The 61,117-nt window shown below is 41.9% G+C and overlaps 1 protein-coding gene across 1 annotated transcript; it reads right to left on the bottom strand.

Annotated features, from left to right (window-relative positions):
- Nucleotides 1-13,995: 13,995 nt before the first annotated feature.
- LOC126397210 (uncharacterized) lies at nucleotides 13,996-59,853 on the bottom strand. The gene is made up of 59 exons (XM_050055809.1): nucleotides 59,793-59,853; nucleotides 59,665-59,683; nucleotides 59,237-59,497; nucleotides 58,408-58,668; nucleotides 56,955-57,224; nucleotides 56,237-56,500; nucleotides 53,216-53,334; nucleotides 52,244-52,385; nucleotides 51,731-51,997; nucleotides 50,242-50,502; nucleotides 49,481-49,741; nucleotides 47,876-48,127; nucleotides 47,228-47,488; nucleotides 46,872-47,135; nucleotides 46,134-46,394; nucleotides 45,725-45,985; nucleotides 45,385-45,642; nucleotides 44,205-44,465; nucleotides 43,806-44,063; nucleotides 43,239-43,499; nucleotides 42,288-42,554; nucleotides 41,462-41,725; nucleotides 40,987-41,244; nucleotides 40,614-40,877; nucleotides 40,253-40,510; nucleotides 39,670-39,930; nucleotides 38,488-38,751; nucleotides 37,543-37,803; nucleotides 37,080-37,340; nucleotides 36,660-36,920; nucleotides 36,122-36,391; nucleotides 35,377-35,637; nucleotides 34,899-35,159; nucleotides 34,399-34,662; nucleotides 33,729-33,989; nucleotides 33,366-33,626; nucleotides 32,613-32,873; nucleotides 31,921-32,181; nucleotides 31,578-31,838; nucleotides 30,384-30,641; nucleotides 30,042-30,302; nucleotides 29,530-29,579; nucleotides 29,171-29,381; nucleotides 28,265-28,525; nucleotides 27,171-27,431; nucleotides 26,797-27,057; nucleotides 26,314-26,574; nucleotides 25,669-25,929; nucleotides 25,293-25,550; nucleotides 24,583-24,846; nucleotides 24,094-24,354; nucleotides 23,283-23,543; nucleotides 22,085-22,345; nucleotides 20,325-20,582; nucleotides 19,056-19,316; nucleotides 18,467-18,754; nucleotides 17,657-17,893; nucleotides 16,146-16,210; nucleotides 13,996-16,024 (listed from the first exon to the last, which is right to left on the bottom strand). Exons 1-58 carry the CDS (start codon nucleotides 59,844-59,846, stop codon nucleotides 16,164-16,166), a joined length of 13,977 nt encoding a protein of 4,658 aa, XP_049911766.1. The 5' UTR covers nucleotides 59,847-59,853; the 3' UTR covers nucleotides 13,996-16,024; nucleotides 16,146-16,163.
- Nucleotides 59,854-61,117: the final 1,264 nt, after the last annotated feature.

The raw sequence follows: 61,117 nt of genomic DNA on the forward strand, positions 1-61,117 counted from the left end.
GTTCGGTTAGGATGGCTGTCATTATCACACGTTCCCTCAATACCCATGCTCTACGCGTGTCATGCCGTTGCTCAGTCATCCATGGCCCTCTAACTACATGCTGCATGCACGAACACCCGCTAATCCGCTAACTGCTCACCTATCGTTTTATAATCCTCAATCATACATCACCCATGAATATTCCATTTTGGTTATATGATCACAATTTCTATCTGCTGTTTCTCTATCTGCTGGTCCTGGGACATATTCTGCGTATTCATTTTTCAAGATGGCCATGAATTAATGCAATTTTAGTGGTTCCTTTCCTTTATCCTTGTTTGCCTTATCATGCTGCGGACTCATTTACATGGTCTTCGGGACCTCACGCAATGCACAATCAAGGTTGTGGGACCTCATGCTGTATGCACTAACAACTTCGGTCTTCGGACCTCATGTATTTGCTTTATCATGTTCTGCGGGACCTCATCCTGTATGCACTATCAACTTCGGTCTTCTGACCTCATGCAAATGCTCTTTCATGTTCTGTGGGACCTTATGCTGCATGCTCTAACACCCCTGGTCTTTGGGACCTCATGCAAATGCTCCATCATGGTCTGTGGGACCTCATGCCATGCACCCACACCAAGGTCATTGGACCGCCTCAGAAGCCGGAGTGCCCATGCAACACTTAATTTTCTTTGGTCAGAGGGACCCACTTAATTTCTGTTTTGTCATATCGGACGTAATTTATGTTTGGTCACCGGAACTTATTTTAATTTCATTCATTAATTTATTCATTCTCTAACCGCTTCATCCTCTTGAGGGTCGCGGGGGGGCTGGAGCCTATCCCAGCTGACATCGGGCCAGAGGCAGGGTACACCCTGGACAGGTCGCCAAACTATCGCAGGGCTGACACATAGAAACAAACAACCATTCACACTCACCTTCACACCTATGGTCAATTTAGAGTTATCAATTAACCTAATCCCCAATCTGCATGTTTTTGGACTGTGGGAGGAAGCCGGAGTGCCCGGAGAGAACCCACGCTGACACGGGGAGAACATGCAAACTCCGCACAGAAGGGCTCCCACACCCGGGATCGAACCGGTAACCCTCTTGCTGTGAGGCGACAGTGCTAACCACCACACCACCGTGCCGCCCTTTATTTTAATTTATCCATTTTATTTAAGTTGGTCTTCCGACCTTAATTTCTGTTTGGTCAAGAGACCTTTTATTTTGTTTCGGCCTGCCGACCTTTTATTTGTTTCTACTGATGGTCCTTAGGACTCCAGCTATGCACCCAGGTCTACGGGACCTCACACTCGTACACAGTAATTTCTTTTCGGCCGTCGGGCCATAATTTCTGTTTGTCAAGATGACTTAATTTCTTTTTGGTCGCCGGACCTTATTTTACTTTCACCATTTTATTTGAGTTGGTCTTATGATCTTAATTTTTGTTCGGTCTAATGACCTTTATTGATGTTTGGTCTTTTTGATCTTTTATTATTTTCCGCACTTATAGGCCCAGGTCATTAGGACTTCGCACCAGTCACATTAATCTCAGTTTGGTCTTCAGACCCTTAATTTCTGTTGCTGTCATGCTAAATCTGCTGACTTTAATTTATTTTTGGTCGCTGGACCTTTGCCTTCTGTTTGCATTACATTAAGTTGGTCTCCTGACCTTAATTTCTGTTTGGTCTTACGATCTTTCATTTCTGTTGGTCGTTATTGACCTTTTATTTTGTTCAACCTATAGACACCACGGCCTCCAGATTTATGCCCATCCCTAGCCTCCCCCCTCCATATGACCTCTTCACCTGCCACTGCATTTCACCCCTGGCTCCTTTTCGGTGGTTAGACCTCTCCAAGCCTCCCTCTGCCACTTTCCTTTTCCATACTTATCTCACATCCTGTGCTTTCTAGACAGCAGTCCCTAACTGTTGTCCCAGTCTCATCCCTACCATATGTTCTCATTAAGATTAAACTTCCCCATTCAAGAATCATGCAGGCCATCTAATCTGTTCATTCACATTTCACTGCCTCCTCGTTTCAGTTTGTTTCATGTTTACTTCACAATGCATTCCCTCCTAATCTTTATTTGCTTGTTTCGTTAGTAGCCTGTTACCTTCTGGTAAGGTAAGGATTGCCTCTCGTCAAACGGTTTGTCGTCCTTCTCTCTCTTTACACTGTTTTGGGGGGGTTCTAGTGTTGCACGATATACCGGTACTAAAATAGTACCGCGGTACTAGAGTATTCCAAACGGTACGGTAATAACAAGAAGCATCACCAACACGTAATGAATATGTAAACAATAAAATAAAAACCTCTGCTGCCTCTCTCTCTTTCTCTCTCCTCATCCACTCTTCATGCATACACACCTTCACAAATAAATACAGTGGCAATAGAATTCAAAGTCCATTCCAGATCTACCAATAAATTTGTATTTATACTCTGATATTAATACACAAAAAAGTGTAATCACAATCATTTTCTTAAAAATACAATTTCAGTTTGGCTGAACACAAACCAACAGTAGGTGTAATGCCAGTATTGTCCATATTTACCCCTATTTGGGGTAATGAACAGTTTGCACCTGGTAAAAAGGATGGAGAATTTAGATCATGGTGTGTAAAAGGTATTCAGAAAATGATGGACCTTTATGTAGATGGAGTTTTGCTCTTTTTTTTGATCAGTTATGTCAGAACTATCAAATCCCTAAAAAACATTTCCTTAAAAACCTACAGTTAAAAAGCTACATGTCATCAAAATTTAAAAGAATAATGAGTATACAGCCTTTATCAAAACTGGAGAAGATAACGCTTGCATATTAGGAAAGGGAAGGACCCTGTATCTAAATACTACAGCTCATTAGTGGCAGTTGATGTAAAAGAAGATATTGATGTGACAGATTGGAATGTGGCTCTTAAACAACAACAGTGTATGTAAAAAAAACAGACAAAAATTCAAGGTTTAAATGACATCAATATAAATGCTTAATGCAAATCTTCATCACTCCTGTCAGACTTCATCATATGTTTGCTAATATTCCTGTTGATTGTACCAAGTGCTCGAATGAGAAAGGCACTCAATGTCTAAAGGAATGTCCAAAAATTCTAAACTCTAGGCAGATATTATAAAATGTTTGTCAGAGGTGTTTAACACCAATGCCAAACTGTGTGTGCTTGGAATATATCCAGAGGTCTTAATTTAAACACAGAAACAGACTGAACTTCTGGAATTTGGACTTCTCCAAGCCAGGAGAGCTATTGCATTATGTTGGAAGAGTATGGATGGCCCATTATTGAGAATGAGGATAAAGGAACTATTGGAGTGCATAGGTCTAGCCTGGAAATCCAGACCCAAATCTAGAAAGATTTAGGGTCTGGCTATGAGTAATGCAAATGGCCCAACTCGAGGGACGGCACCAAGCATGCATTTGTAAATATCACTGCACCCAATTGGATAACACTACGACCAATCAGAACAATACACGGGGTGACATATCCAGAGCGCTACCAGCGAAGCTAACTGGTAGATTAGACTCTTGCCGTTTCCGGTCAGCAAAACAGCAAAAACGTCCTTCTTGCAAAGGAAAGACTCGAGCGCCATCTTCTGTTCCTCTTTTAGAGAAAAAGCCAAGTCTAACTCGTTCATTGTAGCGGCCAAAGCCGTTTCAAACAACTGGTGTTCATCCGTAGCCATCTTGCAATGTTTACTGACTGATTGCGGACTTCGGCGTCGCAGCGCTGTCGTCATCTGTTTAGCTCGCCTCTGGCCCGCCTATATCAGATACACCGATGTGATTGGTGCAGCTCAGTTTCATGGGCATAGGTAATGAGCATCATTACTGATTGCCAGAGTGACTCGCTGAGCAAATTCAAACTGTGCTCTCGCGAGAACTCTGGATTTCCGGGGTAGCATAGGTCTGGAAAGACTAACTTATATTTCTAAGGGCACCCGGAAAGACTTTTTTTCAGCTCTGGAAACCATTTATGAACATTATGAAAGGAGAAAATGTAGGCATTACCTGATCAGAATTTTTTTTTTTAAATATAGGGAAATATTTTGCTATTGTACCTGATACTGGTGCAAGAAGAGTATGTGATTGTATGTAAATGGTAAATGGACTGCACTTGTATATAGACTGTCTAGTCCTCCAACCACTCAAAGTGCTTTTACACTATGTCACATTCACCCACTCACACACTGGTGGCCGAGGCTACCATATAAGCAGTACTCGAGTTGAGGGGGGGTGAGGGGGGATGGCATCCCCCTTGAAATAAAAACGGTCAAAATCATTTCAATGAATGGGGTATTGCTGCTATTTCAAAATTTAGTTTTACCTTTGGTTTTACGCATATCGAGTAAAATACTGTGGGTGAGGCGAGGGCACGCATGCAAAGATATTTTTATATCGTATCTCAGCGAGCTGCGCCATGGATGTTATGCCTGTGCCCTATAGAGGGCACTCAAACGACGCATAGTGCATTCAAATTCACACCTGTTCTTCTCTATGGATTTTCACCACAACCGTGCGTCATAGCAAGAAGCCACCCATATCACATGAAACAGCGGAACCTTTTTGAAAAGTACCCCAAAAAGGCCTAGGGCCCATAGGGTTAAACAGTGATATCAAGGTGAGAAATTATTTTCAGCCCCCAAACTATTTTATCTTCAGTGGGGTTTTTTTTAAATCCACATTTGAATGTTTGGCATTTTCAAGAAAATATGTAGTTTTCTTAAAAATCAACTGGAAGAGTAATGTCATGTGCTTGCACATGATTTCTGCTCAGTCATTCTAACAAAACCATAATGAGCTTGTTTTCTTCACATAGAGGATAACTATGGCCAACAAGCAAGGGCAAGAAATATTGAGAACAAAAAGCATGACTATGATAAAATAGGGGAGAGTGGGGTAGGCAGCCATAGAATTGGTCCTATGTATTTGGTATTATTTGCATTTTTAATTTATTTTTATATTTTAAGTTTCAATTTGCACTCCATGCCCTGAAGTTGGGATTTTTAACCTACAATATTTGTATTGTATTAATAAAGATCAACATTTTTCCCAATTTCTTTTTCATTTTTTTCATGAAGGGGTTCTTGTTTAATTTATATGATTTAATTAATCACAATTAAAAATTAACCCTTAGATACCAGTTTTGATCACATACCACTAACTGCTTTTTTGAAAAATACACTATAATTCAATATTCTAAAAGCAAAATTGACTTTGTGACTTTGATTATTATTAGTATCATCGGTTGACCCAAGTAGAAGAAGAAGAAATGATTTTGCACTTTTGCACACTCCTGTGCATTTGACCCTAACTATGTAAGAGCAGTGGTGCTATGGCAGACCCTCTGCGCTGTCATCAGCACAAATTATGTCCCCATGTGATAAAATCCACCAGCCCCCCTGATTTTTTTTTTTTACAACTTGAGTACTGCATATAAGGTACCACCTGCTACTCAGCAACCATTCACTCACACTCAAACGCCGATGGAACAGCCATCAGGAGCAATGTGGGGTTCAGTATTTTGCACAAGGATACTTGGACATGTGGGCTGGATGAGCCAGGGATTGAATCGGTGGATGACCCGCTCCATCTCTGAGCCACAGCCGCCCCAATGTAGATGTGTATGTCTGTGTGATGTATGTTATTTTAGTTTCAAACTGTATTTTTGTGTTTCTTTGATGTGTTGTAAATATGAGAAAATGACAATAAACATTTTAGGGAAAGAAAAAGACTGCATTATGTGGGATAAATCGACTGAATCTCATCAGAATTAATGCTAATGTAACAGTTTGTGTTAGGATCCAATTGCAGCACACAGGAGACCAGAAAAAGTTGGTAAGGACTTCTAATGTCACAACTCAGCAGATATTCAGTAGGGCAGGTTAACAGCACAAAGCACAGTTTAACACTCTGGCAAAGCCTCTTCACAAAGTCTCTGGCAGCCAGGCTGGTCTGGAAGGCAGAACTGGGCCGAGAAGCAGTTGAGTAGGTGGTGATGCTAGCCAGAACACACACACACGCACACACACACACACACACACACACACACACACACACACACACACACACACACACTCTCTCTAAATCGCGGTCAAAGTCAATGTCTCTGAGTGTCACAGTTACACACTAAGGTTCTGCTAAAACATGCCACTGTTATCTGGCTGTTCATTATACTCAGCTTACCTGTAGGAGATTTAGAAACATGACTGGCTGCTAGTTCAAGCATGACCTTGAATGAACTGAGTACACCTCTTCTGATGAAGTGTAACCTTACTTCATTATCATAAACATCAAACTTTAGAACACAGTCACATTTTATAACTTTGTAAGGCCATCATGTACATGATTCGCTGAGTTGCTAGTGTTAGCTATCGCAAAGAACTAACGTTAGAACTAGCTAAAAATCAACAAGCTAACGTTAGCCTATAGCCTACTTTAACAAACTAACAGGGGCAGAAACAGATGAAACATCGTCTTCAGAGTCCTGAAGCCAAGTGTCGCATCCTACTCCAACTGGGGAGGCACTGGGGGGGGGGGCTTGCATCAGTTGTTTCAACCATCTTAGCATTGCTAGGTTCTGTGCTCTGATTTGGAGTGGCGAGCATGGCTGGCGAGTGGCACCCAGCGTGACCGTCATGCAGTGAGTTGAGCTCCGTGTGTGTGCATGCGCGCGCGTGTGGAGCCAGATGATCAGGTGCAGCAAACGCCACTGTATTTTTGCTGTTCATAAGTTTTTATTGAAATTATTCAAGCGACAAAAGCGACGTTCAGATACCCATACGTAATGACGTTGTAAATAACACCCATTTCGATATTGCTTTGACTTTTTTTTTTTTTTGCTGTCCCTTTTTTTTTTTTATCATCTTTGTGTCCCAGTAGCAATTTTTATAGTCCCCGGGACTTCGGGACACCATTAGTTTCGAGCCCTGAGAGTTAATAGTTAATTAATAGTTAATAATGATCCGGTAGCTGCAAAGGATCATTATTAACTATTAATAACACCTTATTAATTTAATCTAATAGGGTCTTATAAACCAATAATAAATGTCGTTATTGTTCTATGATTAACCAATTAAATCATAATTAATGTAAATAGACATCTTATTAATTAATATTTAGGATAGCTTTATAAACTGTTATCAAGTTTCTATGAAGTGCTTATAATGCTCCTATATGCAATAATAACTGTTAATTATGCTATAATTTTGAAATGTTAATTAATTAATGTTAATTATGCTATAATTAACATTTATATAGTCTTATTAATGGTAATAGACATCTTATTTTGTCTAATAAGTGCTCATTAGCTGTGAATTGGTGCTTATTAAGCATTAATTAACGCTTATTACAGTACCTTAATATAAAGTGTTACTTTTAAGAAGTGAAGATGATAGGGTTCTAACACGCTGTGACGGCCTCCTGCCTCTAGGGCCTGCTGTTGTGTTTTGTGTTCCCTCTTTTGTGTTGTCTTCTTTCCTTGCAGGTCGTAGGTGGGGCTTGCCACACCTGGGTGGACCTGGCCAGTCCACAGGTGTATAAGAGCTGGCACTGCTCCTCACATTCTTCTCTGCTCTGCTCTGCTCCGCTCCATGANTGCAGGTCGTAGGTGGGGCTTGCCACACCTGGGTGGACCTGGCCAGTCCACAGGTGTATAAGAGCTGGCACTGCTCCTCACATTCTTCTCTGCTCTGCTCTGCTCCGCTCCATGACCTACCTGGTGCGGCTGCATCACTGCGCCCGCGATTACTCGGCGCATTATGTTGTGGTTTAGTTAGTTCTGTTAGTATTTGATTATGTTGCCAATTACCTAAGTTAATATTGTTTGTAATAAAATCATTTCGTTTTACTTTCACAACCGTACGTCTCCTCGTCTTTGTCATGGCTTTGAGCCAGGTCATGACAAAATGGGGGCTCGTCCACTTGTTTTGCCTGTGGTAAGTCATCCATTCAGTCGGTTTGTGTATTAGCTCGGAAAGTTGTGAATGAAATGACGTTACCGTGCTTACTATGGAGAGGCTTGGGAATCCGGAAACTGCGAGAGCTTTGTTTGAAATGTTTGGCACGTTGCGCGGAGAGGTATGGTTGTTAAAAATAATCCGTTTGGTAAGTAATATTTGCCGTGGCTGCTTTGTATTTAAATAAAGTTCATTGTTTTGTTTTGTTTTGTTTTGTTTTTGAGCACCCCGATAAGCTTAGCCGGCGGGCAAGCAGGACTTGTCACTTTGTTATTTTTTCTTTTTTATTTTTGTTGGCAAATCCTGAGGAGGGAGCGCTCCGGGCTCGGGGTATTACGATCGGCTGTGTCCATGGTCGAGAGTGGTATGTCGGGTCTGGTGACGTTTCGAGCTCGGCAAGCCATCGAAGACGGCTATTTGAGGCTCAAGTTAGATCTGTGGGTAGGCAGTCAGGGTTTGGGGTGTCTCAAACTTTTCCCATTTGTTAAAGTTTGGGGGGAATTAAAGCAGCTTGATGAGTATTTGGTGTTTGATGCCACTTTGTGCGCGAGGTGTTTGGTAGGTAAATTTGTTAATCTTTGATTTGTAACCGCTGTAATAACAAATGGCTGATATTTCTGACTTCGTTAAAGCTCCCTCTGAGGACTTTTTGAATAAATGCACTAAGGACCAGTTGTTAAAAATTGCAGATCATTTTGAAATTGATATTTCGGACAGGCGGTTAAAGGACACTGTAAAGAGTATTTTGACAGCTAATTTAACTGAGATGGGTGTGTTGGCCGTAGAGCCTGTGTGTCCTCCTGATGCTGGTTTTTCCCCGCCGTTCATTGCAACATCTAATTTCACTTTCGAGCAGCAAAAAGAAGTGTTGAAGTTGCAATTAGAACATGATAAAATGAGACAAGTGGAAATAGAAAAGCAATTAGCTATTGAAAAGTTGCGCTTTCAGACTGAACAGGTAAAGCTCCAGCTTCAGCAGTATAAGCTGGATTTAATGAAAAGCGGTAAGTTAATTGGAGATGGCTCTTTTGAGGTGGATGCGTCTTCGTGTTTTCCGGGGTCTCCTGACTGTTTTGATGTTTTAGGTAATCTTAGGTTGTTACCTAAATTTAGTGAAAAAGACCCGGAGACTTTTTTCTCGTTATTTGAGCGTGTTGCGGAGACGAGAAAGTGGCCTGAGTCCGCTCTTCCTTTAATGTTGCAGTGCGCGCTGACCGGTAGAGCGCAGGAAGCTTATTCAGCTCTGTCCGTGTCAGACAGCCAGAATTACGGCCTTGTGAAATCTGCTGTGTTAAAAGCTTACGAGCTCGTACCCGAAGCTTATCGCCAACGTTTTCGTACGTGGAAAAAGACTGATAACCAAACACATCTCGAGTTCGCTCGGGACTTAACTGGACATTTTACGCGTTGGTATTCCGCATTGGAGGTCAAGACTTTTAATGAGCTGTGTGATCTGATACTGCTGGAGCAGTTTAAAAACTCTGTTCCCGTGAACATTGCGCAGCTTATTAATGATCACAAGGTTAAAACAGTGAGCGAAGCCGCTGCCCTGGCTGATGACTATGTGCTGACGCACAGACGGTCTTTTGGAGAGTTGCGCACTCAAGGTGCCAGTTTTGGTGAGTGTGCAGGTGCCGTGAGTTATGTTCCTTTGGGTAAGTCTGACTTTAGAGAGCACAACACGAGAAAGTCTGATAAAATCTGTAACTACTGTCACAAGAAAGGGCATTTTAAAGCGGACTGTTTTGCACTCAAAGCTAAGACTAAGCAGAGTGGACCTGCGGGGCAGCCGAAAGGTGCCTGTCTCGCTGTGTCCGTGCCAAAAACACTCTCAATACAGGTAGAAAGTGTGAATGAGCATGTTAAAGATGTACCTGCTGAACTTGAATCCTTCTTGCCTTTCGTTTCTGATGGTCACGTTTCTTTGGTGGGGAGTGATTGTAAAGTGCCTGTTAAAATACTGCGGGACACTGCTGCCTTTGACTCATTCATTCAGGCTTCGGTGTTGCCGTTCTCTGAAGAGAGTCACACAGGGTGTTTTGTGCCGGTTTTGGGAATGGGGATGAAGGTTTTGCAAGTTCCTTTGCACAAGATGATGTTGTATTCTGATCTTTTTCAGGGGGAGATAACAGTTGGGGTGCGTCCTGCGTTGCCAATTGCGGGCATCACTCTGATTTTGGGTAATGGTGTGGCAGGTGGACGTGTCTGGGCTGACGCTCCACCTCCGCCGTCCCCTGTAGTCTCTTCTGTTCCGCTGGTGAGAAAACAGCCCGATGAGTATCAGGCCAGCTTTCCTGAAGTTTTCACTGCGTGTGCGGTGACGCGTTCAATGACACGTGACACTCCTGATTCAGTCTCTGAACCTGTAAAAAGTAAAGGTGAGGTGTCAGATTCGTTGTATTTTTATCTGTCTGACGTCCCTCTCTCAGCTTCGCAGGAAGAGCTGAAATTGGAGCAGCGGGCGGATCCTTCTCTGGAGGGTTTGTTTGACATGGTATTACCTGAAGATGAGGTAAAAAATAATTCTCATGGTTATTTTTTGCTGAATGAGCTTCTGGTGAGAAAGTGGGTGCCTCACGGAGATGACTTCGTTGGAGACCCCATTATCCAAATTGTTGTGCCTGTTAAATTCCGTGAGTCTGTGTTGAAACTTGCTCATGATGAATCTGGACACTGGGGGGTGAAAAAGACTTATAACCGGGTCCTCAGGCACTTCTTTTGGCCTCGATTAAAGAGGGATGTAGCATCTCATCTTAAAACGTGTCACACCTGTCAGCTTATAGGTAAACCGAACCAGAGCGTTAAGCCCGCTCCTTTGCTCCCGATTCCTGCCGTAAATCAGCCGTTTGAGCACCTTATTATTGATTGTGTCGGACCGCTTCCTCGCTCTCGTTCAGGTGCTGTGTATTTGTTAACGGTTATGTGTCAAAGCACTCGTTTTCCTGCGGCGTATCCATTACGCACGATTACTGCGCGCTCTGTTGTGCGCGCACTGTCTCAGTTTATTTCTATTTTCGGTATTCCAAAGGTAATCCAGTCTGACCAAGGCTCAAATTTTACCTCCAAACTCTTCTCTCAAGTGCTGAAACAGCTTCACATTAAGCATAACAAAGCATCTGCGTACCATGCCCAAAGTCAGGGAGCTTTGGAACGTTTCCACCAGTCCTTAAAATCATTGTTGCGTTCCTATTGTGTGCAGATGGACAGAGATTGGGAGGAGGGGTTACCCTGGTTAATGCTGGCAGCTCGAGATGTGACACAGGAGAGCACTGGTTTCAGCCCAAATGATTTGGTGTTCGGCCACACTGTGCGCGGTCCTCTAAATGTTCTGAGTGATCAGTGGAAGGATGCCGAGCCACCTAAAAATCTTATTGATTATGTGAATGGTTTCCGCCATAGACTGTTTACTGCCGGAGAATTGGCAAAGAAAAACTTGACACTTGCTCAGACTAAGATGAAAAAACTGTATGACCGGCGTGCTGAACGCCGTGTGTTTAGTGTGGGGGACCAAGTCTTAGCGTTGTTACCTATTGTGACTTCTCCTTTTCAGGCTAAGTATTCTGGTCCATATGAAGTGACAAAAGTAATCTCTGAACACAACTACATGATTTCTACTCCAGAGCGCAGAAAGAAAATGCAGCTGTGTCATGTCAACTTGTTAAAACCTTATTATGGTCGTGTTTCAGATGACGCCGACAGTGAGAGTGCCTCAGGACTTTCGCACTCTGCTTGTTCGGTGGGGAGAGTTTCCACAGTTTATTCTCCACAGTCAGTGTCCACTGAGGTAGAGGATAGTTTACCTTGTGTTGATCCCGCCGTTCTTCAAGGTCGCCTTAAAAACTCGGAGTGCCTGAGTAACCTGCAGGCCCTCTTAGGTCACTTAACCGAGTCCAAACAGGCAGATTTATGTAATGTCATTAAATCTTTTCCTTGTTTGTTCGGCGACACTCCCACGCAGACAAACTTAATAGAGCATGATATTGATGTTGGAGATGCCCAGCCAATCAGGCAGAGATTTTACCGGGTGAACCCTGGAAAACGTAAATATCTGGATGCTGAAATAAAATACATGCTTGATAATGGCATTGCTGAACCTTCTTCTTCCAGTTGGGCTTCCCCTTGTCTTTTAGTGCCTAAGTCTGATAACACTCCCAGATTTTGTACCGACTTTCGTAAGCTAAATGCTGTAACGAAACCTGACTCTTTTCCGCTTCCTCGCATGGAGGATTGTGTCGACCAAGTGGGCCACGCCAAATATGTCAGCAAGTTTGACCTCCTAAAAGGTTATTGGCAGGTCCCTTTGTCTGAGCGTGCGCGTGAGTTATCCGCGTTTATTACGCCGACTGGTTTGTATTCTTACAATGTCATGCCTTTCGGGTTGCGTAATGCCCCTGCCACATTTCAGAGGCTCATGACAAAAGTTCTGGGGGACTTGGAGGGGTGTACCGTCTATTTAGACGATGTGGTTGTCTTTTCTGACACCTGGGTTTCTCATGTTGAGCACATGCGTGCGTTGTTCGCCCGTCTGGCTGAGGCGCGTCTGACCGTTAACCTCGCAAAGTGTGAGTTCGCCAAAGCAACGGTGACGTACCTCGGTCGGGTGGTGGGGCAGGGTATTGTCCGTCCCGTTGACGAGAAAGTTAAAGCAGTTGCGTGTTTTCCTGTTCCTACAACCAAAAAAGAGCTCATGCGTTTCTTAGGTCTTGTTGGTTATTACAGGAGCTTTTGCAGAAATTTCTCTGATGTAGTCGCGCCATTAACGGATTTGCTTAAGGCAAGCGCGACTTTTGTATGGTCTCCTGTTTGCCAGCAGGCATTTGGAAAAGTTAAATCCTTGTTGTGTAATGCACCTGTTCTCTCTGCTCCCAGGTTCGATCGTCCCTTTGCGCTCCAAGTTGATGCCAGTCACGTGGGGGTGGGGGCGGTACTGTCGCAGAGTGATGAGTTTGGTATCGAAAAACCAGTGAGCTTCTTTTCTAAAAAGTTTAACTCATACCAACTCAACTATTCTACCATTGAGAAAGAAGCATTGGCATTAGTGTGGGCACTTAAGCATTTTGATGTGTATCTTGGATCTGGTGTCGTACCTGTAGTGGTCTTCACTGATCATAACCCTCTTGTTTTTTTGAACTCGTTACAGTGTCCCAATCAAAGATTAGTGAGATGGTCACTATTTCTTCAGTCTCACTGGCTTGATATTCGACACATAAAAGGGTCTGACAATGTGGTGGCAGACGCATTGTCCAGAGCGCCTGTAGAGTAAATATAGCCAAGTGTTTTTCCTATGTTGTTGTTGTTTCCTTGTCCCACTTGTTTTTCTCCCCTTACCCCTCTTAAATTGCTCCCAGGTACCAGGTTGCTGAGGTGGGCGGGGGGGTGATGCAGGTGAAGGAAGGAGTCTTAATAATAAGCATAGGTAGGTTTTTGTACATATTGGGAAAAGTGACTTGTTGGGTAAGTTTGTAATAGTTTAGTGTAATGATAAAGATGAAGTAAAAGAAAAATAGATGCATTTGTTTTGGTTAAATTGAAAAATTTATATTTTTAATTTCAGTTAGCGCTGAGTTGTCTGAGGTTCCGGGATAGGAACCCGGTTTTTAGGGAGGGGGGTGTGACGGCCTCCTGCCTCTAGGGCCTGCTGTTGTGTTTTGTGTTCCCTCTTTTGTGTTGTCTTCTTTCCTTGCAGGTCGTAGGTGGGGCTTGCCACACCTGGGTGGACCTGGCCAGTCCACAGGTGTATAAGAGCTGGCGCTGCTCCTCACATTGCTCTCTGCTCTTCTCTGCTCTGCTCTGCTCCGCTCCATGACCTACCTGGTGCGGCTGCATCACTGCGCCCGCGATTACTCGGCGCATTATGTTGTGGTTTAGTTAGTTCTGTTAGTATTTGATTATGTTGCCAATTACCTAAGTTAATATTGTTTGTAATAAAATCATTTCGTTTTACTTTCACAACCGTACGTCTCCTCGTCTTTGTCATGGCTTTGAGCCAGGTCATGACACACGCTTTGTTAAGAAAAATGATTGAATAATTACAAAGGAATCCTCTCAGTGTGTTTATTAATATTAGAGTAATTCAGAACTGAACAATCTAATGAATGAGGTGCAGGAGTGGCCTTAACATTGCAAAAAAGAAGGAAAAGAAATACATTGTGTAGAATAAATCGATTGAATGGCCAAACAGAGTGAATGCTAATATTAAATTAATTGAGGCCTGTGTAAACAGTGACTACGTTTACATGCACACTAGTGTCCCACTAATATTCTAAATTTGATGCAGATAATGTAAAGTATATTCCATTGGAATATGCTGGCCCTTTTCCGAATTTGCATTTTCTGAATAAAACATGTGGGATATGCCAGTATTATTTGGGTTTTAATAGCCTTCTCTGGATATGTATACAGTGCATTCAGAATATGTGTCATAATTGGGGGTTTTACTGCAGTTTGTGACACAGAGTCCCCTAACCTGTTTACAGTCAGCTCCGTACTGTACGTTGTCATGGACGCACTGTACACAAATCAACTCGCCAACAGTTTGCAAGGCTTGGGTGGAGATCCATGTCCAAAAGAAAAAAATATTCTGGTCTTTTAATGTTATTAAAAGACTCGGATATTAACAGGTTTTTGGATATGCGCAAATATCACAACACTGACCTTTTCAAGAAGGTGGTTGAATGAAAAATGAGGCTGTGCTCGCATGGTCATGCAAGTCCTATTTTGAATTATAGTGCGCATGGCTGCATGTAAACAGGAGTATTAGTGGAATATTCATTATAATTATTCATGTAAACAGCTTAATAGGAATATTATCTTTTTCAGAATAAGGAGAAAAAGCTGGATATTTGCATGTAAATGTGGTCAATGTAAGATACTAATGAGGTCCCGGGTACTTGTGTGTCTATCTCGGGCTGCAATAATTAGTTGCAGCCCTAGAAAGACACAGGCACACATTAAAAAAAAAAAAAAAGAAAGAACATTAAGTTTTTTTGTTTGTTTTTTTAGTGTTTCAAAGATTTTTTTTATTCCGTCAATTCTGGGCCTGTTAAAAAAAGATCTATCAGCATTCACAAAATGAGAAGTCACAAAGAACATCATAAAGAAAAATATACTGCATGGTTTTAAAAATATTGCTTGATAAATTATCATTTAATTTGTTTACACTACTTTTTCAGTTTAACAATCATCCAGAGAATCTAATAACCTATCTTGAAAATAAAACCATTTCTGATAAATAGAATTTCAGCACAACTTTGTAATGCTATGACACCAGCCACAATTATAAAAATATACAACCCCAATTTCAAAAAAGTTAGAACGCTGTAATTTAAAAAAAAAAAAAAAAAAAAAGAGCAGCAGCTACAGCTACCAAATTTTTTTTATTATCAGTTTGAGCATTAAATATCTTGTCTCTGGACTTAAGTCAATTGAATATAGCTCAAAAAAGATTTGCAAATCATTGCATTCAGTTTTTTTTTGTTTGTTTTTTTACACAGCGTCCCAACTTTCTTGGGATTGGGCTTGTATATACACTATTGCTAAACAAAGATTCATAAGCATTCAAATCTAAAGGTTCTCATCTTTGATCATAATTTATTTGTGACATGTTTCCCAGACAGAAGAATTTGTAATAACATGTCATTTAGTTGTTGTACAATTTTCCTCCTACAGTTATTACAGAATGAACCGGTAACAGATCTGTTATGGAAGCTACAGAGTGAAGAAAACATAAAACCCATATGATGGTACTTCTGTTGAGTCCAATGTCTATAAGTGGATCAGTGGTATTTCATTAGGAGGCACCAGTGGCTCTGCTTTGTAGTTTGGAGTAGTTGCTTTGGTTGATGGTGTTTTTGGCTGCCAGCCTGATGATGTAGGTGGTCCATGGCTTGAGGTTAGTCTTTTTGTGAAAATTACCATCAGTGGTTCTCACTCTAAAGTCCCTATTCATCTGATCTCTTTCTTCTTCCTCCTCAATCCAGACTGTGTGCTCTGCTGCATCCTTCACTAGCAACCAATTCACATACAATGAAACTCCTTTTACTGTGACAGTCACCTCTGGGATTTTTCGGATCTGAGAGAGAGAAATTAGTTAGAAATTATAACTTGCTTCAGAGTTAAGGCCTATGACCAATGATGATTTCAGATTCATTAGTAGGTATCACATTATCTCTAGATAATGTATCTGTATTTACCTGTGTGTTTGAAGGGGCTTAGATTTCACTGGACCACAAATCTCTTCTTCTGCGCGCTCCTGGACCTGAGGAAGATGAGAAATACTTGTTAGAAATGTCAGAATTTGGACATTAAAATGGCAACAAAGAGAAAACAAGTGATTAAATGAAACAGAACAGTAATTGGCAGGAGTGAGAGATTTGTAGCTGTTAAGAAGTAAACACACAGCATTGTTTTCTGTGAAGACCTGTTTCCAGTTCCTGAACTAGCTGTTAAAAATTTAGTCTGGATCAGAATGATCCAGATTTGAAATCCCATGTTTTGCTATCTAGGATCTGCTAAACTGTCTTACTTCTGTGCTGGTTTTTCAAAGGAAACATTATTTATTTTTCAGATACAAACTTTTCAAGATCTGGATAATCAGTGCTCTAAATGGAACTACATGTTACACTGTAAGTTGCTGTCATATAGAGAATAACAGGTAGAACAGCCAGCGTAGGGTCACTTGTTTTTATTTAACGAAACAAAAGGCAGCATGGGGACGCAGTTGTTAGAAACTACTTTTGACTGCGTGATTGTAATGCATATAAAGTGATAACTGTAAATTCAAATATAGTAATTATCTCAACATTTTATTTTAAGAAATTTCTGTTAAGTCACTATCACCGAATGAGGTAACACAATGGTGGCCCACTGATGACAGATATTGCAGTATTACTAGCTGTGTGTACTAGTGTGTGTGGCGACATTCACACTCACCAAAATACAGTTACATTCTGTGGTAACCCTTTCATCTCACCAGCTGACATTAATAAATTCACCAGCCTGGATCCAAGCCTTACTCAAACACACTGAGATTATTGCTTATTGACAGGTTCTGACAAAGAGAACAGAGATCCTTAAAATTTTAACTTTAAATATTATTTGTTAGCTATTGACAGCTGTTTTATTGTACTGAAAGGCTTAATAGATAGCCTAATATCTACTTTCTATCTATTTTATCGCTGTAACAGTTTAACAAATCAAGTGCAACGTGTAAATAAATGTATATATATTTGACCAGTTTAAAAGTTTTATTACATTTTGCTCCTGAAATGCACCCTGAATCCAACCCTCTGCCGGTGTCAGGATAATCCTGATTTTGGATCAAAGGTAACCCTATCCTACTAAAAAGTTTTGAACAACAAACTGAAGGTTTGATTAAGCTTAAAACCAAGACTGGATTGTGTGATCTAATCTAAATTCAGAATCCTTTTTTTCTCTTTCCTTTTAAACTGACCATCCTCAAGGTTTGATCCAATCTGATAGCCGAAAACCAATCAGATTACTTCTGAACAAGGAGTGCCTGGCGACTGACTGCAATTTATGCAGGACTGTACTGAACTTTGTGTGTTTATATCCTCTAGTGTCACAAAGAGGCAATTTTGTTCTGCAAAAATACAAGGGCAATGTGTGGTTGCAACATTTCCTCAGCAAAAAGTGATCGACATTGTTTATTGAGTCCTGTAAAATGCTGCAGGTGTATTCTGACCTGTAATATCTCCGTTAGCGATGCTCTCTCCTTCTGCATTGCTGGCTGTCACTTCAGTGGTGCTGGGATCGAAGTTGGTCAGTTCGCAGAAGAGCTCGGTGGTGCTGCAGAGCTCAACGCGGCCTGCACCCGACACATTGTAAACGGTGTACCCTGTGGCCAACACTGACTCATCCCAGGAAAGCACAGCAGACTGTGTGTCACCACTATATTGCACATTCTGTGGAGCACAGGGGACTGGGGAAGAGACAGTGACAATGTTGTTAACAGAAACACTGGGGGATGTCGTATGCATTGTTAGTGAACAAGTTGTTGATGAACAAGCATTCTGAGCACTTTAATAAAGGGTTTAATTAACACACTATAATGTAGTCAATGTAGTGCAACCAACTAAATACCCCTACTGCTACCCCTCCCTTTCCAAGCATGTATGAGAACCTATGGTGGCCTTAACGTCAAAATGCTGTCTGTTCTGTGCTACTAAAGAAACATGGCAGTGCAACATGGAAGAGGAACTGCTCCCTAGGTAGATATGAAGGGCTCATTCTACGCCAGCGAAAACACAGTTCATAGTTTCAGCGTCTTATACACTAATGAAAACATAGTTATGAATTTTATATTCCATTACTCACACACGTAAATCCTCAAGTACATGATTGTGTGTTTTAAATCATTCATTAATTATATACTGCTTATAAATTATATAGAGGGACTTAGAGTGTTACAAGTTTTCCACATAAACCTAAACCCAAACAGAGAAAGGAAGGAACAGCATTTGGAAAGTCAGGGATGAGTGCAATGTTAAGTTACCCGTGACTCCAGTGAAGGCAGCAGATGGCTCGCTGACCCCGGCTGAGTTTCTGGAGCGTACGGTGAGGTTATAAGCTGTGTTGCATGGCATTGGGAACTCAAAGTATGTCATGGGCCGCCAGTAGGAGGAGACCTCCATCTGGGCACGTGGGTCGTTTTGGATTCGACCGGTTATCTCCGCAAGGTACTCAACATCAGAACAATTAACGCTGTCCCATGATGTCATGGCCCAGTGAGACTGGTCTATCTTCTGCATTCGGACATTCAGATCAGTCGGAGCACATGGAGCTAAGGAGGAACGAGATTAGAGATTGAGTATTTTACCAGTGGAAGTAGCCCAGTGAAATGTTTTTAGCTCTTGTTGTTCAGGTGTAGTTTATCAGTATATCACTTGGTAAGAAGTATTGTCATTATGTATCACTGTGGCCTGTAGCCCTAAAAATGTGTTTTTCTGTAAAATAAATATAATTCTTGCAAATATGTGGGACTAGAAAAGACACAATGACAAATCAACATATATATTTTTTTTTAGAAAAAATGAATTTGATGATTAAAGACTTGGAGAATTGGTAACATGGTGGGACTTTACCTGCTCCTTCCTGCAGAGGTGCACTAAACGAGCTGTTGCAGACGCCGTTAGAGGCTTCAACAGAGAAGTTGTAAATGTCACCACATTCCAGGCCCTCGATGGTGCAGTAGGGGCCGGTACTGTCGCAGTAGAGTGCATCTCCATACATAGGTTGGGCACAGCCGAAATACTCGACGGCGCCCTCACTGGCCTCCCAAGACAGCATGGCAGTGTTGGTCTCGCAATCAATATCCACTGCAAGACCAGAGGGCTCACAGGGCACTGCAACAACAGAGGGAAAGAACTTCTATTAGAGATGCAAGCAGGAAGCTGACCTGCAGTTTCTACATTTAAGTGTCAACTCATTCTTGTTGGTTACAGGAGTCAAAACAAGGAAAGAGGCTCCGTGCAATAATGAAATTTAATCAAGAGAGGTGACTAGTGCTAGATCCAGTATGCACTACTAGAACTTCAATGTATCAGTCTAACTTGGTGGTACTGTGGAAACCAAACTAGACAGTGGCAGATAAATGTAGATTATGATTCATATTGATTAATACAGTAGCAGAACAACAAGAACAACAGGAGAAGTTAACACTATGGATTGAGTATTCACTCTAGCATGATAGAAAAACATTGCAGTATCATAGTACAACATGTCTTTGCCATTGGATTTCCCTGGTGGCTCTCTGCTCCAATTGGCTAGCTTCCTCTTCCGTTCTGGAAATATGACTTTTCTTTAAGGTACAAGTAACTACCTTAATTTGTCAAGTAATTGATTATCGTTTATTGTCTATTTTGTCTTTACCAATTAAAGTTATTCAGACAAAGACAAGTAGAAATATGAGAAGGCTAAGACAAGCAATTTTTTGGGGGGCATTTTTCCTTGAAAAAAGTCCCAAAAGAGATTAATCAATCATCAAAATCATTGCCAATAAATGTTCCATGCAACAACAAAGCAATTAATCAACAATTTAGGCTATAGATTTGATTGTCCATGTCATCCACACACAGACCAACATATACACTTATCAAAATATGTTGCTTTAGTTAAATTAATAATAAATGTCACTGAGTTGTAGTTTCTTCAAACCACTTTAAATTCTGCTCAATTAAAGACAAAAAGACTGTACCGATTAATGTTTTAATTCTTATTGTAAATCTTATTGTTCACAATATACTGTATGTACTCATGAGAACCAGTGTAAATACGTCGGGGGTTATCATGGTGAAATCAATCAATCAATCAATTTATTGAAATTGAAATAAACTAATCTAAAATGTCTCTACCTGTGCGGAAGGATGAAATGCTGGGCTGGCTCGTGCAGTTGTCTCCACTGGCAGTGATGCTAACGTTGTACGGCTGTCCACAATGCAGATCAGCCAGCGTGCAGTTGTTCACTTTGGTGTTGCAGCTCACAACATGTCCATCCCTCCCTGTGGCTGTCAGTAGGTAGGATGTAGCCACAGAGGAGTGTCCCCACATCACTGTGGCTCCGTTCTCTTCACATGACGGCACCACTGTCACATTGTCCGGGACGCAGGGTGCTAAAGAGGACAGAATAACCTTCAATATTTCTGTTTTTTTGTGTGTATATTTAGATCCCCATTATCTGCAATTCTTCCTGGGTTTCCTTAAAAACTTCTTTCACCATGACAATACCAATCTCACAGTTACATAAAAACCATTATAATACCACATGCAACCGGAAAACAGATTACTGCATAATTTTACATAAAATACACTCAGTTAGAATTACAGTCTTATGGTTGTCAAGTTCCAGATACAGTTTACATCCATGTCTGTGAAAACATGGATGCTTCACACCCATCCTCCATCGGGCAGCACAGAAGATCTATACAATCAGCACAGTTTCAAGGTGGACACTCAAAATTAGTAAGGCTGTAATTATTCACAGAAAATCTTGGTCTACTGGGATTCCTCCTCAACCAATCAACTGTTCGATAGGGGAAAGAGAACCTTACATTATCTCTAGATTAACTAAATCAGCCACAGTGCACTGCCTGCACTTTACCTGGTATTGTTGTATGTCCACCAAAGCATTTTTTCTTGTACCAGGGCTCAACATTAACATTATCGTGATTATTTATCCATTTTTCCAATTCAAAATTAGAGATATATTAGAGTTGAATTACAGTTAGATGTTTAATTTTGGGTAAAACGCTGCACTGGTCACTGTCACCAGCCGTCATATCACAGTGGAGAAAGGGCGGGACAAATACCACAAAGACCAACAGTCATAGAGGACATACACAAGTCCTGAACAACAACAACTGCCGTTTTCAGCTGGGAAAACATTGACTCATGGCCAGAAAAGTGTTATGATGAACATTATGATGTCACATTGAAGTTGACGTTTGACCTTTTGGATATAAAATGTCATCACTTTTTTATCCTATTAGACATTTGTTAGAAAATACTGTCATAGTATTGAGTCTTGACTTATGGCCAAAAAAATGTTTTGTGAGGTGACAGTGACCTTGACCTTTGATCTTTGACCAATAAATTCTTATCAGTTCATTCTTGAGTCCAAGTGGACATTTGTGCCATATTTGATGAAATTCCCTCATGGTGTTCTTGAGATATCATGTTCACGAGAATGAGATGAACACAAGATTGCAGAAACCTTGACCTTTGACCATCAAAATCATCAGGTCATCCTTGAGTCCAAGTGAATGTTTGTGCCAAATTTGAAAAAAAAAAAAAGTCCCTTAAAGTGTTCTTAAGATATCGCGTTCACAAGAATGAGACGGACGATGTCACAGTGACATTGACCTTTGACCTATGACCACCAAAATCTACATAAATCATCTTTGAGTCTTTGTGGATGTTTGTGCCAAATTTGAGGAAATTCCCTCAAGGCATTCTTGAGATATTCTGTTTACAAGAACCTGAAAACATAATGCCTCCGACCATGGCTATTGCCAGCGCGGAGGCACAAAACTAAAACAAAGATACTAAGAATAAAAGTAATTTGCTTCAGTAAGTGATAAAGTGAGTCAGACTAAACTGGTTTGCTGATAAATACCTGTTTTGATCTTCTTTGGTGGACTTCTGAGGCTGCTGCACTTATCAGAAGAAGCTGACACTATGATGCTATAATGCATGCCACATTGGATACCCTGGAGTTCACATGATATGGACGAGCTGTTACAGGAAATAAGGGTTTGGTCGTGGCCCTCGGCAGTCACCAGGTAGAGTGGCATGTCCTCCGTCATCTCCCATTCAACCAGTATCGTGTCGCTGTCACATTGTGTCACTGCACTAATGGATGTTAGAGCACAAGGACCTACAAGACAGGAATAAAAAAGAGTGTGAGGTAGTGTGATCAGTGTCAAGTATCTTCAAGAAAAAACTTACGGACTGTATATTTGTCATGTCTTGTCCTCCTTAACCTTTCAGAGAAGCTGCTTTGTGAAGAGGCTTCATAAGTGCCTTAAAGCATTAGTCTGTCTTTATAAACTTTTGAAAGCTTTTAAATCAGATCAGATAATACTACATTCTTTCGAATCCACATGATACTCCTTTCCTTTTTGTGTCTTTCAGTCAGCAGATGGAAGCACACATGTAAGTTCATCCTCTTGAGACCCTGTGTCCTCATATGAGGATATCACATTTTGGGTGTACTTGACCTTATACTTAACTTAGATCAGTTGTCCTCATTCAAAGACACTTTTTTGTTCCATCAAGTGGTAGTAAGAGCACAAGACACTAATCACTGTAAAAAGAAGATGGCAGCTACCTCTGCCAAGTCAGTCTGCAGCCGATCCTGACACAAAAGTGGACGAGGTCCAAAACCTGATTACATTTTATGGTTGAAATTTGTTTATTTATGATTGATAATGTTTGTATTTTGATATGGCAACAAATTAAATCAATTTTAGCAACAGTGTGAGTTAAGACACTTTTAATTAGGAAGTAGTCGTTTGAAGACATTGGGACTTTATTATTGTCTCGTTTGAGGACACTGGGACTTAAATATCATGGACAATATTTAGTTTTTTATAGCAAATAGCTAGGAGAAATTAAGTATGCATAACAAACAAAAGTTCAAGTCTCAGGAGGTTATAAGATGCAAAGTCTCTGAAAATCTCACTCTGCTCTTACAACTTTTGTTAATGCATTAACATGGTCAAATGTTTACTAGATAATTTTCCTAGCAACCAAGACAATGAGCACCTCACTTCAAAACCAGTTTATTGAAAGAAGAGAGTCTTGTTGGATACCTGTCTCCAGCTCAAAGGTGGTGCTGTGATTACTGTGGCAGTGTTTGTTGACTGCAGTGATGTGGAAGGTGTAAAGTGTCCCACATTCCAGATCTGGGACATTACAGGGGGATGAAGCGGTACTGCAGCTGGAGTTGTGACCTCCGACTCCTTGGGCCAGCACAAAGTAGCTGAGGGCTCCATCTGAGGCGTCCCACGTCACCCAAGCGGCGTTTGATACGCAGTCCAGACGGCCCTCAGGATTCCTGGGCACACACGGAGCTGTGGAGGGTGAAACGGATAGAAGTGGGCATGTCAATTCAATAGTGAAGGAAACATGTTTACACTTGAGTCACAAATACATCAAAGACATTTGGGTGATATATAATGTTTATGTGGAAAAAAGGAGGGTTTGCTCTTGAGGAAGCCTCTTGTTATGCACTAAACCCCTTCCCAAAACTGAGGCAATACATCATTCAATAAGGGGAGAGGCATACAGAACTTGTGCCGCTTTTTTTTATACGGTAGGTAAGGAAATGTTGGGGAGGTTTGCAGAAACCCTATGTTGCTGATATCAGTGATCTTTTTGAGATCACAACATGTGTCTGTGTGTTAAGGCTCATTCCTGCACTACTCTATAGGTTGCACAGGTTGGAATGTTCAAAGCTGGTCTGATATTAACGCACAGCTGCTCCCTTGGGAGACACTGAATTCATGCATCTAAGTGAATGAACTTCTGAATTGGACAGCTGTTTTCAGTGCCTCATATGATTAACACACTGATATGTGTAAATTTTGCAATCAGACAAATGGCTGACTACTTGAAGTTTACCTGAGGAAGTGTGTACCATAGCGCTGGGCTTGCTCTCACAGCCCTCTCTTACAGACAACACAGTCACATTGTAGCTCCGTCCACATGGTAGATCTGATATGGTGCAGGAAAGCCCACTGGAGTTACAGTAGAGTCTCGCCCCGGTGTTGCTCAATGCTGCCACATGGAAGTACTCGGCATCAGGGTTGGGGAGCCAGGACACTGTCATGGCAGCCTCATTACACTGTGCATCAACAGTCACATCCTGGGGTGCACAAGGGGCTGAGGGGGAGAGGCACAGAGACGCAGGAGGGCAAGTTAATATGGTACTGGTACTGTTTAACTACCCTTTGAGGTTACCATCAAAAGAAAAGTTTGAATGCAAATTGACACTGTACGAAAGCACTTCTGGATGTGAAAAACTTCTCCCATCTCACTGTAACTATAAATGATGCTGCCATTACTATTTAAAAAAAATCACAGGAAGCCTTTATGAAAAGTTTGCGATACCTGTCCGCACGTAAGCCTTGTCGCTCTCCATACTGGAGCAGGACTCATCCTGGCCGAACACGCTCACATTGTAGGTCTGTCCACACTGCAGGTCGCTCAGATCACAGAAGGTCATGGTGTTGTTACATTCAGTCTGGTGGCTTCCGTCTTCTGTAACACCCACCGCAAGATAGGAGAGCGCTCCGCTGGCTCGTTCCCACGTCACCGCAGCAGAGTTTGAGTGACACCGCAGGGAAGCCTTAACGTTGGTTGGCTTGCAAGGCACTGGGAAAACAAGCAATGAGATAACAGAGTTCTTGTTACTTAATATTATATGTGAGATAAGAGACGACACTTTAAATCCTTTCACTAGTCCAACTAAACTGAAATGACAAAAAGTGCAGTGTTCGTTGTCATACTATACTTTATAAGGTTCTGTCTATACAAGCAAATATTAAACAATAAATTGTTCTTCCTAAGGAGAGCCTGAAAAGAAAACTGATGGACAAAGATAATTATCATTTGACTTAAATGCTACCTGCCTGATTCTCTGAAGCAGGTTTAACATAACCAACAAGTCCGACTTCTTACAGGTCTTTAATATTCACTCAGATTGATCAAAGCCAGAGTCCTTTATTTCATATCAGTGAGTATTCTACAGACAATAAATAAAATTTAAACCACTGCACTGAACTCATTGAAAATTACACCTGTCATACTGAAAAATTTACCTGACTGCAGGTTGAGGTAGGCGTGGCTGTTGTCACACTCTCCGTCCAGAGCTGTCACTGTCAGGTTGTAGAGCTGGCCACAATGCATGTTGGGTAGATGGCAACAGTTTCCGGTGCTGTTACACTGAGTCTTGTGACCATCGGGCCCAAAAGCTCGCACCATGTAGGATGACACACCCTCTTCTTCTTCCCATGACACAACACCTGTGTCATTGCTGCACACCATCTCTGCTGTTACTTTCTGTGGTACACATGGCACTACAGACAGACAGACAGACAGACAGACAGACAGACAGACAGACGGACAAGTGTGAATGAAGACGGGTATAAACAGAGCTTTAATATAACATGCACTATGCCTTACACATGATTCTACCTGTGCTGAGCTCCACAGCAGAGCTCTCAGCACTGCTACACGTCTCATCTGAAGCACTGACAGTGATGGAGTAGTTGAGGCCGCACAGCAAGTCATCAAACAGGCATGTTGTCTCACTGCTGTTGCATGTTGATGCGTAGCCACCGTTGCCCTGGGCAACTGCGGTGTATGATGATGCCCCTTTGCTGTGCTCCCAGGAGACCGCCACAGCGCCAGACTCACAAACCACCCGGGCCTCCACGTGCTGCGGTACACAGGGCACTGCACAGGCACAGACAGAGAAATATTAATCCTGCATAATGATTTAGTGTCAATATAGATCCAATAATTATTTCTTATTAGCAATATCAGCACAGCCAGAGAAACCACAACTATTTTACCAAAATCAGTTTCATAGAAATACTGTATTACCACTGTATTATTAAGTTTTTTATTCCTTTTTTATGACAAGTACATAAAGTACATACATACATAATCAATCTCCTCCTACCCTGACTCATCTACAGAAACATCCCAATATTTCAAAAATATTTCTAAATGTTTCAAAAAATACAGTTGGCCGAATTACATTATCCCATCCTGTAACATAGACATTTATCATGCTGCCAAGGCCTCCACATGTTAAATCTCTTTGGTCATCCTCACCTGCTTGAAGCTGTTTCATGTCACTTTTCGAGACATTGCACATGCTGTTGACAGCAATCACACTTATGTTGTAGGTGAAGCCACAGATGAGGTCTTCCAGGTCGCAAGACAGAGACGCAGTCTCACAGCCAGATTCATGCTCTTCCACGCCGAAGGCTTGGACAATGTAGAAATCGGCCCCTCCGCGGCCCTGCCACTCTACACGGGCGGTGTTGGTAGAGCAGTCCAGTACAGGATCAACATCTTCAGGAGGACAAGGAGCTGGAGGGGGACAGGGGAAGAGAGTAAAAAATAATGATTCTGTAGTTGCTTTGCACCTGAAACCACCTGTCACTGCAGCAAGACGAGAATCTCAGCCAGATCAGTGAAACAAGATTTCCAGTTGGTGAAATTAAAAAACAAAACAAAACAAAAATGTAAAATCTTGCATCCAAGGTCTAATTTGAATTTACTGAATTAAAAGAGCTTTTTTAAAGAGCTCACCTGACTCCACCGGCAACCTAGTGCTTGGAGGGCTGCTGCAATTCTCATTTGAGGCCACAACAATCACATTATAGGTCTGGCCGCACTCCAGGCCCTCTAGCTCGCAGTTAGTGTAGTTGGAGTTGCAGGTGGAAACATGGCCACTAGAGGACCGGGCTGTTGCGGTGTAGTCCAGGGCGCCATCTGCATAGGCCCAATCCAAGAGGGCTGAGTTGGTGTAGCAGTCCAGAACCACTGAGCCCATGTTCGGTGTGCAGGGGACTGAGAGAGGAGGGGAAGAAACAGAGGACTGGAGTAACACTTAAACACGTTCAGAGCAATAAGTCAGTGACACGTTCACATGTAGGAGAGTCATGTCAACCCAGTTGTCCTACCTGACTTGAACTCTATAGCTGGGCTGGGTAAACTTGAGCAAATATCATCCTCCGCCACCACCTGAACAGAGTAGGTCTGGCCACAGGTGAGGTTGGTCAAGATGCACATTGTTTCTGTACTCTCACAGGAGGACATGGCTCCCCGTGTGCTCTGAGCCGACACGTTGTAGGACAGAGCCCCCTCGCTGGCCCCCCAGGACACGACAGCCTGATTTTCAGAGCAGTCTATCTTCACATCCACATCAGCTGGAACACAAGGCACTGGAGAAAGACAAAGAGGAGAGTGTTGCAGGTTTAATTATCTAATCATTGAGTGATAAGAAGTTTGAAATCATATAAACAAGGTTTCATTTTCAAAAGGGGCAGAGAAAACAATCAGTTAAGGCAACAATGAGACAACATTTTGCAGACAAATATATACATTTCTATTCCCTTAAAGATTATTTTTCTCTGGTTACCCATTTGACATTGACTCAGTTATCAGTTCCTATAAATACAAGACACCTATTGTCTGTCGCCACTGCTTCAAATTTTGCTCAGCCTGAACGGGGATATATTAAGGAGACCCTGTTTGAGTTTTATTTTGAGTCTGAGTTTTGTATGGACAAATTAAAATGTAAACAACTTAGAACTTAGGGGAAATTTAGAGTATAGGAAGAGGAACGAAAACCTGAGAAATGCTGGTTTATTACCTCTGGGTAAAAAATAAATTAACAATATTCTAATCAAATATGTAGATTGTGAAAGAAGGAAATCATAAAATACAAAATTAAAGATTTTTTCTTAAAAAAAAAAAAAGTTCTGTTAGACAAATAAGGTACATTTTAAAATAGGATAAATTTAAGATTAATTTAAAAATAAATTGTAACCCATTTTAATTGGTTCCTTAAGTTAGCCGCCTTAGAATTCATCTGCTTGTTTTGGGACGTTGAATAAAGTGGTTGAGTAAAAGTGAATTTGTTTGACCTTTATTTAGTAACACATTAAAGCCACCTCAACTCTTGACCAAACCCATTTTCACACCTTCTGTTCAGAAAATAAAAAATGCATGGAAGAAGTATCTACATAGAATAAAATTGTCCTGAATGTCTCACCTGACTGCAGCATGTCGGCCTCACTGGGGTCAGAGTTACACTTCCCGTTTGAGGCGACGACTGTCACTGTGTAGTTCTGTCCACAGTGGATGTTGGGCATGCCGCACTGCTCGCTGTCAGACCAGCAGCTGCTTGACTGGCCATCTTCCTGCATCACTGTGGCGGTGTAGAACTCTGACCCGGCCGAGGCGGACCATGACACCACAGCAATGTTAGCGTGGCAGGTCATGAAGCTGGAGACACCAGTGGGCGGGCAGGGCTCTGAGGGAAGGAAGGAGGGTAATCTGTTAGTGAAGGCTGTCTTTGGAATACGCAGAAGAGTCCCTGTGTGTCTTGTGGTCTAAGGTTAATATCAGTGTTAAAGAGTATAGGTTTTTTTTGTTTTTGTTTAAGTCTGGTGTACAACCCACCAATTTCTGAATGTGTGTCTTTCTGTGTTGCTTTCCCTGAGGTTTCTCCCTTTAGGATACAGTGTGTTGTAGGTTGTACCAACCTTATCTTAAATCCCTCTGAGACATATTTGGGATTTGGTGATATATGAATAAACTTGATAATGGCTCATGAAAGATGTTAAATTCATCACCAACACAAAAATGTTTATCAGTGCATGTTAACCACAGTTTCTCAGTAAACTGGAGAGGACAATTTTTCACTACACTGCACTGCTGGCTTTAAAAGATGAATAATACCCATAATGTATGAATGATGTGGAATATTTTAAGGTTTGTTAAAAACACTAAACTGCATTGCTGACTTTAATCTGTAGGAAGAGGCAGTTGAAGGACTGAATGAGTTGCAAAAGTCCCTTCACTTTAACTTTGTGTCATCAGATTTGGGCGTTCAATAAAACAGGTGACTTCAAAATACAGTTTGAAAACTACTGTTTTAAAGGTGAATAGTCTCCACCTGACTCAAGCGTTGAGGGCTGACTGGGGAGACTTGTGCACACAGAGTCTACCGCCTGAACAGACAGGAGGTACTCCTGGCCGCACTGGAACTCAGAAATGAGGGTCCAGGTGTCGTTGGTGCTGAGCTGCACTTTGTGGCCATTGTTGTTCTCTGCTGTCACAATGTAAAACTCAGCAGTTTCACTGGCGTTCCAGGTCAGCGTTCCCACCTTAGAAACAGATTACAATATCATTTTAACTTTAGTTAATGTAATAAGTAATCGCATTGTTTCGCCACTTTCAAAACAAAAGCCTTTCACAGAGAACAAATGAAGCCAGAGAAAATGGACAGTTTGTTAAAACAGGTAAAATATTCACCTTCATAGTGCAGTTTAGAGACGATGTCAAGTTCTGGGGAATACAGGGTGCTAAAAACAGAAGACAAAGGTTAAGTTGTGATTGGAGCTGCAAATATTAGTTACTTTCATCACTGATTAATCTGCTGATAATTTTCTCTATTAACCTATTAATCATTTGGTCTATAAAATGTCCTACTGTGCTCTTTTTCAGGTTCACGCTTGTATTTTGGGTCTTTATTAGAACATGTTTACATGCATTAATGTTCAAAAAACACTTGTATTTTCCTCTTACTGTCTGTGCTGGTGCACCTATAAGCTTCTGTATGAAACGCTCCGTTTAGTGCCTGTCTCTTTAAGCCCCCCTCCCAAAAAAGCCTGCTCTGTCTGCTCTGTTTGGTCAGCATTTCCAGGTCACCCATATCTTGGTGAGTATAGCAGCACTCTCTTTTCATGTGTAGTATTTAAAACTTGCCACATTTGTTTTGTTGAACATTCAAGGGGAGTTTGCATGCATTACAAAAGTGTGTTTACCCATTCGTATTGAAGTGCTGTTGCTCGGCATGCTACTGCACAGGTAGTCGTTGGCAATGACATGAACGGTGTACTGATCGCCACAGTGCAGGTCGTCCCAGGTGCATGTGGTGGTGTTTGTGGTGCACATGTGGGTGTGGCCATCCTGTCCCACTGCGATGGCCAAGTAAGACTCCGCCCCGTCGCTGCTGGCCCAGGTGACCGAGCCCAGATTGTTCTCACAATCTGAAAAGCTCTGCACATGCTGGGGCACGCAGGGACCTGAGGAGAAGGTGTATTGTTGGATCATAGACTTACTACACTGTACGCCAAATTCGACAAAAGTATAAATGAGACATATACCTGTCTTGAACTCTTCAGGCAGGCTCACAGCGCTGTTACATCGGTCATCTTGAGCTTGAACAGTGAAGGTAAATAGCTGTCCGCAGGGCAGCTCAGCCTCTATCACTGTCTCCTCGGTTTGGAAAGACGTGGTGTATCCCAGGTCTCCTGTGGCTGTCACCACATAGACTGATGCCCCTTTAGCCTCCAGCCAATCCAACACCACTGTCTCATTGTCACATGACCCACTGACTGTGACACCAGTTGGCTGGCAGGGTTCTGGAGGACGAGACAATTTTATTTAAGTTCATTTATGATCTACTTGCTGTTGAACTCCCACTTTTTACATCCTTGTTCCAATACTGCTGCAATGTAGGGCTCTGACTAACAATTAATTTCTATTATCAATCAATCATTTATTCTACAAAATGTCCTAAAATTGTGGAAAGTGTACATCATCATTTCCTAAAACCAAATAATTAGTAACTTTATTGTCACTCTAGATGTACAATGAGATTCAGCACCAACAAAAACAAGCAGTATTAAATTTACTATCATAGACGACTAAACCAACAAACAATTATCAACATTTAAAATATGTAAATTTGTTGTATTTTTCTTTCAGGAATTACTTGAATCAATTCCTCTGTTACACCCCTGTGTCGTACATGTTGGATTTACTGGACCTTCTCCTTCATTCTGCTTAACTTAGACCTGTTGTCCTTGTTTGTGGACACTTTTTTGTGCCATCTAGTGGCAGCAAGACCACAATACACTAATCTATGAAAAAACAAGATGGTAGCTGTCTCTGCCAAGTCAGTCTGCAGCTGATCCCGACACAACAGTGGACAACATACAAAGCCTGATCAAATTTAATGGTTGAAATTTGTTAATCTATGAATAATAACTGTTGTAGTTTGATATGCCATACAAACTTTACCAATTTTAGCAACAGTAACAAGAAAAGATGCTGTTAATTAGAAAGTACTTGTATGAGGACATTGGAAATTTATTATCAGCTCATTGAAGGGCAGTGGGGCTTAATTGTCTTCTCGTTTGAGGACACTGGGACATTATTATCGTTGATAGTGTCTCAGTTTTTGTATTTGTCAGGTCCTACTAATCCAAAATAGCTTATATGTAACTAAAACCAAATTTCTTAATCAGTCAATAAATTACGTTACTAGTTAATTGGTTGATAACAATGTTCCTTACCTGTCTGAATCTCCACAGTGCTGCTGATTTCACTGTAGCACATGTTACTGTACGCAGTTACAGAGAATTCATAGGTTTCCCCGCAGCGCAAGTTGGAGAACTGACAGGTGGAGTTGGTGGAGTTGCACCATAGAGTCATTCCCATGCTGCAGGTGGCAGTCGCCATGTAAAGCTCCACCTCCTCTCTTTCCTCCCAGTACATGTTGGCTGTACTCGTCCCACACTGCAGGTCCACTCCAACGCGCAGAGGTTTACAGGGCCCTGGACAACATGTTCAGTTTAGTATCAGTGATCTCATTCACTGGATTCAAACTACTCTGGGATGAGATGTTGCTCAACTCACGTGTGCTGAAGGTGACATCAGCGTGTGTCTCAGTCTGGCAGTGTTCGCTGATGGTTGTGAGGCTGACGTTATACGTCTGACCGCACTGCAGCTCCGTCAAATAACACATCTGCTCATCAGACTCGCATGAAGCCAAGTAGCCATGATTTCCTACAGCGGACACCATGTAGGAGTTTCCTACATCGGCCGAGCTCCAGGAGACTTTGGCTGTGTTGTTGTCGCAATCCAAATAGGCTGCTACATTTTCAGCTGCACAGGGAGCTAGAGACAGAGGGGACGGATGGACATTACAAGACATGGATGCAATGTCACTGATCACATGTTGAAGCTGTTATGATCTTCACTCTCTTTATTTCAGAAAACAAGTCCCAAAATCTAGGTCTTACTAGTTGAAAAAAAAGTCAGTAAACTGCACAATATGTTAAAGTTTTTTGGCATCAGCTGTCTTTGCTCATTTCAGTTTAAAGATTGCGTTTTGCTCTTGAGGGTCATTTCCTAATTTCGTGGGTGGTGTAGGTGTATTGATACCCAGCATCAGAATTTAAAAAAGGTTTACATTTACGGTTTCTCACAAACAAATGTATCCTTGAGGATACACAGTTGCGTTGAGTGTACTTCCTTCCTCAAATTATTTACAAAGCCAATTTTTATTTTGTATGTCTCCATTGTCACTGCATACCATGTCACCATACCTGAGATGAGCAGGACAGTAGTGGAGATGCTACTGTTGAGAATCTCTCCGATGGCGATGACATTGGTGTAGTAGATGATTCCACAGTGGAGGCCTTCTACATTACAGAAAGGGTCTGTACTGTAGCAGGACACAGAGTGGCCGTCACGCCCAGCGAGACGAACCTCGTAAGCCACAGCACCATAACTGGCCTCCCACGACACGATTCCCATGTCGTTCTGGCAATTCACATTGGTCTGCACGTTTTCGGGTGGGCAAGGCTCTGAGGGCAGAAAAAGAGGCAGAACAGGTTCTTACAATCTTCTTATTTTTAATACTTTTGAAACATGATATTACATCAACAGATACTGAAAACATGTCAAAAGTGACACATGAATCACATTTACATCCACTTATTTTGTCCTAGGGCTGCAACTTAGTGTTAATTTCTATATAGCTTAATGTGCAGATTGTTTCCTCAAATAACTGTTTTATCATTTCAGTGAAAAACATCTGAAGGTGATGCTCTTAAATGTCCTGGCTTGTCTGACCATATATCCAAAACCAGATATTTGCTTTACTATCACATGAAAACTGACTTAAACAACAAGATTATTTTTCTGTACATATTAATTAATAAGTTAAAAGTTTTCAGGCTCAACCTTCATCTTGTCAATAGTGACACAATCAACACTGGCACCATCAAAGAAAGTCCTCCGACTGTTAAGAACCTCTCAAGCGCAAAGATGCATCTTTTATTAACGTGCTTTCTCACCTGTCGTAATTGCAACCGGTTCCGTCGAGGTGGACACGTCTTTGCACACGTGATTATGTGCCGTGACGTTGATGCTGTACATCTGGCCACATTCCATGTTGTACATGGGACAGTAGGTGTCGTTGGTGACGCAGGAGACCATCAGGCCCTGCTCTGTCACCCCTTCAACTGTGTAGTAGTCGGCACCAGGGGTCATGTCCCAGAGCACCTGGCCGATCGTCGGGCTGTACTGAGTGCTGATGTGCTCAGGGATGCACGGCTCTGGAAGAAAGTGTTGATGAGTTAATAGAACTAAGTGAGGTGACAATAATTAAAACACATTACTGAGCAGAGGGGAACTTCAACCCTGGTGCCATCACTCACCAGTGTCCAGCTGTCCTGTCATGTGAGCGATGCAGCTGCAGGTCTGTCCCACAGCTGTCACAGAGATGGAGTAGCTCTGGCCACAGAGCAGCCCTTCCAGTTCACAGTGGGTGTTGTTTGCTTCACAGGTGACAGAGTCACCTGACGCGGTGGTGGCCATGACCATGTACGACAGAGCTCCATCACTTGGGTACCATGATACCGTGGCCATCTGTATGAGGCAGTCCATCACTGCCTCAATATGTCTCGGCTTACAGGGAACTGGGAGGACAGGGAAGACAGTCATGATTTTATTTGATTTAAATTAAATCTAAATTAAAACTACATTGGCCCAGTGTCTATAAAGAATTATAGAAGAAAGTCAAGGTTGTTAATGATGATAAATGACTGTAGTTTGTGTTACTACAAAGCAAAACAAAGGGTTTAAAAGCACGTATTTTCATTAAATTTAGTAGAATTTCAGCAAGATTAAATCTTAGTTGAGAATAAAATTTGAGATGATGAAAGGCTTTCATAATTCTAAAAGGGTCAAAGAATCTCTAATGGTAAACTATGAAAGCCTTTATTTCAAGCATGAAGCACTCTCTCTTGGTTTCTTAAAACCTGTTCCTAATCTGATTCTAGCCTCCATCCTTACTATACATGTCCATCACCTAGCTCTCTGTCCTACCTGAAGGTGTTTCAACCACATCAGTGGGTGGGCTGTCGCAGTATCCATCGGAGGACACCACAGACACATGGTAGATCTGACCACAGCCGAGTCCTGTGATATTGCAGGAGCCCTCGGTCGTGCCCCAGCAGGTTGTGGTCCGACCATTGCTGTCCTGCACTGTGGCGATATAGGAGTCAGCTCCTAAACTCTCAGACCAGGACACATTCAGAGTGTTGTCCTCACAGTCCACCATAGCGGACACGTTTTCAGGTGTGCACGGCACTAGTGAGAAGAGATAAAGGTGTGGTGTACAGAAACAGAATTGAGCACTACCAGCAAAAACTTCATGAACAGAAAATGTGAAATTCCAAGCATAAAGGTGGCATTTTTGATTTACCGATTTATGTTTGAGAATAATTTGTTTGTTACAGCTCTGGATAATTTATGTTCCTTGTGACAGTGTGTAAATAATAGTATTTCAGAATTCATGGACACATACAGTGAATGTCTTTACATACCAGTCCTGATTGTCACACTGTCGCTCAGTTTGCTCTGGCAGTCTTGGTCCTCTGCCATCACAGTAGCCGTGTAATGCTGTCCACAGTGCAGACCTGTTAGATCACACTGGTTCTCGTGGGAGCTGCACTCATCCACGTGGCCATCAGTTCCCACAGCCCTCACTCGGTAAAGCTGTCCTCCTCTGCTTTGGTTCCACGTCATGGAGGCCACATTGTCCCTGCAGCTCAGGCTGGCTTTGAGGTCCTGGGGAACGCATGGCACTGCAGGGAGAGGTCGATAAGGACATTTATTGCAGGATTTCTTTATTCTAATTGTTTATTTCATAAATCCTGAACACTGCAGCTGCGATTATTTTATTATCTGATCGTATTTATTGTCAAAATTTCTGAAATAGGTGTGTGTATGTGTGTGTGTGTGTGTGTGTGTGTGTGTGTGTGTGTGTGTGTTTGTGTGTGACATGTACAGTATATACCACACCTGTCCTGACAATGTCCCCTTCGCTCTGGGTGCTGTTGCATGTTCGTCCCTCAGCCATTACAAACAAAATGTACATTTCTCCACATGGTAGATCAGTGATGTCACAGCCGGTGTCTGACGTGGTGCAGCAGGAAGTGCCTCCATTTATCTGCTCCAGCGTGGCCGTGTACGTTACTGCGCCAGGGACGTCCGCCCAGGCAATGCTGACTGTGCGGTTGTCACAGCTCACTGATTTCTCTATGTCCTCAGGAGGACAGGGAGCTGGGGAAGGAGAAGCACTGTGAGGTACAATTTACAATAAACTTCCTGACTGGCGCCCTTGGATCTGTACTTATACTACAAAAACCAAGAACCTTAAGCCAGGGTACATGAATCAGATGCAAATGCAACAAATTAAGATGCTATTAGGGGCGAAATATTTTAAACCACGTTAAACTATAGTGTAAAAAATAACACATTTTATCTAAAACCCCTCATGAACGCTTGTTTAGTGAATACTTCACTGATTTTTTCAGAGCAGCCACTGCACCCTAAGGGTAGCTAATATATTTCTCATGTATACTTCTAAAACCACTATATTAAACCAAAGCCATTCATAATGCTTTGAGGACACTGACGTTATCAGCAGTTACAGCACAATACATTTGTGTTATATAAGTGACTTTCTGTTTCCTTGTTTTTAAAATGATAAATATTGATTTCAGTATTTTTTCATATTTATAGTTTGACTGTATTTTTCACTTACCAGTCTCGGCTGTGACAGCATTGCTGGGTGCACTGGAGCACTGTTGGTCTCGGGCCTTGAGGGTGAAGGTGAGGTTTTGGCTGCATACCAGTGGCGGCAGGGCACACATCCCGTCTGATGCGGAGTTGCACTCGAATGTCACCATGTCACCCTGGCTGTCTGTCGCCATGACAACATAGTCCTCAGCCCCGGCGGACTCGTTATACATCACCCAGGCCGAGTTGGACAGGCAGTCGATCTCCACGTCAGACAGGTGAGGTACGCAGGGAACTGGAGGTAAGGGGTCAGAAAATAAGTTGTGCATCTTGCATTCTTGTAAAGCAAGATAAGCAACAATAAGGTAATTCAAAGTACTATACATGTATTCAATAAATATGCAGCGACACAAAGTTGAATAAAAAGACATGAATAGATTTTTTTAAAAAGTAAAATGAAAATATAATTGGACAGAACAGAAAAATCAAAGAGCAGTATTCGTACACAAAAGTATACATCAGCCTCTTTATTCACGTAAAACTAAAATATTATTGATCCTTGCCTGTTTTGATCATTTTTGTAGGGCTGTCTCTGCCCACACATCCGTCCCTGGATGGTGTGATGGTGACGTTGTACTCCGTCCCACACTCCAGCATGCTAAGATCACAACCACTGTTTCTGCTGCTGCAGTTGTGTTTCCAACCTGCGGCGTCAACAGCCGACACCATGTAGTTGACCCCCGCCACGCTGTTGCTCCAGGTTACAGATACATCACCAGTGGAACAGTTGACAGCGGGGAGAAAGGTAAGAAGAGGGCAGGGAGCTGAAAGAAGGAGAGGAAGGAGAGGGAGAGTCGAGGTGAGAATAAAAGAGGACAGTAAAACTAATGCATGTAAACCTTTCTCATGTAAGGTTTACACCTTTATACCTCTATTTCTTTGTGATCAGATGTGTTGTAACTGTCACCTGGAGTTTAACCTACCTGTAAGGACCTGCTCTGTGGGGCTGTGGGAGCTGTTACAGGCCTCATCTTGGGCCACCACTGTAACGTTGTAGGTCAGGCCACACTGCATGTTGCGCACTACGCAGTGATGCTTGTTCGTCTGGCAAATGCTGACATGACCTTTGCTGCTCACCACGGAGGCACGGAAATGGGAATAGTTACCCATCGACTGCCAGGTTACGTTGAGGACACCGGACAGACATTCAAGGTCGTTTTGTATGTTCTGTGGCACACACGGAGCTGGAGAGCAAGAGAGAGCAAAGAGAAAACAGCTGTAAGGTCACAGATTTGATGGAGGAAGATACTGATGTGCTTGTAAAGCCAAATGTAGTGGCTCTAATGAGGGTGGGTGATATGTAAAAACTGGAGAACAGGACATGTGAATAAGATAAACTAAAGTGATCATAGACAAACCAAACATGACTTGGGTTTAAATACCTACCAGTATGAATCACCTGAACATCACTCTTGGCTCCGATGCAGTTTTCATCGACACCTGCAACATAAACCTTGTACTGCTGTCCACAGAGCAGCCTGGATATCTGGCAGGTGGTGCTGGTGGTGTTACAGGACCACCAGCGACCCTGTGCATCCATAGCCACAGCCATGTAGGAGACGGAGCCCTGCGAGGCCTGCCATGACACCGAGATGTCGTTTGACTCACAGGAGGAGTCAACCCTCAGCTGGGTTGGAGGGCAGGGAGCTGCAGGAGTGAGGGACAATTGCTGAGTCATCACTTACATGCATCATTACGTGCATTAAAAGAGTGCTGAGAAGGTGTTTTTTTTCTGTTGCTGTCGATTTACTTACTTTCATGATGTACAATTACAAAATGTTTACTTGATATACTTCATTTTAACAGTGGTTAGCAAGCAAGGGGAGGAGTTGTGTAGATAGTACTGGATAAATGGTCTAAATAGTAGTGTAAACATGATTTATGAACAGTTAAAGTAGTTGGATAAAAATATGGAAACAGCTAAAATAATTAAAAATTGTTCATTAAAAGTAATTTATAAATAGCTGAAAAAATTGGTCAAAATAATGGCTTAGCATTTGAAATAGTCGGGCAAAAGTGATGGATAAATGGTAAATAATAAATGTAAAAAAATAAACAAACGCAAATTACTTAAGTGAAATGTATCCAGTGGACTGAAAAAGGCTACCTAAAGTTTAACTTGTATGGGTAATATTAATAATTCATATAATAAAAAAATGGATACTTGGTACTGTGTGACGATACGTTATTGCCACACAAAAATATCACGATACTATGCTGTATCAGTTATTCCTCCACCCCTAATAAATAGTTGAAATAATTCATTAAAGAAAAAAACAGAAAAACATTTGAAACAAAAATCTAAAAGTAATTAACAAACAGCCAAGTTACCTGTGTTGATTCTGTGCCAGTCCTGGGCAGGACTGGGGCAGTTCTGTCCCTGTCCGCTGACGCTCACCCTGTAGCTCTCCCCGCAACGCAGAGAGGTGATGTTGCAGGAGGAACCATTGGTGGAGCAGGTCTGCTGGTGTACGATGTCAAAGGCATCGGCCGAGGCGTTGTAGTAGAGGATGCCGCTGCCCGGAGTCCAGTGCACAACAGCTGTGTTGGTGTCACAGTCCAGAGTAGCCTGTAGACCACTGTGAGGGCAAGGACCTAGACAGAGAGGGATGTAGAAAGGGAAACCACTTAGACAGAAGGTAATGTGGGCGTGCATTGTGCAGTCAAATTTATGCTCTGTTAAATACAAAATAGATGTTGAAGATGTTTAGATTTGTTGGAAGCATTGTCACATGAAAATCCTGTCTGTCAAGTGTAGTTGCTTCTGTTGATTCGTAACTGGATTTTAAATGGGTTTAATGAGAACTTCTCATGCCTCTGACACTTAAAAAGTGCAACTTACAAAATATGGTTCTTAAGTGACACCTAGTGGCAGCCATGAGAAACAACAACATTGCCAAATCTGTCTTCCTGCACAACCCTTAATGTTTTTTTGTGTTTTTTTTTTTTTTTTAAAGGTTGCTGTATCTTATTAAAGGTAGGTGACAAAAAAAAAATGATACACAGGCTGCATATCTACTTAATGTTATTTTATGCTGGCAAGTTTTCATCCAAGACAATTTGTCAGATAAAGTGATGTCACAGCGCTCGTACAGTAACAGGAATAAATCCTTAGACTGTATTTTAATCCTGACAAATGGCCATCAGTGCATCACATTGAGCATAAGGCCGCTGTGAGAAGGTCGTAGACTGCTTCCCTGTCAGAGGTAATGTCAACTCTGCATCAGGAGTTTCATTCCACAATGCTGAAAAGCTTACACAGAGACAATGCCAAGTGCATACTGTAGCATATGGTGAATAGTTCAGGGTGGCTGGGAGTCTTGAGCAGTTGCAGCAAAAACACTGGGGCTGTGCCTCATCATAATGCTTGAGCATGTTATGGGTCATCAGCAACTGATCAGCAACAATTCAGCAAAACTCTGCTCATATATTCTGTTATGTTGTTCAAAGAGACGGTAAAATAAAACTGATGGCACCTTCAATTGGTCAGCTGGTCTGCTTTTGTTTTCTTACCTGTGGTGACGCTGATGGACTCGCTGACCAAACTGACGCAGGACTCATGACGAGCCACCACTGAAATATTGTAGTCCTGCCCACACGCCAGGTTGAGGAAATTACAGTTGGTGTCCGTGCTGTTACATTCATCGTTGTGGCCCAGACTTCCCCGAGCATAGACGGTGTAAGATGTGGCACCAAGTGCTGAGTCCCACGTCACAAAGGTGATACCAGTCTGGCAGTCCACTCGTGCAGTGGGGTGGGTGGGAGCACACGGAGCTGGTGGAGGGAGAGACAGAGGCAGTGTTACTTTCAGCTCAGTCTTCTGTCAGCACTGAACACAATTATTTCCTTCATCAATTAAGCTTGTAATATGTTGCCAGCTTTTATGGTGGAGAGCAACTCAGTATATTTACTGTACTTAAGTAAAGTAGGCCTTCTCAGTGGTGGTCAAAATAAGCACAGGTGTTTCTAATAACATTAATGATGGCTCAGTTCTTTCCAGTCTCTCCCTGTAAGTCATGACAGTGGGCCAGCATGCACAATACCAGGACAGGGTTCCCACACCAGCTTTCATTATTCTATCCTAAAGTACCTGTACCTGTTTTGACATTTGCAACAGCTGGTTCACTGCTGCATGAATTTGTGTGACCGACCACACTGATAACGTAGCTCTCCCCGCAGGTCAGCTGGTCGAAGGTGCAGTTGGAGCTGCTGGAGTTGCAGGTGGTGGTCATCCCTCTGCTGTCCACCGCTGTCACCACCTGGGTCTGGTCCGGCCCCGAGTTTCCCCAGGTCACCAATGCCATGTTAGTGCTGCACTGCAGATCTACCATCACCTCTTCTGGTTTACAGGGTGCTGAGAGTGAAGAGGCGGATGAATAAAAGAGTTGGGTCGTGAGAAAAATTGGTGACAAGAAAGAATGAGGAGATGTGAGTTTACATTTAGAGTCTTTTGCTACCTGACTGCATGCTGTAGTCGGAGCCCTCAATGGTGCCACAGTCGATTGATGATGAAGTGACGGCGATGCTGTAGGTGAGGCCACATTTTAGGTTCTCGATGTTACAGTTTGTGTTAGGGGAGTCGCAGGTAACACGGGTGTTGTCGCTGCCAATGGCAATTGCAGAGTAAGAGCCGACATCGCCGATGAACGCCCGCCACTGCACCGCAAAGGAGTTGGCATTGCAGTCCAAGTCTGCTTCCACCCTGTCAGGCAGACAGTGAGCTGTGGGAAGGGGGCAAGAGGAGGACATGATTGTTTTAATCATGTATTCATTGGTTTTGAGCTTAAAAACAGTGAGGGTGCAATCCAGACATCTGCAGGTGTTTTCTACCTGAGTCAAAAGTTAAGGATGCTCCTGTGCTGCTGTTGCACGTCGCACTGGAAGCAACCACAACTGCAGTGTACTGGTGTCCACAATCCAGCCTTACTGAGCAGGTTGTTGTGTTGGATGAACAGGAAACTACATGGCCGTGGGTACCAGTCACTGTAGCTGTGTAGGAGATAGCGTAGGTACTTGGTGCCCAGGTCAGCGTTCCCATGTTGGTGCCACAGTCGGCTCTGGCAGTCAGGTTGGTCGGAGGACACGGAGCTGGCAGGAAAGAGATTTAGGAACAAATCATTCATTGTTCCTCAGAGGAATACGCCAAAACAACTGCACTTACAGTCCGAGCTAGAAGTGAAAACTATAGAGACTTGTGAGCTTAGAGAAATGACCACTGATTACTGGGACTCTCAGAATGACTTTTCTTATTGTAACAGCTCTGCATTACTGTAAGTGAGCAACAAAGATACATCCAGACATTAACCTGTTTCAGTTTGTATAGGCTTGCTGAGGACACTGGTGCACTCATTGTCCCTGGCAGCAACTGTCAGTGTATACAACTCGCCACACTGCAGCCCGGTGAGCACATGGGAGGTCTGGGTTGTGGAGAGGCTGACACTCGCCCCGCCATCTTCCTCTGAGTGGACAAAATAGTCAACACCATTCTCAGGACTCGGGTCCCAGCTTACTGTGATGTCATTGTTGTTGCAAGCTGTCACTCCAGTCACATTCATCGGTGGGCAGATGACTGTGAACAAGAGAAAGACATTTTGAAAATGTTGTAAATCAGCTAATTTAAATAAATTTTCTTTTTAATTAATCCAATGAGATGTTGATTTGATTGAGCTATTGATTTTTACACAACTTTGAAAACATTATATACAACACAGAGCATATATAAAGGACCAGACGGGCATTTTGGGAGATACAATTACTTGCTTTCTTGTGAAAAGTTAGATTAGAAGATCAATACCACTCTGATGTGAGAAACAGCTGGCCCCCAGGTAGGCCCTCATTCAGAAAAGTCTGGACACCCCTGATCTTAGCTAAGCATAAAGACTGGGAGCATGTGGAGCCGCCTAGTCTGGCTCTGTCCAAAGTTAAAATATACTCCAAACAAGCAACTCCGAAACTGACTAATTACCACCTTGTAGTCACCCCAAATCAACGGTTCTTCAACAAGTGAATAATCACCTTTAACCTCCTCCTGTCCCCAGTCTCAACTTTACACATGGATCTTCTCATCTCATTTTCAGCAAGAAAAAAAAAATCAAACTATTCCTTGAATATCTACATATACATTCTCTCACCTGACTGGAAAGTAAAAGGCATGCTGGGCTCGCTCATGCAGCCCCTCTCTACGGTGACCACCGTGACTACGGACGTCTCGCCACAGTGGATGTCTGTGAGGGTGCAGTCCGTTCCGTTGGAAGTGCAGGTGTAATTGTGTTCCTCCATGGCAAATGGTATCGCTGTAGCCACATAGTGATCTGCTTGTAGGGCAGCGTTCCACGTCACATGGCCCACGTTACCGTCACACTGCAGGGACACATGAACATCGGTGGGAGGACAGGGGCCTGAATGACAGAGGAGGAGGGGAGAAGGAGGGAAACACTTTTAATATTTAATCATTCATATAATAATTATAACTGTGGCAAACAGACTAAATCCTGTAAAAGCAGTAGTGAAAACATGCAGATATAAAAGTAATGCATTCAAAATGTTACTTAAGTAAAAGGACAAAAGTATTTGCATCAAAATACACTTTAAGTACTAAAATTAAACGTACTCATTATGCAGTATGGCCTACTTCAGAATAACATTATATTGTATTATTGGATTTAACTGCACTTTAATGTTGCAGCTGGTAAAGGACGAGCTAACTTTAGTCACTTTTGGGTGGCTTGCGCATTTCCCAGAGGATCAATAAAGTTTTATTTTAACTGATAATAATACATTATTATTAATTTCTTGATTATATTTGGTATCATCAATCAGAATCAGCGAAGAAACTATTACATCAATTTAGTTGAGTAAAAAAGTTCAGTATTTGTCTCTTAAATGTAGTGGAGTTGAAGTAAACAGTAGCAAACAATTACTCCAGTAAGTATAGTACAGTACTCCTGAATTGTACTTTAATACAGTACTTCAATACTTTTCACCACTGGCATCTGGTTGTATATTACTGCAATGGAGTTCTACTGAGGACAAACTCAGAGCTCCTACTACAAAGTGTGTAAAAGTGCATTTTTCCACCTTACCTGCAACATAAGAGTGTGTGTAGCTGTCGAAGCCCTGGCAGCGATCAGAGAAGGGGGTAACAGTGATCAAGTAGGTCTGGGCGCAGTGCATGTTGGGTAGGAGACAACTCGTGGTGTTTGTGGTGCATTGTTTGGTATCACCGTCTCTGCCTTGTGCCGTCACCGTGTAGGAAACAGAGCCTGGGCTGTGTGCCCAGCTCACCGCCGCCGTGTTGTTGTCACACACCAGGGAGGCACTGACGTTCATGGGCGCACAGGGGGCTGATGGGAAAACAAGAGGGGAAACAGTAGGAGAATTTGGTATTATACACCAAGTTTTAACAGTATGCTAATTGATCTTCATAGCATACGCAAATATATGGAAATCAAAGATGCCTGAAATAGCATGACTAAAAAATACATTGCTGGCATTCAAAAAGGGCACGTATGCCCAAAATGGTTAGTGGACTATAAATTCTATGTATTTAAAAAGACAAATATTACAAACACACTGGTTTAGAGTGGAGTGGAGAGTAAACCCACAGAAACATCTGTTATTGAACAAACAACCAATCGTCGCTCTCTTACCTGTCTGTATTTTCGTTGACCCTGGCACGCTGCTGTTGCAGTGGTCAGCCACAGCTATCACGTCCACCTTGTACAGGCGACCACAGAGCAGTGAGGGTAGGGGGCAGTTGGTGTCAGTGGTGCTGCAGGAGGCCATATCGTCTCCAGAGTAGACTTTGGCGTAGAAATTCTGTCTTCCCAAAGTCTCGTCCCAAGTCAGGAAGGCGATGCCAGTCTCACAGGAGTATGTGTACTCCACGTTTGCAGGGGTACAGGGCGCTGAGAGAGTGAGAGGGGAACACAGTCAGTTCCTGAACAACTCATATTTGAATACCTCGTGAATACTTCACGCAACCCGCTAACATCAAGTGGCCCCAAAGCAACAGCCTTAACACAAAGTTATTCTAAATTATAACTTACCTGTGACAATCTGGAAAGAGGAGCTGGGTTCACTATCACACTGGATTCCTCGTGCAACAGCCTGCACAGTGTAGGTGTTTCCACAGCGCAGGTCGTCCAGGACACAGCTGCTGTTAGTGGAGGAACTGCAGGATGTCGAGTGTCCACTGGAAGTTGCTCTGACTGTGACGTTCATGGCGTCCTCATCCTTAACCCAGGTGACCATGGCATGATTGGAAACACAGTCCAAGGAGTGGTCCATGATCACTGGAGCACAGGGGGCTGGGCAGGGGATTGTCACATAGATACAAATTAGTCTTTCAGAGGACTCTTTTACATGAGAGACAGAATACAAAACCCCTCCTCCTAACACACAGATGCATCTCAGAACTAAATCTCATCACATCTCTGAGAGTTACAGGTTGTTCGTTGTTTATTTTCTTTTACGTACAGGAGCACATTTGGGGTTTTTTTTTATTTTGGCCACAATTTTTAACACCATCAGACTGTTTCATGTCCCCTTTCCTGTGCAATTATTAAATGAAATTAATTGTTTATTTAAAGAGGCATTAAATTGAAAAGGGGAAACCTGTCATGCTGGTTTTGCATTCAAAACAGTTATGTAAGCTATCTATTAGAATGTCAGCATGTGTCCTTGGGTTTTTGGGGTTTTTTTTTTACAGTCTGGGGAAAGTTGACATCTAGTATTTTTAGAATCCATGTGTTTGACATTTCTATTGTTTCTTTACCAGAGTTTTATCCTTGGCTGTGAAGAGAATTTTTTTTTTTTTACCAAATAAAGGTCAAAGATAATTTTGACCTTTATTTTGGTAAATAAAATTTACAGAAAATAAATAAACACCATCTTCTACACCTTCTTTTAAATTATTTAAGGTCAAGCTATTCTGAGAGTGATAAGAGATGCATTTGTGGGGAACTGTGACAGCAATATTTCTAAACACCATTGTTCAGCCCTGCACACAAGCACCACCTTTGTAAAGATGAATTCACCGTGTCCTGCATTGAGAAGCATCACGTACAAATTATGATTTCAATAAAACAGGATAAAACGTCACATATCCATCCAACATTCAGTGATGATTACCTGGATATGGCGACTCAGTATATCCTAAAATAATCTGCACTTGGGCTTCCAAGTAAAACTAAAACTAGAGTCTCTTCACTCTCACAGTATCTTTACCTGTTGTTATATTAGTTTTGGCATGTATGGAGCTGTTGCATTTCCCATCCCCTGCCAGCACTGTGACAGTGTAGTCCTCCCCACACTGCAGCTGGGTCAGCTCACAGGACATGCCGCTGGAATCACAGGAGTCAATGTGTCCTCTGGCCTCAGCGACGACTGTGTAATGATTTGCCCCAGCACTGGGCCCCCAAGTTACCGTCACCACACCCGAGAGGCAGTGCAGGTTAGCAGTCACATTTGTAGGATCGCAGGGTGCTAGAGAGGGAAGGGGTAGATGAATCATTACAACCATATTCATATTATGACCTGATAGAAATACATATTTTGTATCATTTACCGGTTGTCGCTGAGATCATGGCACTCTCAGAGCTGTTACACCTGTCGTTCATGGCCACCACACTAAACATATATGTCTGAGCGCACTGCAGATCAGGGAAGAGGCAATTCTGCTCAGATGTGGAGCAGGATGAAGAAAAACCTCCTGCTCCTTTCAATATGGAGACATAGGACGCTGCGCCGGCAGCTGCATCCCAGGACGCCTGGAGCGTGTTAGTGGAGCACTCCACCATGCCTCGGACGTTCATCGGAACACAGGGAACTGAGGGAGAAATGATGATGGTGGTGCAGAGGCACAAGAGGAGGAAGGAGAAAACCATTTTACTATCAACAGATCATGTCTTTTAGTTTGCTACATTTTTGTATTTATATAAAGCACACTGCTCTGCTGGGGCAACTGACAAACATACCAGAATTAACAATCTCCATAACGCTGCTGTGTCCTTCACATGTGCTGCTGATGGCTTTGATCGACACATTGTACTGCTGTCCACACTGTAAGTTAGTCATCGTACAACTTGAATCCTCTGTCATGCAGCGGAGTGCAGTGCCATCTCCGGCCAGGGCGGTGACACTGTAGTTTAATGGCATAGATGCAGAGTCCCAGCTGATGGTCAGTACGTTGGTGCTACAGTTCAGGGTGTTGAGCATCGACTCCACAGCACATGGGGCTGACAGAAAGCAAAGAGTGAGACTCAGTGGTAGTTCAAAAAAGGACTTGTAGTAATAGATTTAGTTTTTTGGCCACTTGGGGGCAGAGTAGCTCCACAGTGCAATCAGATATACAATACTAAAATCCTTATTATTGTCTAAAAAAATAGCAGGAGTGGAACTAAGTCATTGTTTTGCAAGTCACAAGTAAGTCTCAAGGCTTTGCACATAAGTCCCAATTCAGGTCCCAAGTCCTAAATCGTGAGTTGACTGTTACGGAGCTGATATTGTTTTGTCAAGAAATGCTTTTATGATTTGGGGTTTTCGTAGAAAGGACGAGGTAGAGGAGGAAAATCATGTTTTTTCCTGTCCAGAAAGAGGCAAAGTGAGGATAAAAACAGCAAAGGCAAGGAAGATGAAGAAGCGCTGTTAGGTAAAGCTAGAGACAAAAGTAAAAAAGGAGATTTTGATGAGGATTAGATGCTCCTCCCTCTCACCAGTTGTATGGATGACTGGCTCGCTGTCAGGACTTTCACATTCGCCATCCGAGGCTGACACGGTGAAGGTGTACTCCGTGCCACAGTCCAGATCCTCCAACTGGCAACCGAGGTTCATTTCTGCGTCGCAGGTCACAATGTGTCCACCTGCGCTCACTGCTTTGCCAGTGTAGGACACTGTATTGGAGCTGTTACTCCAGGTTAACATGGCAGAGTTGTCGGCACAGTTTAGAGAGGCGTTGAGCTGAGAGGGAGGGCAGGGCGCTGCAGAGGAAAGACACAGAACATCAGGATGGTATGAGTTGGACTGCGAGAGAATGCACATATTTCAGGGATTGCTTCCCGCTTGTCTCTACCTGTCTGTAGTGTCTCCACAGAGCTCTCGTTGCTGGTGCAGGTGTCGTCCATGGCAGTCACCACAACTCTGTAAACCTGGCTGCACATGAGGCCCTCCAACATGCATGACGTCACATTGGAAGAGCACTGCAAGTGTTCTCCGTCTTGATCCACTGCAGTTACTTGGTAGCGTAGGGCACCATGGCTTGCTCTCCAAGTCACTTTCGCAAAACTCTCGCCACAGTTTTTCATCGCCGTGACATTAGTGGGCACACAAGGTGCTGGGGGAGGGAAAACCTCTGATCAGCTCAGTATTTTAAACAACTGTCTTCATTTTAAATCACCAAAAAGCACCACAACTGCCCACACATCTGGAAAGGGAAGCTTGTTCTCACTTTACAAATGTTGTTTTCATCATATGATTAGAAAAAATGTAACGTACTAACACATTACTATAGCTGAGTATTAAAAAATCCAGAGGGACAAAAACACAGTGAAGTCATGAATCTATTTCCCTTACATTTTCTATGTACTAAGTCACATTCATATCAGGCCACACTTGCCTGATACATAATTTACAAGTGTTTTATGATTGATTTCAGACACCTCCTGTATGTTGAAAGACTTAACAAGAACAGCGTAACACATTTGTCACAGTGCTCTCTTACTTTCCCTGACAGATAACTCTGTCGGTCGACTGACGCAGGTGCTGTTGAAGGACATCACTTTCAGTGTGTAATCTTGGCCACACTCCAGTGTGGAGATCATCAGGCCAGGCTCTGTGGTGATGTAGGACATTTCCTTGTCCCCGCTTGTGACCAGAGTTTCATAGCCGTCCACATTATTTGACGCGTTCCAGCTGAGGGTCAGAAGTTGTGACTGACAGTCTAAGTCAGCATCCACTTTGGGTCCACAAGGAACTAGACAGAGAGAAGACAGAAAGGTAAAGTATGTGACTCTCAGAACTTCTACATGCAGGTTTATCTAGACACCTTGTTTAGGAATAATGGAAAGCAGAGATTTGAACGTCTGAATGCTAATGACACCAAGACTAGGTGCCAGGCTGCAATGCACAGTACACACCAGAAAACAAATGTAGGATGGATAAATAATAAAAGTTTTGCTGTTTTCAGATCCCTGCTAGCCAGGAAAATAATGCAAAGTATGGCCTGATGGTGGCACCAGAGCTGTGTTTTTAAAGGGTTTGTCCTTTGTACAGAGTGGCCATTTTAGAACTTCTCAGGCTATAAGAATGTAAAATGCTGAACTGCTGAACTTAAACCTGTATTCATTCATTTATTTCTGGCCACTTGGGGGCAGCATTACACCCTGTAAACATAACGTGACATATTATCACCTTACAATGGACTTGGCATGGAGATTCCACGCATGCCTATTTACACATCCAGCAGCACGGCGCAACATAGTATTCATTTGGAGTCATGTTTCTGGCAACCTGACAAATAAATCAATCTATAAATTTTCACACGTCTTTTCTGAGCCACCGAATGCTTCACTGTATTCACCAGCTGGTCACTAACTCTGTCTTTTGCTGTTTAATGCTGATCAGGTAGTATCCAACATACAGTGAAGAATAAGATCCTTTTTGTTTAACCAGAAACAGCATGAAATTGCCATTGCCACACCCACCAGACCCCATTTAAATAAACGGTAATTTTATCAACATAAAAGACACTTAATTTAAAGTCACCACCAGAAATGAAATATAACCAACAAAAAACATCTTTGTCTTTCCACTGTTGACATAAACCCTTACTTCACCCAGATAGATGGGAAAATATGCTGGATCTATACATGCTAAAATGAATGTTTATTTAAATGGAGTCTGGTGGGTTTGATGATGGCGATTTCAGGGCTGTTTCTAGTTAAACAAAAGTTATCTTAATCTTTGACAAAAAGGTCTGTCTCTGTAGGAATCCTTTCCTTAATGTTCTTATGGACTTAATAACAATCTGAGCCTGTCAGTGGCAAAAAAGCAGTGTTTTTACATCGCAGTGTGATACCGTCATTTAAGTACAGGACAGGAATACAGTATTCCCTCCACCACTGCAACCAGCACAGTTCATCTGTATGTTTTGGGCGCCCCTGAAGGTGGTTGCATTGTCTAAGCAGCTATATTCTAAACTATTTGTGCTGTTGAAAGCCTCTAAACAATTTTCAGAGTTTTACTGAAGACATAGTGACGATATAGTGACACAAAGGGAGGGTTTAATATATATAAATCACTTATTTCAAGCAGAACATGTTCCTACCAGACTCCATGTAGAAGGCCTCAGAGGGCATGCTGGGGCACACGCCATCATGGTGGCTGACGGTGACAGTGTAGAGCTGGCCACATTTCAGGTTAGGTACCCTGCAGGTGGTATTGGTGGAGCTGCAGCTGAGAAGTCCTTGATATTCATCCACAATGGTGGCGGTGAAGGAGTTTATCTCAGGCTGGCCACGCCACGAAATCAGAGCCTCATTGGCAGCACAGTCCAGGGAGGTAGTAACGTGACTCGGTGGGCAGGCAGCTGCAATAAGGCAAAGAGATATTTAACTTGCAAAATGGAGCCAAACATCACTAGACTTTGGACGTTATGTAATAAAACACTGATACAGAATTTAGTCATGAAATTAGCAGCTTTAGATTCTCAATTTTAAAAGGTAGATATTAAAAAACTGCTCTGTGCTCTCTGAATATATATATATATATATATATATATATATATATATATATATATATATATATATAGAATATATATGTAAATAAAGGATATACCTACATCCTTCTAATGTTTAAAGATTTGAAAATTATCATCCAGAAATGTGGTCAACCCATACAATAAAATACAGAATGTGTATACAGGTTTGTTAAGCTTGCCCAGACAAAGTTATTGACATCTTAAACCTTAATTGATTCAAAGCATCCTTCAGATGGAAGATGCAAGTACCTCCTCCCACTTTTGTTCATTTCAAGGACACCAAATCAGCTTTACAGTAATATATTCCAAAACAAGCAGCTACACTGTACCTGTCTCTATGGTGACCATCTCGCTCTTCGAGCTGTTGCAGATGAAGTTTGAGGCAATGACGTACGCTGTGTAGTTGGTGCTACACGTCAAGCCCATGATCTTACATGTCAGATCCATGGAGCTGCAGCTGTGAATGACGCCATTACTGTCCTTCGCCATGGCGACGTAGAAAAGCGAACTGCCAGATATTAACCATGTCATTGTGATGGAGGAGGCGTCACATTCCTTCACTGCTGTTATATTCCGAGGAACGCATGGAACTAGAGAAGAGAGGACAGATTAAAATGAAAATAAACTCCACCATTAAATCGAGGATGCCAGTCTGTCCCCTTCTAAAACTTTTTTTGTCTTTGATAAAACTACTAAAACTATAGGTTATTTCGATCATCAATTCCAGTTATTCTTTTTTAAATTACTGGTTTGTTCTGTAAAAAAATCAGGAAATGATCTTTAAAGTGCTTGTTTTATCCAACGAACAGTCCAAAATCCAAAGATATCCCATTTATAATGATACCACACTTAATACCTCATGGTTGTACGCCTCCGCAAACAAGTCATGTTCATTAATTTGTGCCGAATTTGAGGTTATTCTCTCAGGGCCTTCTACATACATCACGTTCAAGAAAATGAGACAGACACACAGTGACCAAGACCTTTGACCACCAAGTCAGTTCATCATTGAGTTGAGTGGACGTTTGTGCAAAATCTGAAGAAATTCCTTCAAGGTGCTTTGCTTTCACAAGAATGCAGTGAACAGGGTCACAGTGACCACACAGTAACTACCAAATTTGCGTTAGTTCATCCTTGACTCAAAGTGGACATTTGTACCTTTAACATTTAAGAAACTAGAAACAATTAACTTTAACAATTACCTACACACTTAATCAATTATCAAAATAGTCACAATTACTTTTTGTCAACTGACTACTTTACTATTTCCCTTATTTTCTGTCAATTTTTAGTATCTGTTTTTTTCCACTTTCATACAGAAAGAATATTCATAACTTTATTCTTGTCACTGTTAAAACAGAATTTAATAATTATGTAAACTTGCCTCTTGGCCTTTTATTAGATATCTTATATCCAGTAGTAAACTGTGATCAAGTACTTTACGATTTTTAGGTGTTTTGAGTACTTCCACATACAATATTTACAGCAGTGTGTAAAGTAAGGTACTTCACAGATTCAGATTTTATATAAAGAACATATGATTATATTAGAGTCAAGCATTTAACGGTATTTATAATAGTTCAAATGAACTGCTAGTGATAACATCAAAATGCTGCTGTCACATTAATATGTCAGTACTAATAATTTAATGTACAATAACATAACGCTAACAGGAGTCACTGCTATGCTACTGTAGCTACTGAATGTTTGATACTTTAAGTACATTTTGCTGATACTTACAGAATAAGTAAAGTGATCTAAATACTTCTTCCACCACTGTTGATATCTAATAAACAGGCACTAACAGCATCTCCTCACCTGTCTGAGCCACGGGCCCAAGGTTCCTCGGGCTGGCACATTCGTCATCGTAAGCTGTGATGTAGACGGTCAGGAACTCTCCACAGTGGACCCCCTCTATGGCGCAGCTGTTGGACATGGAGCTGCAGTTGTAGTGGCTGTTGTTTCCCTTGTTGCCGAAGGCCTCCACAGTGTAGCGCAGAGCCCCCTCGGCGAGGTCCCACTTGCTGAGCAGAACATCTGAGTTGCAGTCGGCTGAAGTTTGCAGATTCTGAGGAATGCAGGGTGCTGGAGACAGGCAGAGTTGTTTTACTTAAATTCTAGTTTTTATTTGCAATTTATAAAAGATGAAAACTGGAAATTGCAAGCTGAAAGGGGCTGAAAAAAAATGTTGTTTTGTAATAGGATAGATCATCCAAGTCACTGCCGATGGTGTTACAAAGCAGTTGCATGTGACTTTAGCAGGATCCACCAGAGGGCGCTCACATGAGGATGGATGCAAAATGATAAGTGTGTGTGATAATGTAGTCATACCTGTTCGAATGTCAACAGTAGAGCTAATCTGGCTTCTGCACTGTCCTGTGATGGCGTAGACCGTGAAGTAATAATGCCGTCCACACACTGTGTGTGTGAAATAACAGGAGTTGTCTTCAGTCAGACACTCCTGGACCACTCCCTGGGTACAGAGAAACCACAAGGCATTTTATATGTGCAGTAAATTACAGGTTGTTCAACATTTTGGGAAATATGCTTATGTATTTTTTGTCAGTGGTCAGATGAGAAAATTGATACCACATGTTATGTTAAATATGAAGCTACAGCCAGCAGCTAGTTAGCTTGCTTTACCCTCAGACCAAGGGGTTATCTCCAGGTCTGGAAAGTGAAGCCAATGTGGGAATGCCTTAAACCTGCATTTTTTGTAATGGCCAGCAGGGGGCCAGAAGAAGTCTATTTGCATTGAAGTCTCCCTCAATACAGCATGATGCTGATTTCGTAAATTATGGTTCAATTAATAGTAAAATGGACGATAAAGCAGGGTTTGCTTGAGGTCATGGCTACCTTGTGATTGACAAGTCACTACCACAGCCATGTCCTCAGGTTCTTTGTCAGATCCACCCCTCACCAGTCCATAGCTCCACCTTCTCAACCAAACAAGGTCACCTCTGGCTCCAAACAAACAAGATGGCAGCAGCCAAAATGCCAAACTCAAGGCTTCAGAACGGTTGTCCACGAACTTATAGGCGACGTCACAGTGGCTACGTCTACTTTTGTCATACAGCTATGCTACGGACAGAGCCAGCGCAGACTAGATATGTGCCTCACGTTTCCAGACTTTATGCTAAGCTAAGCTACATGGCTTCTGGCTTTAGCTTTACAGGCTAATCATCAATCTAACACTCGTTAGGAAAGCAAATAATTTTGTTTTTATTTGAAAGAATCCTACATATGAATTGATTTCACATAGAAAATTGTTGCTGTAAACATTTTTAGTCCAGAATGCAGTACCTGAGAGTCCACTGCCCGGGCCATGTAGTGGTCTGTATTGTTTGTGTGCTCCCAGGAGAAGACAATGACTTCGCTGGAACAATCTCGCAACAACGTCAGGTTCTTTGGAGGACAGGGAACTTTAAGGAAAAATATATTCATACATTAGTTTACACTGTGTTAACCAGCTTTAAATAGATGGACAGTTAGACAGATAGATAGATAGATAGATAGATAGATAGATAGATAGATAGATAGATAGATAGATAGATGACATTATAAAGGACAAGAGAGTTAAAGAAAAAAAGACGAAGTAAATGGGGTTAAATATCATCATCAAAGGCAAGCGTCACAAATCCCTTTGGAGGTTAAAACGCCCTGATACTGAAGATTACGCTCCAGTGTTGCTTTTCATTGTATGAGGTTTCAGGTTTAACACAAACACAGGCTCATTCTTAGCAACTTGAACACAACAGAATATGATATAGACAGTAGAACTCAATGGGAGACCCAGTTTTCAAAGGAAACACCTAGTGATGCACTCAAATAAACATGTGAATTTAGACACCAAACATCACCGAGGGGGAGGCATGTTGTAAACAGCTATTCCCAAACGACCCCTGACTGATATGACCTCAGTAATCCTTATTCTGAGGTAAAAGCAAATAAATTAAAGGTGTATGAATCTGGAATCTAATTGTCACTTTGGTGTAATTTTAATGTCAGAATTCAAATACGGATCTTTGCGCCATGTCCTGTTGTACAAAGTCGTAACCCAAGGCTATGAAAGCCCAATAAAAGCTGCTTTATTACAAAACAAAATCAAACACTATCAAGATGACGTTGTTTCCTTTTGCTTGTGCCTTCAGGCTTTTCCAAAAAGGTTTTATGTCACTGGATTAAGTTTTATTAATGTTTTCCCTCAAGTATTAAATGGCTGTATACTTGACATGTAACAATTACTTGTCATAAAATCATATTCAGCATCATCCAAGTCACGAAAGCTTCGCAGTGGACAATGTGGCCCCAGGGGTGGGGTTGGACAGAAAATCTCGACCGGGCTCTCCAACAGAATAGAGTTGATATGTGAGATGAAAGGATTAACTGCCTGCAACAAAGTAAATGGCAGGGTGGAGTAGTTAAGATGTTCACCAGCCAAAATTTTAACAGACACGAAGCCATTCAGCCAGTTGACTGGCAGTGATGGGTTGGGTACTAATTGGTTGGATGAGTTTCTATTTTGGAAACATTATAACCAACTCATGGCTGGGTTTGAAGTTTGGTTTTATTTCATTATTATGTAATCTGCTGTATTTATACAATTATATATCAGGGCTTTGACCACACTTTATCACAATTGGTGGTATTTACTTTCTGCTTCCTATTGAATGATGTGCGGATAATTTCCATTTGTATTCTACATCAGTATAAATTCGTTTTGAAAACAGAAATTAGCAAATGATTGCAAATTGATTGGTTTAAAATCAATCCAATATAATTCAAGGGTACTGTACATAGTAAGGGTAACATTGCTATGGCTGTTTTCATATTCGGTACAATTGATTCGTGTCATGCCCAGCTATGACTGCCCATCCCTAACCCTTCATTCTCCTGCTGCTCAGCTTTCACATATTGTTACATACAGTGTAAAAAAGTGTGCCAATCCCAAGATCCCATACTATACAGTCAACCTTCACATTGTGCCTACTAGTGATTGTATTTTGGAGACAATTTAAAGAACAACTCTCTCGCTGGCCTTCATACTCTATCACCCATGGTCGTGCAGTGTGGAAGATGAGATCAGCATTTGCTGAGCGCACGATTTCAGAGGAGACTGGCGGCATTGAGAAATGCCTTTGCAACTCTAATTGCAGATTACTATTCATGTTAAAAAGGAGTCCACTTCCATCCTTTGGTGCAGTTGCTTTTCACACCTGATCTGAACCAAACCGAGTACACATAAACCATACTCAGTACCACCTTTTAAAGTGGAAGTGGACTTGGATTGACACACCATGCCTGGGCACAGTATACAGTGTTCTGTAACTGGACTTTGGGGTCAAATGTAATTCATGTGAAAGCCTCGAATGTAATGTAACTATCACTGCTCAGACAAACACTCAGCTATCATACAGCAGAGGTTGAACCTTTGGCCACAAGTCCAGCATGTAGTGTACACATGGAGTCCAGTTTAATTATAAAGTACTCTTCGATCTGTGAAAACAGTTGCATAATGTCTTCTGTGACTCTGGAGGAGCTTTCAAAAGTTTAAGAAAATAATCCCATCTGATGTCACTGTGATGTCATCAGGGTTAAAGCCCCCATTACAAGCTCTAAGTGTGGAGTTTGAAAGATGTGGGTGTTTTTCAGGCAGTGAGGGTCTGATGAAAAATGCTACCAAGTTACATTATGGAAATGAAACAGGATCATCTTTTTGAGCTGTCAGGATATCCTGGCCTCTGCTGCTTTGATTTTAACCATTCCTGATTTATGAACCTGTTACATGTTTCCTAACAGGTAACATCACTTGGATGCCAGTTAGAACTGTATGAGTTTTTTTCCTCGTCTTCCTGCTTCAGTTTTCAGTTTTTTTCTAATGGAGTTCCTTTAAGGGCTTTCACTCAGTTCAAAATTGGTTAATTGATAATGATTCAGATACACTACTGCAGCATCCCGCTGGTAGAAACTTTCCAATTCTTTGCCTGTGAAGAAAATTCAGCTCCTGACATGATCCCTACAAAGATTTTAAACTGACATGTGAAGAGAATGATGCCCTCTATTGTACATATACTTTGGACATGTCCAGCAGAGGAATAATATCCGACAGATAGTATCTGAAATTCTGAACAAGCAGTTGCAAGTCAGTCTTGGGCTCAACCACTGAACTTTAAGACTCCCCCTCCTTTGAAAGAGGAAGGATCCTTTTTTTGCTGAATCACTGGAAGTAAAACCACCCACTCCTTTATGAAAAGTAGGCTGCAACAATGACTCAGCTTGGTGGTCAGGTCTCTAGTGTTTTACTTTGTGATTATTGTTTCTCACCGGTTTGAAAAGTGGCCAAAGTGGTGTTCATCATGTTCTTGCAGTTCTCTGACATGGGTGTCACATGCACCACGTAGCTCTGGCCGCAGCTCAGTCCAGTGATCCGACAACTGTCACTCTGGCTGGTGCACGTCAGCATTGTGCCATTGTCGCCCAATGCAGTGGCCTTGTAGGAGTCGGCCCCAAACACAGCCGACCATTGCACCATGGCGGAGTGAGTGGCGCAGGTGTAGTCCACGGAAACTGCTGAAACTGGTCTCAGCTCTGCAAGTAACACAAGACATTGTTATTTTATCAGAAACTAGTAAGAAATGCTGCTGGAGTGATTGCTGACTGTACTTTAGTTTTGTATCTCATCGCCCATTTTCTGCACAGATCCTGATTGGAGAGTTGGTTCATGAGTAAGAGCATTGATTTGATCTGTTCAAAACTATCGCATTATCTCAGACAGGAGCAGCCTGACAATAAACTGGTAAAGCTGTATATTTCTATATTTAATATTCTATAAAAACATCAAAATAATCACCTTAGATTTCATTTTTTTCTCAGGTTCATGTTTACACGACAACCTCAGCACCAAGTAGGTTGTCAGAGCTTCTGAATCGTTTTTCCCCTGAGGATCATATTCTGCATGTCTGAAAGGAGCGCCTCAGAGAGAATAGCTGACCTAGATCATAATCACCAAGTTATTGATATTGGTTTGGCTCTGCCGACTCACTGTTGGTGGTGTATGTGTAGTCTGTGGGCTCGCTCGGCAACAGGAACTTGTTGAATGAGGACACAGATATCAGATAGGTGGAACACGGGAGGATGCCGTGAACATCCATTTGAGTGTCTGTAACGTTGTACACAGACGGCGGGCTGGAGGGGTCATCAGTGTCCTGGACGCTGACTCGGTATAACAGAACATCTTCCACTGGCTGCCATGTCACCCTCGCCGTGCCGCGGCCGGCCTGTGTTACTGTGACTTCTGCAGGAGGCTGCACCACTACAGACAGACATAAGGACTTAGTCAGAGGAGATAACATTCAATCTGATAATGTATATGACTAAATTATTATTACACTGGTATACACTTAAACACTGGTTTGAAACTAATTATCATGACCTCTTTAATCTCAGGGTCACTGCTGCCATTCCATTTATGAATTCATACTCTGCTATTACAGTCAATGACAAGTTCAACAGTGTGAAAGGGGCAATTCACATAAATCATAAAAGTACATATATTCTAATTTACTCAAAGCAGTGTCAAAGCAGGCTGAAAGTTTTCACTTTCTGTGCAGAGGTTTTAAGATATCCATCTTTGCCTCTTGCTTTGCCTTTCAATAGAGTGGAGTTGAATGGCATAAATAATTAAAAGATTACATGTGAAAAAATCCATAGCACCGTGTCTTCCCTGAAACTTTATCCATATTACTGATCATCTACACATCTTCCTGTTTTTGTAGGAAGTATTTGTTCGCTAACAAATGTAAGAAGTTCCATTGAAAATTGTCCACACTGAGTTCTGGATTTTCCAGACAATCGATCCGACAATTATCGGACAAATTTTTCTGGAACAGTGGGAAATGTTGTTACAGTTAAAAACATAGAATATTTTATCCACTTTCCAAATGGAGGGTCTGTGTATAGAGGGTGCTGTTTGTTGTACAGATTGCAAAGTTCCTCAATGCATATTTGTAATATTTACGAAAAAAGCTGACCTCATATTTAGGCTGACCTTGAAATATCAAGACTCAACAATACTAAATCGACATTGGATGCATAAACAGATCTTTCAATAGGGTTAAATGCTACATTCATACATGTACTATGGCTGTAGTCACTGACCATAGAACACAATAAAACATGATAACTAGACTATTTGATCTAGACAGTAGACTACTTGTTGCTTGTTGCGTGCTTGTAGCCTTGTAGCAGATTCTTAATTCATTGAAAACAATTAACATCGAGGATTAATAATAATACAATTATCAGAATGAAATATATTAAAAAGCTTAATTGAACTCGTCTTGGTCATTAGTTAATAATACACTCAGTAAACATAAGCAAGGCTCTGAGGTTCTGTTCTGCTGTCAACTGTGTTTGTACTTGCAGAGACATGTTGTCTGATCAACCCTTCCTAAAACAATTTTGAGGCTCAAAAAGGACAGAAACTGAACACTCACAGGTCGTGATGGTCCTCACTTTACTTGTGCTTCCATGGCCGGCCTGGTTGGCTGTGACAATGTAGAAGTCGTAATTGGTGGAGGGCTGCAACCCCTCCACCACGGCAGAGAAGTTGGTGTAGGTCAGGTTGACCATCTGTCCATCAGCCTGAGAATATATCAGCAGGTAGTATTGATCCGCCGAGGACACCTTAGTCCACTTTACCATGATTGAAGTACTTGACAGTGCCTGGCCAGCTACTATTTGCGATGTGGCAGGGACTGTAAGGAAAGAGCAGGGGACAGGGCATTATTTAGGATACTAAATATTTGCTTTGTCTCTGTGTGTAAGTTTGTAACATATTTTTCTTTTTGAATAGCTCTTGGGAGCTGGTTTAATGTAGTCTAACACAAATCTGATATTTTGCTTGATAGGTATTTATAAATGTATGTCACAGTTTGGCCCGTGATAGAGAGTGAATGGCATGGCAATGCGGCCCCAGCAAAATTAACAATCATTCCAATCACCACAGGAGTAGATTTACTGGGGGGAATGCAGGGGTCACGTCCCCCACAATATTCATAACATACGCACGTGTCCCCATCCACGTGATGAAATCATGAAAATAGCAGATGACTTAAATTTTGACCAAATTAAAGATATTTACACCACAAACTGATGCTGAAAAGATACAAATTGTTGCATAATAATTTACCAGAATGCAGGAAATTAAGTGTTTGATGCTCCCTCCAATGTTGAAACAAAACCTGTGGCCTTGCCAATCACCATCACAAACAAGGTGTTACGACTATACTACATGAATGTTGTATTAAGTGCCATCTTTTTTACCTGTGGACGCTTCATTGGTAGCCATACACACCACATAATAGAACTGAAAGACTTTGAGAGTCACACTGTACTCGGCTCCTGGCCTCAGACCATTGACCACCATCTCTGTCCTGGATGCTGGCAGAGTCACCACAACAGGTGCAATATTTGTATTGTTTTTCATCCGAAGGTCTAAAAAATAGTTTGTTGCTCCAGGATAATTCTCCCATTTTACCAGAATCGCAGAGGACCCTGAGGACTTTGCTGACAAGATTTTGCACCCTGTAAGAGATGGAAATACATGGCACTGAAAACAGTAGCTTGATTTGAGAAATAAAATGCATTATTGAAGTTGATAATATAATGTTTATTTCTTTAAAAACAATCCAAGCTATGGCAGTACAAACATTCTAAAATATTACTATCACTAAAATTTTTGGTTTACTTACCTTCCACACTGTAAGGTATCTGTAAATAACAGGCACAATGTAATCAACAACATGATATAAATATTTTAAAACCAGATTATTTTAATACTGTTGAGTTGACAGGTTTTAACATTAAAAATAATATTTACCTGGGTTAGAGATACCAGTGCTAAAGAAAAGCCTATGGCTCCCAACAATCCCATCTTTGACATTGACTGCGGGATTACAATTAGTTTAGTATACAAGGGAGTCAAATACAAAAGGTGTTCTGGATTCTTTTGAGCTTCAGCCCAGCGTGCGTGGGAACCAATCAGTAGGTCCCAAATGAGGGCAGGCTGTCCCACCAACCGCCCCAGGCAGTCAGGAGGGAGGGATGGAGGGAGGGAGGGATGGATGGATGAGAGTTTGGTGAAGTCACGGATGAGAAGAAGGTCCCTCTATCTGCCCCTCTGTCTCTCTCTCTCTCTCTCTGTCTCACACACACACACATACACACTGTCTCTCATGCATCCACAGCTTGCATATCATCCATCAAAGCCATTTAGTGTCATAACTGATCTGTCTGTCTGCTTGTAGTGTGTCATTGTGAAAGTAATTTTCCAGCCACACCAATGTGATCCTGTGTTACATTTATAGGTCTCGTCTTGTATTTGTCGGGACCTATAAATAGACTTAAGAATACATTTATTATATAAGTTTGATTGAAGTCTTAAAAAAGTTGTACACATCATATTTACATGATCTGCCATTTTTTATTCTTTTAATTTCATTTATTTAGTCAGGATGGTCACATTGAAATACAACATATCTTCCTCCAGGGAGTCCTGGTCAAGATGCTGGCACATCAGCATCTCTGTGTTTTACTACTGTTTTGGGAGGTCCTAAGGATCCTGCATCCTCTTTAATAGCTCATTTGGATTTTTGTTATAGGGGTCTCATAACAAATTGTTAAAAAGAGGTTTAATTGATAATGATATATATTTCCTCGTCTGTGAATGGGTTTTTGACAAACAAAGGGAGCATGTATTTGTTTATGTGAAGTTATGAGCTATTTCCTTGTTTGGTGTAATAGGGCTTTATGCTTGTTTATATATTTTGTCATTTTCATCAAATGTGTGAGCCACGTTTCAATCAATCAATCAATCAATCAGTTATTTGTCAAATGAAATCATACAAGGTACAACTCAACTTACATGCGATCCCATCAGCTCCTTTAACTTTTGGCCTGTATTTAATTCCTTTTATGCCTCCTCTTACATCGTTGGCAGCTGCTTCAGAGAGGCTGCAGTGCGTTTGTTCGTGACATCCTGAATGGCTCTGATAGTCCATGGTTTCTGGATGTGAAGTGATTTAACTGTGGTTTTTCAGTACAGTTGCTTCTGTTGTTACAGATGTTACAGTTCCTGATATCCCATTGGAAACTGATGCGGGCATGAAGATCACCCAGTTTATTATCCAAAGCCTGCACAATGGC

The sequence above is a fragment of the Epinephelus moara genome, chromosome 10 (assembly GCF_006386435.1).
Source record: "Epinephelus moara isolate mb chromosome 10, YSFRI_EMoa_1.0, whole genome shotgun sequence".
Lineage (NCBI taxonomy): Eukaryota > Metazoa > Chordata > Actinopteri > Perciformes > Serranidae > Epinephelus > Epinephelus moara.

What these genes read in the sequence shown, in the direction of transcription:
- LOC126397210 (XM_050055809.1), bottom strand. Translation starts at nt 59,846, where the DNA reads ATGGGATTGTTGGGAGCCATAGGCTTTTCTTTAGCACTGGTATCTCTA. An exon ending in CTGGCACAGAATCAACACAG is followed by an intron (nt 37,804 to 38,487) that starts GTAACTTGGCTG and finishes TCACTCCTGCAG; the next exon opens with CTCCCTGCCCTCCAACCCAG. An exon ending in CAGCACTTCAATACGAATGG is followed by an intron (nt 29,580 to 30,041) that starts GTAAACACACTT and finishes TTCTGTTTTTAG; the next exon opens with CACCCTGTATTCCCCAGAAC.